This window comes from Pleurodeles waltl, chromosome 10 (genome assembly GCF_031143425.1).
Source record: "Pleurodeles waltl isolate 20211129_DDA chromosome 10, aPleWal1.hap1.20221129, whole genome shotgun sequence".
Taxonomy (NCBI): domain Eukaryota; kingdom Metazoa; phylum Chordata; class Amphibia; order Caudata; family Salamandridae; genus Pleurodeles; species Pleurodeles waltl.
In genome coordinates, this window is record NC_090449.1 from 854,372,577 (window position 1) to 854,444,665 (window position 72,089).

Sequence of the window (72,089 nt, forward strand, 5' to 3'; positions counted from 1 at the left end):
CCTGGTATGGACCCTTCCAACGTGGCTCTAGGCAAGTCTTCCGAACATGTTTTTTGATGACGACCCAATCTCCAGCTCTCAGATTTTGGCCTGGGTCGTGGATGGGTGGCAGGGTAGCAGCCTGCACCTGCTGAGAGAAAGATCGAACCACATCAGACAGACCTTTGCAGTGGTCCAACACCATATAATCTGTAATGTTTACAAGAGTAATATTTACAAGAGCATTTGCTGGAATTGCTGTCAGTCTCATTGCTCTGCCCATGAGAATCTCATGGGGTGACAGTCTTGTTTTTCTGTCAGGTATATTTCGCATTGACATCAACACCAGGGGTAATGCATCCGGCCATTTCAGATTTGTTGCAGCACACATTTTAGCAATTCTTGATTTCAGTGTACCATTCATTTACTCTACAAGTCCTGGTGCTTCCGGACGGTAGCTGCAATGCAGTTTCTGATCAATGTTTAGTGCTGCACATAAGAGTTTGATCACTTCATTATTGCAGTGCGTTCCCCTATCTGATTCTAGAGAGATCGGAAATCCGAACCGTGGTATCAATTCTCTGAGCAACAGCTTTGCAACCGTGAGACTATAATTTGCACGTGTAGGGTATGCTTCAATCCAAGGACTAAACACACACACAATCACCAACACGTACTTTAGTCCACCGCATGCAGGCATTTCAATGAAATCCAATTGCATCCTGCTCAATGGTCCTCCTGCTCTTTGAATGTGGCTCAAATTCACCACGGTCCCTTTTCCCACATTTAGTTGCTGACATGTTACACATCTATGACATACTGCCTCTGCTGCTTGTCGGAATTTTGGGTTTAACCAATCCGCTTTGAACAATCTAATCTTGGCATCCCTTCCAATATGTGCTTGGCCATGGTAGTACCTGGCCATCTGATTCAACACACTTTTTGGCAGCACCATCTGGCTCTCCTCAGAAACCCAAATCTCATCTGGTCTTTGAACACACTTGAACTTCAACCACAACCTTTTGTCTTCTTTATCCGCATTTTCCTGAAACATTTTCAGTTCCTTTAATGTGTCGATTATTTTCAAGGCACAATTTGCACAATTTGTTTCTTCTTCAGGCATTAGTTCCCACTTATCTTTAAATGATATGCAGTTCAATGCGCAAAACCTTGCGACTTGATCCGCATATCCATTTCCCAAAGAAATGTAATCTTGTGTCTTTTGGTGTGCACTGCATTTTACCACAGCAATTTCTTCAGGTAACTGAATTGCATACAACGCTTTTATCCGGTCGCCATTTCTCACTGGAGTTCCAGTTGAGGTCATAAAACCTCGCTGCAACCACAATTGGCCAAAATCAATCAATCAATCAAAAAATGTGTAGACCGCGCTACTCACCTGTGAGAGTCTCAAGGCGCTGGAGGGGGAGTTTTGGAGGAGGGGGAGTGGGGGGTTACTGTTCGAACAACCATGTCTTGAGGTTCTTTCTGAAGAGCAGGAGGTCTTTGGTTTTGCGAAGGTTGGTGGGGAGGGAGTTCCAGGTTTTGGGAGCGAGGTAGGAGAAGGACCTGCCTCCTGTGGTGGTCCATTTGATGCGGGGGACTGTGGCTAGTGCGAGGTCAGCGGCTCGGAGGTTGCGGGTGGGAGTGTGGAAGTTCACTCTTTCGTTGAGGTAGCTTGTACCAGTGTTGTGGCGGATTTGTGTGCGCGGATGAGGATCTTGAAAGTGATGCTCTTGTGAATGGGGAGCCAGTAAAGGGATTTGAGGTGTGGTGAGATGTGTTCGTGGCACGGGAGGTCCAGGATGAGGCGTGCGGCTGTGTTCTGGATTCTCTGGAGTTTGCATTTGAGTTTGAGTGTGGTGCCAGCGTAGAGGGCGTTACCGTAGTCTAGCCTGCTGCTGATGAGTGCGTGGGTGACGGTCTTCCTGGTCTCTGTGGGAATCCATCTGAAGGTTTTTTTCAGTGTGCGGAGTGTGTGGAAACAGGAGGAGGTGACTGCATTGATTTGCTGGGTCATGGAGAGGGAGGGGTCCAGGATGATGCAGAGGTTGCGTGCGTGGTTTGCGGGGTGGGTGCGGGGCCTCGGGCGTTGGGCCACCAGGAGTCGTCCCATATGGTTTTGTTGTTGCCGAAGATGATGATTTCGGTTTTGTTGGAGTTGAGCTTGAGGTGATTTTCTTGTCATCCAGGTGGCGGTGTCAAGGAGTGCAGCATGGAGGTTGGTTTTGGAGGTGGTGGGGTTGCGGGTGAGGGAGATGATGAGTTGGGTGTCATCTGCGTAGGAGAGGATGGTGATTTCATGTGGTCGGAGGATGTTGGCGAGAGAGTTCATGTAAATGTTGAAAAGGGTGGGGCAGAGGGAGGACCCTTGGGGAACTCCGCAGATGATTTTGGTGGCAGTGGAGTGGAAGGGTGGGAGGTGGACATTTTGGGTTCTATTGGTGAGGAAGGAGATGAGCCAGTCTAGGACTTTGTGTCGGATTCCTGTGTTGTGGAGTCGTGTGCGGAGTGTGTGGTAGCAGACAGTGTCAAAGGCCGCAAAGAGGTCTAGGAGGATGAGTGCAACGGTTTCGCCCTTGTTGACTGGTTCAGATGTCGTCAGCACATGCGATGAGGGCGGTTTCCGTGTTGTGGTTCTTGGGGATCCCGGATTGGGAGGGGTCAAGTGAGTTGTTTTCCTCAAGAAAGTGGGATAGACGGGTGTTAGCCAGTTTCTCTGCGACCTTGGTGGGGAAAGGGAGGAGTGAGATGGGGCGGTAGTTGGAGAGGTCCTCCGGGTCGGCTTTGGGCTTTTTTGGAGTGCAGTGATTTCTGCGTGTTTCCAGGGGTCTGGGATGATGGCGGTGTCGATTGAGGAGTTGATTATGTCACGGAGTATGGGGGCGATGGTTGGGCTGGCTTTGTTGTAGATGCAATGGGGGCAGGGGTCGGAGGGGGATCCAGAGTGGATGGAATTCATGTTTTTTTCGGTTACTTCCTCTGTGGTTGGGATCCAAGTGGTAAGTAGGTTGGGGGGCGTGAGTGGGGTCTGTGTTGGGCGGGTGAGGGGTGTGTGTGGTGGGTGTGAAGCTGTTGTGTATGTCCAGGATTTTGTGTTGGAAGTGGTTGGAGAGGGCGTCGCAGAGGGGCTGTGTGCGTGTGGGGTCTATGTTGCTGGCTTTGGGTTTGGATAGTTCTTTAATGATGGTGAAGAGTTCTTTGCTGTTTTGGGAGTTGTTGTTGTCAATGCGTTCCTTGTAGTGTGCTCTTTTGGTGGTACGTATGAGTTGGTGGTGGGTACGAATGGAGGTTTTGAGGGTGGAGAAGTTGGTTGCTGAGGGTTCTTGTCACCAGGCTTTCTCCGCTTGGCAGCATTTGCGCTTGGAGTTTTGGAGTTCAGTGGTGAACTATGGGGCGTTCTTGATGTTGCGGGTGGTGATGTTTTTTCTGAGGGGCGCTAGTGTGTCTGCGCAGGTAGTAATCCATTTTGAGAAGTTGTGGGCTGTGGTGTTGGGGTCGTTGGTGTTGGGGGGGTTCTGTGCCAGTTGGGAGTTCAGGCGTTCTGTGGGGATCTTGTCCCACATGCGGTAGGGCGTGGTGTGATGGTGGTGGTGTGTGGGGGGTTTGGCGAAGGAGAAGTAGACGCAGTGGTGGTCAGTCCAGTGGAGTTCGGTGGTGTGGGTGTAGGTTATGTGTTGGCTTGAGGGGAAGATCGCGTCAAGCATGTGTCCTGCTGAGTGGGTGGGTGCTGTGATCAGTTGTTTGAGTCCGAGGTTGGAGAGGGTGTCTATGAGGGAGGAGGAGTTGTGGTCTTGAAGGTTTTCCAAGTGAAAGATGAAATCACTGAGGATGATGTCGTTTGTGGAGGTGAGGGCGTGCGTGCTGATAGTGTCGGCGATGGTGTCGCAGAAGGTGGGGAATGGTCCTGGGGGTCTGTAAATTAGTGTACCTCTGAGGGTGGAGTTGTTGTTTATGTGGATTAGGAAGTGCATGTGTTCTGCACTGTCGAGGGTGTCTTGGAAGTTTGTGGTGACTTTAATGGTGTCTTTGTGCAGGATGGCGATGCCACTTCCTGGCGTGATAAGGCAGTCTTTGCGTTGGAGTTTGTATCCCATGGAGGTGGCTGTGGCTATGTCGGGCTCTGAGGAGTGGTTCGTCCAGGTTTCTCTGAGGAAGACGATGTCAGGTGAGTGTGACTTGGTGAGATCCCAGAGTTCTATGGCATGTTTGTGTAGGGAGCGGGTGTTGAGGAGCAGGCAGTTGAGATGGTTGTGGTGGGTGTTGTTGTTGTGTTGTATGATGGTGTTGTTGTGAGGTGTTCTGTGGTGGGGCCGGTTGGTGGGCATGGAGGCAATGTGGGTGTATATTGTGTTGAGGTTTTTGTGTTTGGCGGGGGAGCTGTGGTTGGTGTGGGGTGTGTGGGATGTGGAGCAGGAGAAATGACAGGTGTAGCAGGTGAAGGGGCCCTGTGTGTGTGCGGGGCTGGATAGGGTGCACGTGGGGCAAGGGCCTGGGTTGAGGGAGTGGAGGGTGAGAGGGGAGTAGAGTTGTCTTGGAGGGGCCAGAGGGACTGGTGTTTTGGCTGGGAGGACCAGAGGGACTTGCGCTGGGTGCGGTCCAGGCGCGGATGGTCGCAGACGGGCTTGCCTCTGGCACGCCTCCGGCGCACCAGCGGCCGCCATTAAGAGAAAGGGGTGGAGCAGCTGGGAGGAGGGAGGGGGCCAATGGATGTGCGCAGGGGGCGGGGCTGCAGGGGAGGCAGCGGCAGGGAGCCGGAGGGCTGGAAGAAACAGGCAGGGGTGAGGGAGAGCGAGGCGAGAGATGAATGCGGGGGGCAGGGTGTCAGAGAGCACAGAGAGAGGAGCGCTCACAGCAGAGGGACAGAGAAAGGAAAAAACAGGCTAACAACAACAAGCTAACAGCAGCGCATATTACAAAGTATACAATGGCATAGACATGTAAGTAGCAAGGACGGTAAACTATAGAGCATGAAAAGGCATAAAAACGGAAAGCAGAAAATACCAGAAATAGACACAGGAACACTTACACAGTCATCGGAGATCGGAGAAGCCTGCCACTGGGCACCAGGGATGAGGTGCAGGCGGGAGCCTGCGGGTGGAGGAGGGCCTCAAACTGCTGTCCAGGCGGCAGTTGCGGAGTCAGGAGCACGGGGCAGGCTGGTGGAGCCGAGTGGACTCATGCCCAGAACCAGGTCAGGGAGTCACCCTCCCATGAACAATTCCAAATCCATATTGACTATCAGTGTAGATTGTGACTCTTAACCTTGCAGAGACATAGCAAGCTCTAGTAAGAGCTACTAATTCTGCCACTTGTGCAGAATACACACCTGGAAGCCATGAGGCTTCTAATGTGCCTGTAATTGTGCACACAGCGTATCCTGCTCTTAGTGTGCCTGTTCCATCTCTGAGACACGAACCATCAACAAAGACAATTTGGTCATTTTCTTCTAAACTCGTGTCTCTAATGTCAGGCCTTGGTTTTGTACACAGCTTAGTTACTTCAAGAGAATCATGTTCAATATCTTCTTCCTTTTCAATTTCAACAGTATCACTTGGAAGCAATGTTGCTGGATTCAGCACTGTACATCTTTTCAATGTCACATTTGGAACACCCAATATACTTGTCTCATACCTTGTCAGTCTTGCTCCTGTCAAATATTTTGTTTTTGTCCTTGTCAGTAAAATCTCAACAGAATGTGGTACCATTACAGTCAAAGGGTATCCCATGACTACCCCCTCACATTGGGAAAGGCTTGGAATTTGATACTAAAAAGAAACTGACTATCTTCATGAAGAGGCACAGAAAATCTTGTGACAGATCTAGCACTGTGAACCACTCTGCATGACAAGAAATCTGAAACAGTATCACTGCTGGATTGGGCACAATCGGACAGCATTTAACCACCAAATCTTTCACTTTTATCAAGTCCTGTACAACTCGTGCTTTCCCACTTGGCTTCTTCAAACCCATTATCTATGAATTACATGGGCTGCTCAGCACTTCTTTCAAAACTCCTTGTTTTAAAAAGTCTCTGATTATTTGTGCCACTTTCATCAAAACATCCTATGCCATGTTATACTGTGGAAGCTGCGGAAAAACTACATTCGGCTTCAAAGTAATTTTAATAGGCCCAACTCCCTTAATCAAACCTACCTTCTTTCCTGTCAAATCCCAGACTTCCTCCTTTACAGTTCCCTGTAAATCTGCATGCAACTCTTTTAACGTAAACATTGGGAACAATTAAATCAATGGGTATTCTTCATAGGCATTGTTAACCATCATTGCAGATGCCTGTTCTTCTTCATCATCACTATTTGTCTGAACCTCTATCCCTGTGTCTGAACAGTTCATAGAACATTTAGGCCCTCATTACAACATTGGCGGTAAAAGCCGCTTACCGCCGTGCAGAAGACTGCCAACACACCACGCCGCGGCTGCGGAATTTCGCCACAGCTATTATGACCCACTGCTCAGAATCCGCCAAAATTGAGACACCCACAGAAGTCCGCCACACCAAAGGTCAGTGATAAACTGGCGAAAACAAAACCTCCACCGTCACGCCAACAGAAATACGCCCACACTATCCCGATCCACTAATCCACGCAGCGGTCTTTCAACCGCGGTATTCTATTGGCGGTACACACCGCCGCGCTCAAAATACACACACATTTACAAAACACTGCCACATTGGACAAATCGAAATACACACACCAGATACACATACACACACCACTCCCACACACCCAATACAATATAAAACTCACACCCACATCACCCACAACCCCCTACAACAACAATTGAGAACGAAGCACACAGAGAGACACTACAAACTACTACCAAGCACCCACAGGCACACAATACCATCACCCACATAACTTCCACGCACTTCACACGACACACCACTAAATATTACCCCACTTGTCACTACACACACCACCCCACACATCACCCACACCATCCCATGGCACGGCAAAGACATCCCAGGTTCTCTGAGGAGGAGCTCAGGGTCATGGTGGAGGAAATCATCCGGGTAGAGCCACAGCTATTCGAATCACAGGTGAAGCACACCTCCATAGCTAGGAAGATGGAGCTATGGTGAAGAATAGTGGACAGGGTCAACGCAGTGGGACAACACCCAAGAAATAGGGATGACATCAGGAAGAGGTGGAACGACCTACGGAGGAAGGTATGTTCCGTGGTCTCAAGACACCACCTTGCGGTTCAGAGAACTGGCGGCGGACCCCCACCTCCTCCCCCCCAACTAACAACATGGGAGGAGCAAGTCTTGGCGATTCTGCATCCTGAGGGCCTCGCAGGAGTAGATGGAGGAATGGACTCTGGTAAGTCAAATCTTAACTATTCAATCCCCCACCCTACCTGCATGCTATCACATACCCCCACCCTCGCCCTCACCCCCATCACTCCAACTCCTCACAAATGTCTCATTATCACAAACCACACATCCCAAGCCCAAGCCCTGCATGCAACACCAAAGCATGGACACCCATCACCAATGCATGGCCACTGCACATATCCATACACCCCCCTAAACCACCATCACACAAGGTCCCACACAGGAATCAAAGCACTGGGGTACACGGTCACCCACCCATTGCACACCATGGCACACACAGATGCAATAAACATCCTTTCATACCCCTGCAGGACCCCTACCCAATGTCATCGGACAGGAGTGTCCACACATGTCCACACCACCAACAGAAGAGGCCCACAGTGATGACAGCAGCTCTGTCCAACTGGATCTAGATGACCAGCCTGGCCCATCTGGGACCTTGGGACAGTCGGTTCCCCACACATTGGCACAGGCCACCACAGAGCTTCCCCCTCTGGAAACACCAGCACAGCACCCACCCAGCGGGCCCATACCTCTGTCCCCAGGACACTTCAATCAGCAGTGTGTCCACCACTACAGGGAACCCAGGCTAACCCACCACCCCAACAACAACAGTGACCTGGGGGCAGTGGCAGTGGGCACACGGTCCAGGGGACAGAGGACCCAGGAACACAGGGGAACTGGGAGGGCTGCTGTGTGACAGGGGGAGGACAGGCCCAGGGAACCCACTCTCCACGAGGCCCTCTCCAACATCATGGGAGTGTACCATCATTCCGAGGAGATGATGGCAACGGTACTGGCCAAGTTTCAGGAGACCCAGCAGCTGCAGGAGAAACAGTATTTTGGCTTCAGGGAGGAACTCAGATCCATCAACTCCACCCTGGGCACCTTCGTAGGGGTGCTGAAGGAAGTCCTCAACACCAGGAGGGACACTGTGGCACAACAAGGGGCCCCTGACACTAGCCTGGACGATGAGCTGCCCACCACCTCCGCCGGCACTAGTGGACAGGAGGCACCGCCACAGGACCACCACACCAGCACCCCACCCCCTGCAGACGGAGACCCACTCCGCAAACGGTCCCTGAGATCCAGGACAAAGACAGAGAACGATGCCAAGACCCCGCCAAGAAATGAGACCGCGCTGATTGTCATCCTTTTGTCCCACCTTGTCACCCTGTCCATCCTCAAACTGCCCCAGCTCCACTTCCTATTCCCCTTTGGACAATGCTCATGTGAGACTAATATACTGGACTCTGCCATGGACATTCCTCCACCATCACCCCTCACCATTTTACAACCCCCTCTACTATTGAGCACTTAAATAAATACCCTTGAAGCACAAAACAATCTGGAGTCAGTCTGTGATTTTCGAAATAGTGTATTAGCAATTACAGTGTCAAAATGCTCTTTCAATTGTAATGTCAAGATACCTATGTCACACAGCTCTAGTCCATGAGAAAACAAAGCAGATGTCACACAGTGGGACCCACATCTGTGAAATCGTAAGGGAAAGTGACAACTCAGTGACCATACACTGGGTGAACACGACAGACAGTAGAGAGGTAGTAGTGTTAATATACATGTAGTAGGCAGGTTTGTATTCTTACCTGTGTCTCACTGGAAGTATTGCAGGATCACAGAGTTCCTGTTGTCGATGTACTCTTCTTCTGCTTCCTCGTCTTCACTGTCCATAGGCTCCACAGCTGTCACAACACCTCCATCTGGACCATCCTCCAGCAGAAAAGGCACCTGTCGTAGCAAAGCTAAGTTGTGAAGCATACAGAAGGCCACGATGATCTGGCACACCTTCTTTGGTGAGTAAAATAGGGATCCACCTGTCATATGGAGGCACCGGAACCTGGCCTTCAGGAGGCCGAAGGTCCGCTCTATAATCCTCCGAGTTCGCCCATGGGCCTCATTGTAACGTTCCTCTGCCCTTGTCCTGGGATTCCTCACTGGGGTCAGTAGCCATGACAGGTTGGGGTAGCCAGAGTCACCTGCAAATGTCCAGGGACAACTGTTAGACACACACTAACCATTAGAGACAACCCCAGACTCAGACAACTATTCACACTGTATAGGGTCCTTGTCCTCACCTAATAGCCACACACGGTGCCTCTGGAGTTGCCCCATCACATAAGGGATGCTGCTATTCCTCAGGATGTAAGCATCATTCACTGAGCCAGGGAATTTGGCATTAACATGGGAGATGTACTGGTCGGCCAAACGCACCATCTGCACATTCATCGAATGATAACTCTTCCGGTTTCTGTACACCTGTTCAATCCTGCGGGGGGTGCCAAAGCCACATGTGTCCCAAATTGGCACCTATGATGTTGGGGATATGTCCCAGGGCATAGAAATCACCTTTCACTGTAGGCAAATCCTCCACCTGAGGGAAAACGATGTAGCTCCGCATGTGTTTCAGCAGGCCAGACAACACTCTGGACAACACGTTGGAAAACATAGGCTGGGACATCCCTGATGCTATGGCCGCTGTTGTTTGAAATGACCCACTTGCAAGGAAATGGAGTACTGACAGCACCTGCACTAGAGGGGGGATTCCTGTGGGATGGCGGATAGCTGACATCAGGTCTGGCTCCATCTGGGCACACAGTTCCAGGATTGTGGCACGATCAAGCCTGTAGGTGATGATCACATGTCTTTCGTCCATTGTCGACAGGTCCACCAGCGGTCTGTACACCGGAGGATGCTGCCATCTCCTCACATGTCCCAGCGGACGGTGCCTATGAAGGACAACAGCGAACACAGAGTCAACCAACTCGGAGGTACGTACACACAGTTTACACAGAACATGATTAATAATCCGAAATTTGCATGTATGAGTGTTGAGGCAAGGCCTTGGTTTGTGTGACGCAGTTAAAAATTAAGCCATGTGGGCCCCTGAAATGGCAGATGCCTGACCTGTAAAGTGGGACAATGGGATGTGAGGTAACTGCGCTGGCGTTGTACACCGTCGCGGTAGGCGGCTGAAGACCGCGGTGCAGTTCTGCATTGGACCCTATGTGTCCCAGGAGCCAATGACGATGTACGCCGGCGGTACGGTACGCACCACAGCGGACGTGACCGCCATTTTCTATCTGTTCAATCACTCGATACCTGATCTACGACAGGAGAGGACCTACACTGCAAGTGCTGCAGTGACCTCAGTCTGGAAGAGACAATGGCTCGGGCATCGGAGGAGTTGGAGAAACTCGTGGATGGGGTTCTCCCCCAGTACACGCTACTCTACGGTCCTCCAGACAAACAGGTTAGTACACTGGGATAATTCTGTATGGGCTATGCCTGTGTGGAGTGGGGTATGAAAGATGGAGGGGGGAGATTGAGGCGTGCATGAAACGACGGTGAGTGCATGTGCCACATGGCAAGGGTAGGGATGGGGGCCAATGACTGTGACGGTGCAGTTGGTAATAACTTTTCTTTTTCCCCTGTAAAATTCCTGTAGGTCAGCGCCCACCAGAAGAAGGATGTTTGGCGTGCCATCGCCAAGGACGTCCAGACCCTGGGGGTCTATCACAGACAAAGCACCCACTGCCGTAAGAGATGGGAGGACATTCGCCGCTGGAGCAAGAAGACGGCGGAGGCCCATCTGGAGATGGCCTCCCAACGTGGGAGGGGTGCCCGTCACACTATGACCCCCATGATGTTCAGGATCCTGGCGGTGGCGTACCCGGAGTTGGATGGGCGCTTGAGGGCATCACAGCAGCCACAAGGGGGTGAGTACACTCCCATTCAGCTGATTCAGCGCGCAGTGGAGGTGTCTGGGTGGGGGAGGTGGGCTGTGGGTTTCCCTACGCCAGGGCGAGTGTGCTAGTTAGGTCCCCTTCTTCTGGCAGACCCTGTGGCACCCCACCCCACCTGTGTACAGTGGCAACTACACCTAGTCAGGCTCCTGTGACATCCATGTGTGCAGATGTCGGCCATAGCCTTGTAAGCCATGTCCCAGGGATTGAACAGTGGATCCCAGGTGCGCAGCGTAGTGCAGGGGGCTTCTGTGACTGTTGTGTCTGCCATGGTAGCGGTAATGCATGCACTCAACATGTCTTTCTTCTGTCGTCCCCCCCTTTTTGTAGTCTCCCTGTTCTTGTGTGCATTAGCATCATCAGGCGGAGAACCAGTGGCACCGGAGCAGGAGGGATCTGCATCCCACATGGCCCTGGAGGGCGAGACTACGGACTCGGAATTCACCAGTGGGAAGGAGGGCGAGGGGTGCTCCACGGCGGGGACCGGAGCTGAGACCAGTGATAAGGACTCGTCCTCTTATGGGGGCTCCCTTGTGGTGGCGGCCACATCTGTGCCCCCCGCATCTACAGGTACAGCCGCCACCCCCCCTACCAGCACTGCCCTCCCAGCAGCCCCTCAGCCTTTGCCCCATGCCCGCTCACCCAGGAGGGTGGGCATCACCTTCGCCCCAGGCACCTTAGGCCCTGCCCCAGTCACCCCTGCTGCCCTCAGTGAGGAGGCCATTGACATCCTCAGGTCCCTCACTTTTGGGCAGTCTACCATCTTGAATGCCATCCAGGGTGTAGAGAGGCAGTTGCAACAAACAAATGCATTCCTGGAGGGCATTGATTCTGGTCAAGCAGCCCTTCAGCGAGCTTTTCAGACTCTGACCTCAGCACTGATGGTAGCCATTGTCCCTGTGTCTTGCCTCCCCCCTCCAACTTCCTCCACCCAGACCCAATCCCCTGTACCTCAGCCTACCCCAAGCACACCATCAGACCAGCATGCATACACGTCAACACACAAGGGAAGCTCTGGCAAACATAAGCACCACACATCCCACAGGCACTCATGCAAGCATCACACACATGCAGACACACCAACATCCACTGCCTCCACTGTGTCCCCATCCTCCTTGTCTCCCTCCTCCCTCCCAGTCTCGTCTCCACTCACACCTGCATGCACTACATCTACAGCCACTACTTCCATCACCAGCACACACACCACAACACCCCGCTCACGTGCAGTCACCACCCCCACTACCATTCACACATGCCCTGTGTCCTCTCCCAGTGTGTCTGTGACGCCCCCTCCCAAGATACACAAACGCAGGCACACACCCACCCAACAGCCATCCACCTCACGACAGCCCCCATTGCATGCACCTTCACCCGAAGTCACCAAACAAACACCTCCTACAACCACAACCTCTTCTTCCACTCCCAAACCCCCTCCAGCTACACGTCCCAGTGTTCCCAAGAAACTTTTCCTGTCCACCCTTGAACTCTTTCCCTCACCTCCCCCACCCCGTCAGTCTCCTAGGGCCCGACTCTCCAGGTCCCAACCTAGCACCTCAGCCACAACATCTCCGGACCAGTTGTGCCAGTAGTCATTGGATTCTGGAGTGCACCAGGCACCAGGGCAGCCAGTGTGGCAAGGAGCCACAGCACGGACTGTCCCCCACCTGTCAAGCATCAAAAGTTGGCCAATGCCCGGCGGGAGAGGGGGAAGACTTCAGCCACCAAAGCTGCTCCCAGGGGTACAGGTGACAGTGTGGATTCAGCTGCGACACCTTCCAAGGTGGGGACGGGGCACAAGAAACTCAGCAAGTCTGGGAAGAGCAGTGCGGCGGAGAAGACCGCCATCATCCCCACTGCCCAGGAGGCCATCGCCATCATCCCCGCTGGGCCAGACAAGACCGCCAGCACCAGCCCGGCAGGGCCAGAAAGGACCACCAGCACCAGCCCCGCAGGGCCAGAAAGGACCGCCATCATCCCTGCTGGGCCAGACAGGACCGCCAGCACCAGCCCCGCAGGGCCAGATAGGACCACCAGCACCATCCCCGCAGGGCCAGAAAAGACTGCCAGCACCAGCCCGGCAGGGCCAGAAAGGACCACCAGCACCAGCCCCGCAGGGCTAGACAGGACCGCCAGCACCAGCCCCGCAGGGCCAGACAGAACCACCAGCACCAGCCCCGCAGGGCCAGACAGGACCGCCAGCAGCTGAGTCGCTGGGCCAGACAGGACTGCCAGCAGCTGAGTCGCTGGGCCAGGCAGGACCGTCAGCAGCTGAGTCTCTGCCAAGGACCCCGCCGCAACAAGCACCACTGAATAGGACACCGCCGCCACAAGCACCGCTGCCAAGAACACCGCCGCCACAAGCACCGCTGAACAGGACACCGCCGCCACAAGCACCGCTGCCAAGGACACTGCCGCCACAAGCACCGCTGAACAGGATACCGCCGCCATAAGCACCGCTGGCCCATGAGCGCCAAGGGCACTGACGCTACTGTGTCCGCCACGAGCAGGATGAAGCACTCTTGGCACTAAGCTCCCTCCAGAACCTGTGGAGATTCACATCCACTACCTCTGTCCTTGACAGGATGAAGCACTCTGGGCACAAAGCCCCCTCCAGAATCAGTGGAGAAAGGCATCCACTACCTCTGTCCTTGGCAGGATGTAGCACTCTGGGCACAAAGCCCCCTCCAGAACCAGTGGAGATTCACATCCACTACCTCTGTCCTTGGCAGGATGGAGCACTCTGGGCACAAAGCCCCCTCCAGAATCAGTGGAGAAAGGCATCCACTGCCTCTGTCCTTGGCAGGATGAAGCACTCTGTGCACAAAGTCCCCTCCAGAACCAGTGGAGAAAGGCATCCACTACCTCTGTCCTTGGCAGGATGAAGCACTCTGGGTACAAAGCACCCTCCAGAACCAGTGGAGATTCACATCCATACCTCTGTCCTTGGCAGGATGAAGCACTCTGGGCACAAAGCCCCCTCCAGAACCAGTGGAGAAAGTCATCCACTACCTCTGTCCTTGGCAGGATGAAGCACTCTGGGCACAAAGCCCCCTCCAGAACCAGTGGAGAATCACATCCCCTACCTCTGTCCTTGGCAGGATGAAACACTCTGGGCACAAATCCCCCTCCAGAACCAGTGGATAAATGCATCCACTACCTCTGTCTTTGGCAGGGTAAGGCACTCTGGGCACAAAGCCCCCTCCAGAACCAGTGGAGACTGTTATCCACTTGAGAGACTGTGGCTTTGCACTCCCCAGGATTGAACAGTGGGCAAACCACCCACTGTAGAGACTTGAGAGACTGTGGCTTTGCACTTCCCAGGATTGAACAGTGGGCAACCCACCCACTGTAGAGATTTGAGAGACTGTGGCTTTGCACTCCCCAGGATTGAACAGTGGGCAACCCACCCACTGTAGAGACTTGAGAGACTGTGGCTTTGCACTCCCCAGGATTGCACAGTGGGCATGTGGCCCTCTCGTGGATTTGGCGTTGTGCACTCAACCGGCTGAGGTGCCCCCCCTTTCCCTTCTCCCTGAGGTGCCTGTTTTATTTCTATCTGATGCCCCTGCAGTGTTCTCTCCGTCATGTTCGGGTATTGGGTGTGGGCCTCGCCCATGCCGTGTGGGCCCAGTGTTCCACGGACTTCAATGGAGCAATACCTGGACTACTATTCTTGGTGTATATATTTGTTAATAGTGTATATATATTTTTGCGGACCGGATTTTAATATATTACATTGGTTACACTCATTTCCGTTTGTCTTTGCATTCTTCCAGGGGGTTTGGGGGTGTACCTGTAATGCATCATGCTGTATTAATGTGTGTGTTGTAGTGGGTGAGGGTGGGGGTGTGGTGTTGCGTGTTGCGTGTGAATGTCCCTGTTTTTCCCTCCCCCATCCCCTGTGCTCACCGTGGTCTTTGCCTCCGGCGTTCATGCTCCAGGTAGAGAAGCAAGAAGATTAGGGCAGGGCAAATGTGCAGCTCTGGTTCCATGGCGTCCTGGTTCCTCGTGGGGTGTGTAGAGGTGAGCGTTTTCCCTTCGAAGTCCTGTTTCTGCCGTGTTTTTGTTCGCGGTGAATCTGCCCCGGAAAAGGTGGCGGATTGGTAGGTTGTGATACTGTGGGCGGTACATTGTCCTCCGCCTGTCTGTTGGCAGTGACCACAATGCTGTTTTTTTGTACCGCCGTGGCGGTCGGAGTGTTAAAGTTTCTGTCTTTGTTGGCGGTTTCCGACACGTTTGTAATTCACTTTTTTTTCCCGCCGGCCTGTTGGCGGTCTTACCACCACTTTAACACCGTCCACCAGGGTTGTAATGACCACCTTAGTCTTGCACAATAAGGCCCTCATTACGAGCCTGGCGGTCTGTGACCGCCAGGCTCGCGGTTGGCGGGAGCACCGCCGACAGCCTGGCGGTGCCCCTTAGGGCATTCTGACCGCGGCGCTTTGGCCGCGGTCAGTGCAGGAAAACCGGCGGTCTCCAGGAACAGGATGGCGGTAGGGGGTGTCGCGGGGCCCCTGGGGGCCCCTGCAGTGCCCATGCCAATGGCATGGGCACTGCAGGGGCCCCCGTAAGAGGGCCCCGCTTGTATTTCACTGTCTGCATAGCAGACAGTGAAATACGCGACGGGTGCAGTAGCACCCGTCGCACCTTCCCACTCCGCCGGCTCGATTACGAGCCGGCTTCATGGTGGGAAGGTCGTTTTCCCCTGGGCTGGCGGGCGGCCTTTTGAAGGCCGCCCGCCAGCCCAGGGGAAAACTCAAAATACCCGCCGCGGTCTTGCGACCGCGGTACGGTATTTTGGCGGCTCCCGCCAGGCGCGCGGTCACCGCGTCCGGCGGGAGTCGTAATGACCCCCTAAGTCTCTACCCAATAAGGATACGGGACTCGAATCACATACCACAAATCTATACACTCCAAAATAGTTTCCAATTTCGACCTGCACCGGTTCTGTGATTGGATTTGTCATCTGTCTATTTTCCACTCCCACAACTTGAACTGTTGTGCCTGAAAGAGGTAAATTTGGGACTTCTATGCTTCTTACTGCAGAGCGCGTGGCTCCTGTATTTACCAAGAATGAGACATGGTAACCCATCACTTTTCCCTTCACAAAAGGCCTCCTCTGATAAACTTCTAGGGATGCATCAAGCATACAAGTTCCCTCATCTGAACTGTCACTCATCCATTCTTCGTTTATTTCATCCTCACTGTGAAATGGAAACTGGTGTACTGTGTTATTTCTATTGTCTTGTCTTTGACCTGTTACCTGCTGAGTAAGCATTACCTGTTGCTGTTCCATCAGGGCTTGAGGTAGTTGCATTTGCTGTCTAGGTACCATAGGGGCCTGCTGCTGTACTGGTGGTAATGGAGCAAATTGTGCACGCAGCACCTGCATTTGCTGCACCGGTAGGAAATGTTGTCCTCGATTCTGAGTATTGGAAGCAAATCCCTTCATTCTCTGGACTTTCACAGGTTGGAATGTGCTGATGTCACCTTGCTGAACCACACCATCCTCCACCATCAATAGACACTCCCACTTCCAGTGTCCCACGTTTCCGCACAAATGAAATGGTAACATATTTTTCATACCTTACACATCATTATGAACAACCACAGTTCCTAATTCTGGACCACGCATTATGTCCATTCCATGCCCTCTACCCCTCACTTGAGGTTGGAACATAACAGCTCTCTGTTGCGGCGGTATTGGCGGTACTAAAGCTCCCTGCACTCCTGTTTGAGCTGCCTTGATTAGCATCAGCATCGCCTTTTTTTTAAATTTCTTTTATTTCAATTCAATCTAATCACTACAATAGTTTGCATATTTCAACACCTCCTCATTCGGCTTTGCTTGCCAGCAAATCAAGTGATTGTTAATCGTCTGTCCTACCTCTGGTCTCAAACCTTCGACAACCCTGAACACAAAATGAAATATGTCTTTCGGCTCAATTGCTTCCTTGCCACTGTACTCTTTGAATGCTTTCAACAATCTTTCATAGTATGTATGTATTGATTCTTTAGACTCTTGGACCGTTCTATCAATCCGCTGCCAATCAATGTTTTTGGGAGAAATCCTTGTTATCAAGAACTCAAACACCTTATAATAATTCTTCATTACCTCAGGTGAAGGTGCACCTGTTACCTTATCCCTTTCTGGTTCACTTGTTGGCCAATCTACTGCTCTCTTACGCTCAACCCACAAGTCTGCTGGTATGACTATTTCCAACAACGTGTTCAAGTCTTCCCACAAACATTTGGAAAGTTTCACAAATCTTTCTGTCTGTTGATACCACTCAACCGGCTTCTCTCTCAATTTTGGGTAATCATTTGTAAAAGACAATGGCCCTCATTACAACCTTGGCGGTCAGTGTTAAAGCGGCGGTAATATCGCAAACAGGCCAGTGGACCAAAAAAATTGAATCATGACCATGGCGGAAACCGCCAACATCGACAGCCACTTTAACACTGCAGCGGTAACCGCCAACAGACATGCGGAAGACAATGTACCGCCCACTGTATCACAAGAGGCCTATCCGCCACCTTTTCCAAGGCGGAACCAACGCAAACTAAAACACGGCGGAAACAGTACTCAGAAGAAAAAACACTCACCTCTCCACACCCCATGAGGAAGCAGGTAGCCATGGAGCCCGAATTGCAGATACTGCCGATGCTGGTCTTCCTCTTCTTCTATCAGGAGCACCAAAGACGGCGGCGACGACCACGGTGAGTACTGCACCTACAACACAAGGGAGGGAGGAGGGAAAAGAGAGTGACACACACATGCAACATGCAACACTCCTACCCCCACCCTCACCAACAACACCATACACACAAATACATGCAGCAACCGTACACATACACCACCCACCACCCCCTAGAAGAACGCAAGGACAAAAGGAAATGATTTGAACGAATGTAATCATGTGAAATCTCATTATCAAAGTTCAAAATTCAGTAAATACAATTATGTACACCAACTAAACAAGTCCGGATAGTGCACCAATCATTGTCCGTGGACCACTGGGCCCAAAATGCATTAGGCGAAGCCCACACTAGATACCTGACTGGAAATGGAGAGAACACTGGAGGGGAATCAGATAGAAATGAAACAGGCACCTCAGGGTGAAGGGAGGTGGGGCACCTCAGCCAGATGATCATGCGACGCCACTGCTGCACGAGGGGGCTCCATGCCCACTGCTTTATCCTGGGGAGGGCAAAGCCACAGTCTCTCAAGTCTCTCTAGTGGGTGGTTTTCCCATTGCTTTATCCTGGGGAGTGCAAAGCCACAGTCTCTCAAGTGGATGTGATTCTCCACTGGTTCTGGAGATGGCCTGGTGCCCAGAGGGCTTCATCCTGCTAAGGACTGAGGTAGTGGATGTGATTCTCCACTGGTTCTGGAGGGGGCATGGTGCCCAGAGTGCTTCATCCTGCCAAGGACTGAGGTAGTGGATGTGATTATCAACTGGTTCTCGAGGGAGCCTGGTGCCCAGAGTGCTTCATCCTGCCAAGGACTGAGGTAGTGGATGTGATTCTTCACTGGTTCTGGAGGGGGCATGGTGCCCAGAGTGCTTAATCCTGCCAAGGACTGAGGTAGTGAATGTATCTCTCCACTGGTTCTGGAGGGGGCCTGGTGCCCAGAGTGCTTCATCCTGCCATGGACAGAGGTAGTGGATGTGATTCTCCACTGGTTCTGGAGGGGGCCTGGTGCCCAGAGTGCTTCATCCTGCCAAGGACTGAGGTAGTGGATGTGATTCTCCACTGGTTCTGGAGGGGGCCTGGTGCCCAGAGTGCTTCATCCTGCCAAGGACTGAGGTTGTGGATGTGATTCTGCACTGGTTCTGGAGGGGGCATGGTGCCCAGAGTGCTCCACATGCAGTGTGGCCGGTACAATTCACTCACCTGTGTGTGCGTGGCATGACATTGGCGAGGTACAGGTAGCATGATACGCCATGGAGGCAGTGACATACCCCACACTGCTGCGGCTTCGCATTCCACCTGCAGGTGCAAACAGTGATGACAGTAATGCTTGATGGAAGCTGCCCAGGGTCCTGGAACTCACCACCAGCCTCGGACAACTGACCACTGGGGATGGTAGGCATGTCAGCGGTGGTGCCACTGTCCGAGGACGTCGCGTGGCCACTGGCGGTGCTTGCGGCGGTGTCTGTGGTGGCGGCGGTGTCTTTGGTGGCGGTGCTGGCGGCGGTGCTGGTGGTGGGGTCTGTGGTGGCGGTGCTGGCGGCGGAGTCTGTGGCGGCGGGGCTGGCGGCGGGGCATGTGTCAGCACCGGCTGAGAGAGAAAGCAGGATGTCTCCTGCAGCCTCGGACGGCAGCCCACCGGGGAAGAGGCTGGGGACTGTCACAGCGGCTGTAGAGGTGCTGGAGGCAGTGCAGGTGGCGGTGCAGGTGGCGGTGTTCGCCGCCATACAAGTTGGCGTGGACGTGGACAGAATGTGTGACACTGGTCCCTCAGTCTGTGCTACCATGCCCTCTCCTGACCTGCCCTTCTGTTTTTGGCCCTTCCCCACCTTTGATGGTGGCGCAGTTGTCTTGCCACTATCCCCTTTCGTTTTCGCTGACCTCTTGGTGGCTGGTGGTTTCGGCTTCTCCCTCTGGGATGTGGGCACCTTTTTCACCTTGGCAGGTGGTGGAATGCCCTTGCCCTCACTACATGGCACACTGGCAGCCCTGATGGTTGGCGCACTCCATGACCACGCAGTTGCTGGCACCACTGTGTCTGGGGATGTGGTGGCTGAAGTGCTGGGCTGGGACCTGGAAAGCCTGGCTCTAGGGCGAGGACGGGGGGAGGTGTAGGGAAGAGGTCAAAGTTAGCCAGGAAAAGTTTTTTAGACACACTGGGACGGGTAGATGGAGGCGGTTTGGGAGTGGAGTAAGAGGTAGTGGTTGTAGGAGGTGTACATCTGCTGAATTTGTGTGAAGGAGCATGGGCTGGAGGCTGTTGTGAGGTGGATGACTGTTGGGTAGGTGTGTGCCTGCGTTTGTGTACTTTGGGAGGAGGGCTCACAGACACACTGGGAGAGGACACTGGGGATGTGTGAATGGTAGTGGGGTAGTGATTGCACAGAGCGGTGTGTGGTGATGGGCGTGCTGGTGATGGAGGTAGTGGCTGAAGATGTAGTGCATGCAGGTGTGAGTGGAGACAAGACTGGGCGGGAGGAGGGAGACGTGGAGGAGGGGGACACAGTGGAGGAAGTGGATGTTGGTATGTGTGCATGAGTATGTTGCTTATGTGAGTGCCTGTGGGATGTGTGCTTATGTTTGCCTGAGCCACTCTTGTGTGTTGATGTGTGTGCATGCTGGTCTGATGGTGTGCTTGGGATAGGCAGAGGTAGAGGTGATTGGGTCTGGGTGGAGGAGGTTGGAGGGGGGAGGCTGGACACAGGGACAATGGCTGCCATCAGTGCTGAGGCCAGAGCCTGAAATGCTCTCTGTTGGGCTGCCTGCCCAGATTGAATGCCCTCCAGGAATGCATTTGTTTGTTGCAAATGCCTCTCAACACCCTGGATGGCATTCAGAATGGTAAACTGCCCAACAGTGAGGGATCTCAGGAGGTCAATAGCCTCCTCACTGAGGGCAGCAGGGCTGACTGGGGCAGGGCCAGAGGTGCCTGGGGCGAAGGAGATGCCCACCCTCCTGGGTGAGCGGGCACGGGACAGACGCTGAGGGGCTGCTGGGAAGCCGGTGCTGGTAGGGGGTGGCGGCTGTATCTGTTGATGCAGTGGGCACAAAGGGGCTCCCATCAGAGGAGAAGTCGCTGTCGCTGGTCTCTACTCCTGTCCCCGCCGTGGAGCTCCCCTCGCCCTCCGTCCCACTGGTGGCTTCAGACTCCGTAGCTTCACCCTCCAGGGCCAAGTGGGATGCAGCTCCCTCCTGCTCTGGTGCCAATGCTCCTCCGCCTGATGATGCTATTGCACACAAGAACAGGGAGACCACAAAAAGGGGGGGAAAGACAGAAGAAAGACATGTTCAGTGCATGCAACACCACCACCGTTGGCGGACACAACAGACAGTGAGCAGCCCTCTGCACTACGCCATGAACTTATAGTTCCTAGATTTTTCACATGCCAATGGGGTATGAGGCCTAAGCCAAATTGCTGCACACCTGGAAGTCACAGGAGCCTGACTAGGTGTAGATGGCTCTTACCACTAGTGGGGTTGGGGTGCCACATAGCCTGCCTCACAAGGGACCTTGCCTACCAAGATCGCCCTGGCCTTGGGGAACCCACTGCCCACCTCCCCCGCCCAGATACCTCGTAATGCACGCAGAGTCCACGGAATGAGAGTGTACTCACCACCTTGTGGCTGCTGTGATGCCCTCAAGTGCCCACCCAACTCCCCATAGGCCACTGCCAGGATCCGGAACATTGGGGGGGTCATGGTGCGACGGGCACCCATCCGACGTTGGGAGGCCATCCCCAGCTCGGCCTCCGCCGTCTTCTTGCTCCAGCGGCGCAGGTCCTCCCATCGTTTACGGCAGTGGGTGCTCCGTCTGTGATAGACCCCCAGGGTCCTGACGTTCTTGGCGATGACACGCCAAATAGCCTTCTTCTGGTGGGTGCTGACCTAGAGGAATGGTACAGGGGGAAAGGACATTACTCACCCGGCCAGACCGTCATACTCATTGCCCACCAGTTCCCACCCATGCCATGACGCACATACACTCACCATCCGCACATGTAGGCCTCAGCCCCCCCCCCAGGTATCTTCCAGCCACGCCACTCGAAGCAGGCATTTCCCATTCAGCATTCTTACAATGTACTCACCTGTTTGTCTGGAGGACCGTAAAGTTGTGTGTACTGGGGGAGGACCCCATCCACTAGTTTCTCCAACTCCTCTGTGGTGAAGGCAGGGGCCCTTTCCCCAGACACTGTAGCCATCGTCGCTTCCAGACACAGGTCACAGCAGCACTTGCAGTGTAGGTCCTCTCCTGTTAAAGGTCAGGTATCAAGTGAGTGAACAGACAGAAAATGACGGTCACGTCCGTGGCGGTGCGTACCGTCACCACCGGCGTACATCGTCATTGGCTCCTCGGACCCATAGGGCCCAATGTTAACCAATGCTGAATTGCGCTGCGGTCTTCGACTGCCCACCGCGACCGTGTACAACGCCAGCACAGTCACCTCATATACCCTTGTCCCACCTTACAGGTCAGGCAGCCGCCATTTCAGGGGGCCACATGGCATTAATAATAACTGCGTCACACCTATCTAGGCCTGGAATACACACAGTTACAGGCACATTACGGATTAATAGATTTCTGCAAATTACATTTTGTGATACCTCAGTGTTGGCTGACTCTCTGCTCGCTGTTCTCCACCATGAGGCACGTCTGCTGGGGCAGGTGATGAGATGGCGGCATCCTCCGGTGTACAGACCCCTGGTGGACCTGTCAACAATGGAAGAGAGACACATCATAGTCACATACAGACTTCATCGTGCAACAATCCAGGAACTGTGTGCCCAGTTGGAGCCAGACCTGATGTCAGCTATCTGCCATCCCACAGGGATCCCCCCTCTAGTGCAGGTCCTGTCAGTACTCCATTTCCTGGCAAGTGGTTCCTTTCAAACAACAGTGGCCATTGCATCAGGGATGTCCCAGCTAATGTTCTCTAACGTGTTGTCCAGAGTGGTGTCTGCCCTGCTGAAACACATGCGCAGCTACATCGTGTTCCCTCAGGTGGAGGATTTGCCCACAGTGAAAGGTGACTTCTATGCCCTGGGACATATCCCCAACATAATTGGTGCCATTGATGGGACACATGTGGCATTAGTACCCCCACGCAGGAGTGAACAGGTGTACAGAAACCGGAAGAGCTACCATTCGATGAATGTGCAGATGGTGTGTTTGGCAGACCAATACATCTCCCATGTGAATGCCAAGTTTCCTGGCTCAGTGCATGACGCTTACATTTTGAGGAATAGCAGCATTCCTTATGTGATGGGGCAACTCCAGAGGCACTGTGTGTGGCTAATAGGTGAGGCCAAGGACTCAATACAGTGTGAATAGGTGTCTAGGTATGGGGTTGTCCCTAAGGGTTAGTGGGTGTCTAACAGTTGTCCCTTGATATTTGCAGGTGACTCTGGTTACCCCATCCTGTCATGGATGCTGACCCCAGTGAGGAATCCCAAGACAAGTGCAGAGGAACGCTACAATGAGGCACATGGGCAAACTAGGACGGTGATCGAATGCATCTTCGGCCTCCTGAAGGCCAGATTCCGGTGCCTCCATATGACAGGTAGTTCCCTCTACTACTCACCAAAGAAGGTGTGCCAGATCACTGTCGCCTGCTGTATGCTGCACAACCTGACTTTGCGTCGGCAGGTGCCTTTTCTGCAGGAGGACGGGCCAGCTGGTGGTCTTCTGGCAGCTGTGGAGCCTGTGGAGAGTGAAGAAGAGGATATCGACAAACGGAACAACATAATCATGCAATACTTCCAGTGAAACACAGGTAAGAAGATGTCACTGCCTCCCACATCTCATAAAATTGGTGGAGCTAGCATAAGTCTGTCATTTTCACTCACTGTATGGACCCTGACTTGTCACTTTGCCTTTCCATTTCACAGATGTGGGTCCCACTTTGTGCCCTCTGCTATATTTCCTCCTGGCCTACAGCTTTGTTACATCGGTATATGCACAAGTAAATTGACATTGCTATATTCCATGGTTATTGCAATTACACATTTGTGAAAGCACAGACTGACTCCAGATTGTTTTGTGATTGAAGTGTTTTTATTTCTGTGCTAATAAGTGGAGTGGGTTGTAAAATGGACTGGGGGGATGGTGGACGAATGTCCCTGGCAGAGTCCAGTCTATTTGTTTCACAGGTGCATTGTCCAAAGGGGCATAGGAAGTGGAGCAATGGCAGTTGAAGGATGGACAGGGTGACAAAGTGGGACAGAAGGGTGACATTCAGGTGGGGTCTTATTTGCTGGCGGGGGTCTAGGCAATGTTCTCTGTCTTGTTCCTGGATCTCAGGGACCGTTTGCGGGGTGGTTCTCCATTTGCAGAGGGTGGGGTGCTGGTGTTGTGTTCCTGTGGCGGTGCCTCCTGTCCACTAGCGCCGGCGGAGGTGGAGAGCTGTTCATCATTTAGGCTAGTGTCAGGGGCCCCTTGTTGTGCCACTGTGTCCATCCTGGTGTTGACAAGGTCTTGCAGCACCCCTGCAATGGTGACCAGGGTGTTGTTAGTGGACTTCAAGTCCTCCTTGATCCCAAGGTAGTGTTCCTCCTGCAGCCGCTGGGTCTCCTGAAACTTGGCCAGTACCGTTACCATCGTCTCCTGGGAATGATAGTGAGCTCCCATGATGTTGGAGAGGGCCTCGTGGAGAATGGGTTCTCTGGGCCTGTCCTCCCCCTGTCGCACAGCAGTCCTCCCAGCTTCCCTGTTGTCCTGCGCCTCTGTCTCCTGAACCATGTGCCCACTGCCCCCAGGTCCCTGATCGTCCTGTGTTAGTGGGGTTGCCTGGGTTCCCTGTAGTGGTGGACACACTGCTGATTGACGTGTCCTGGGGACAGAGGTATGAGCCCGCTGGGTGGGTGCTGTGCTGGTGTTTCCTGAGGTGGGAGGCTCTGTGGTGGCTTGTGACTGTGTCAGGGGAACCGACTCTCCCGAGGTCCCGGATGGGCCCGGCTGGTCATCTTGATCCAGTTGTGCAGAACTGCTGTCATCACTGTGGGTCTCTTCTGTGGGGGACTGGATATGCCTGGCACCTCCTGTCCGGTGACATTGGGTAGGTGTCCTGTAGGGGTATAAAAGCATGATTATTGCATCTGTGTGTGCCATTGTGTGCAATGGGTGAATGACCCTCTACTCCAGTGCTTGCATTCTTGGCTTGGTCCTTGTGTGATAGTTGGTTTGGGGTCTGTGTGGGTATCTGTACTGGACATGCTTTGGTGATGGGTGTCCATGCATTGGTGTTACATGCAGGGCTTGTTTTTGGGATGTGTGGGTTGTTTGGTGGTGTTGTTGGGGTGATGGGTGTGAGGGTAATGGTGGGGTATGTGATGGCATGCAGGTAGGGTGAGGGATAAAGTAGTAAAGATTTGCCTTACCAGAGTCCAGTCCTCCTGCTATTCCTGCGAGGCCCTCAGGATGCAGTATTGCCAAGCCTTGCTCCTCCCAAGTTGTTAGTTGTGGGGAAGGAGGTGGGGGTCCACTGCCAGTCCTCTGTATTGCAATCTGGTGTCTGCAGACCACGGATGCACCTTCCCCCGTAGGTCGTTCTACCTCTTCATGATGTCATCCCTAGTTCTTGGATGCTGTCCCACTGTGTTGACCCTCTCGACATTTCTCCGCCATAGCTCCATCTTCCTTGCAATGGATGTGTGCTGCACATGTGATCCAAATAGCTGTGGCTCTACCAAGACAATTTCCTCCACCGTGACCCCGAGCTCCTCCTCAGAGAACCTGGGGTGTCTTTGAGGTGCCATGATCTGGTGTGAGTGATGTGTGAGATGGTATGTGTTGTGTTGTGTGAGGGGATGTGTTGTTGTGTGTTGTTTGAGGTGCGTGGATGTTGTGTAAGTGATGGTGTTGTGTGTCTGTGGATGCTGTTGTTTGTTTAAGGTAGTGTCTCTCTCTGGCCTGCTTTCAAATTTCTGGTAGTAAAGGTTTGTGGGTAATGTGGGTGGGTGTTTTATATTGGATTGGGTGTGTGGGTGTGGTGTATGTATGTGTATCAGGTGTGTGTATTTCGAATTATCCAATGTGGTGGTGTTTTGTATATGTGTGTGTACCGCCAAAGGTCTACCGCGGTTAAAAGTCCGCTGCGTTGATTCGTGGGTCGTGATAGTGTGGGCGTATTCTTGTTGGCGTGACAGTGTCGGTTTTGGTATCACCAGTTTATCACTGACCTTTGGTGTGGCGGACTTGTGTGGGTGTCTGTATTGTGGCAGATTCCGAGCTGTGGGTCGTAATACCTGTAGCGGAATTCCGTTGCCGCAGCGGTATGTTGGCGGTCTTCTGCACGGCAGTAAGCGGGATTTACCGCCAGGGTTGTAATGAGGGCCAATATGTCACTCCTGTGCCACAGGACATGAACAAACTGCCCTCCTGGAATTTCTCTCATTGGAAGCATCTTAACGGATTCCCCTTTATCAACACCTTCCGCCCCTTCTTGGGAATCCCGTTTTCGTTTATCTTTTTTCTTTGTCCACCTACCTTCCCATTTCTCTAATGCTCCCCAAATATGTGCACTCTGCAGCAGTTCTCTTAGGTGTGCTTTCATTTCTGCTGATCTCATGTGTTCAAAATCCTTCGCTTCGAAATCTAATCTGTAGCTGCGTTTCAAATGCTTTGTCTTCTCAATGTCATGTTTCTCTGCTAAATCTGCTAGCTTCTGGTGTATGTGCCCGCTGGGTGGGTGCTGTGCTGATGTTTCCTGAGGTGGGAGGCTCTGTGGTGGCTTGTGACAGTGTCAGGGGAACCGACTCTCCCGAGGTCCCGGATGGGCCGGGCTGGTCATCTTGATCCAGTTGTGCAGAGCTGCTGTCATCACTGTGGGTCTCTTCTGTGGGGGGACTGGATATGTCTGGCACCTCCTGTCCGGTGACATTGGGTAGGTGTCCTGTAGGGGTATAAAAGCATGATTATTGCATCTGTGTTTGCCATTGTGTGCAATGGGTGAATAACCCTCTACCCCAGTGCTTGCATTCTTGGCTTGGTCCTTGTGTGATAGTTGGTTTGGGGTCTGTGTGGGTATCTGTACTGGACATGCTTTGGTGATGGGTGTCCATGCATTGGTGTTACATGCAGGGCTTGGTTTTGGGATGTGTGGGTTGTGTTGGTGGTGTTGTTGGGGTGATGGGTGTGAGGGTAAGGGTGGGGTATGTGATGGCATGCAGGTAGGGTGAGGGATAAAGTAGTAAAGATTTGCCTTACCAGAGTCCAGTCCTCCTGCTATTCCTGCGAGGCCCTCAGGATGCAGTATTGCCAAGCCTTGCTCCTCCCATGTTGTTAGTTGTGGGGAAGGAGGTGGGGGTCCACTGCCAGTCCTCTGTATTGCAATCTGGTGTCTGGAGACCACGGAACGCACCTTCCCCCGTAGGTCATTCCACCTCTTCATGATGTCATCCCTAGTTCTTGGATGCTGTCCCACAGCGTTGACCCTGTCGATATTTCTCCGCCATAGCTCCATCTTCCTTGCAATGGATGTGTGCTGCACCTGTGATCCAAATAGCTGTGGCTCTACCCAGACAATTTCCTCCACCGTGACCCCGAGCTCCTCCTCAGAGAACCTGGGGTGTCTTTGAGGTGCCATGATGTAGTTTGAGTGATGTGTGAGATGGTGTGTGTTGTGATGTGTGAGGGGATGTGTTGTTGTGTGTTGTTTGAGGTGCGTGGATGTTGTGTAAGTGATGGTGTTGTGTGTCTGTGGATGCTGTTGTTGTTTAAGGTAGTGTCTCTCTCTGGCCTGCTTTCAAATTTCTGGTAGTAAGGGTTTGTGGGTAATATGGGTGTGTGTTTTATATTGGATTGGGTGTGTGGGTGTGGTGTATGTATGTGTATCAGGTGTGTGTATTTCGAATTATCCAATGTGGTGGTGTTTTGTATATGTGTGTGTAACGCCAATGGTCTACCGCGGTTAAAAGTCCGCTGCGTTGATTCGTGGGTCGTGATAGTGTGGGCGTATTCTTGTTGGCGTGACGGTGTCAGTTTTGGCAACACCAGTTTATCACTGACCTTTGGTGTGGCAGACTTGTGTGGGTGTCTGTATTGTGGCGGATTCCGAGCTGTGGGTCGTAATACCTGTAGCGGAATTCCGCTGCCGCAGCGGTATGTTGGCGGTCTTCTGCACGGCAGTAAGCGGGATATACCGCCAGGGTTGTAATGAGGGCCAATATGTCACTCCTGTGCCGAGGGGCCATGAACAAACTGCCCTCCTGGAATTTCTCTCATTGGAAGCATCTTAACAGATTCCCCTTTATCAACACCTTCCGCCCCTTCTTGGGAATCCCGTTTTTGTTTATTTTTTTTCTTTGTTCACCTTCCTTCCCATTTCTCTAATGCTCCCCAAATATGTGCACTCTGCAGCAGTTCTCTTAGGTGTGCTTTCATTTCTGCTGATCTCATGTGTTCAAAATCCTTCACTTTGAGATCTAATCTGTAGCTGCGTTTCAAATGCTTTGTCTTCTCAATGTCATGTTTCTCTGCTAAATCTGCTAGCTTCTGGTGTATTTTACTCACTTTTTGTAATCTTTGGGCATAGGTATCTCAGCTCTTCTTCTGTGTAGGACTCTAATCTGTTCACACCTAGGGGGTCATTACAACATTGGCGGTAAGAGCTGCTTACCGCCGTGCAGAAGACCGCCAATACACCGCCGAGAGTTGCGTAGAGAGTCACAGAGTGGGGTAAAGTGTCGTACAGTGTCACAGAGTGGAGTACAGTTTAATGGAGTAGAGTGCCAGAGCGGAGTATCATGGAGTGCAATGTTGTAGAATGAAGTGTCATAGAGTGAAGTAAAGTGGTCTAGCGTGAAGTGGCATAGAGTACAGTGGTGGAAAGTAGTTAGCATAGAGTGGAGAGCCACAGAGTGCATTAGTTTTGAGTAAAGTGGTGTAGAGTGCAGTAGTGTAGCATGTTGAAGAGTAGAGTAGAGGGGTGTAGGGTGGAGTGGCATTGCATATATTGCAGTGCCACAGACTGCAATGGTGCAGTGTGCTGTGCCATAGAGTATTGTGGTGCATGATAGAGTGGAGTGGTGCAAGGTAGAATAGAGTGGCGTAGAGTGCAGTGATGCAGAGTAGAGTGGTTTAGAGTGAAGTAACAGAGTGTACTGGTATAGAGTGCAGTAGCATGACAGAGTTGAGCAGTGCCGAGTATAGTGCAGTGGTGCAGCGTAGAGTGGCATAGAATTCAGTGGCAAAGAGTGCAGTGTTGCAGAGTACAATGTGATAAAGGGCAGTGGTGCACAGTAGAGTGGCATAGAACACATTGGTGTAGAGTGCAGCTTCGTAGAGTGGTACAGAGCAAAATAGAGTGGCATAGTGTGCAGAGTTGCAAAGTAAAAGGTCGTAGATTGCGGTGGTGTAGAGTGATGTAGAGAGCAGTAGAGCAGAGTACTGCAGAGTAGAGTATAGTGGTAAAGAGTAGAGTGGTGAAGGGTAGAGTATTGTGATGTAGAGTGCAGTGGCATAGAGTGGTGCAGAGTAGATTGGAGTGGCATAGGGTAATTGGAGTGACGTAGCATAGAGTAGATTTGCATAGAGTGCAGTGACGTACAGTAGATGGTTTCAGAGTTGAGTGAAGTGCCCTAAAATGAAATGGTGTAGAGTAGATTACAGTGTCATAGAGTGCAGTGGTGCCGAGTGGAGTGACGTAGAGTTCTGTGGCGGAGAGTGCAGTGTTGCAGAATAAAGAATCTTAGAGTACAGTGGTGTATAGTAGAGTGGCAAAGAGTGCCACCTGCAGAGTAGATTGGCATAGAGTGCAGTGGCATACAGTGCATTGGTTTTGAGTAAAGTGGTTAAGAGTGCATTGGCGTAGAGTGCAGTGGTGTAATGTTCATTGGCTGAAATATACATAGTGTAGAGTTGAGCAGAGTAGAGTTGTGTAGAGTGGAGTGGTACAGAATAGATTGCATTGGTGTAGAGTGTAGTGACGTAGAATAGCACAGAGTGGAGTACAGGGACATATAGTGCAGTGGCGCAAAGTACACTGTATTGCTGATGCCTTGGTTGGCTATCACCAGGGCCACTGGAATTATGCATTTGTGCGCTGCAGTTTTTCACATAATTATGGATCTGCCGCATTTGCTACAAAATCCATCATCTGTTGAATAATCTGCAGATTTAAACAAAGAAAATTCTAATTCAAAATATTCAAAAGTTAGTAAAAACACAGGGACTTGAGTTGCTGCTGTTGTATGATGGAGCCACACATACCTGAACCACGCATGCCTTAAAAACAGTCACAACAACCACATCTTTACCATGCATGCCTTTACCACACATGCCTTTACAATGAATTTCATTGTAAAATCATGTTTGGTAAAGTAATATGTATGGTAAATTGTTCCCCACCCTGCCCCCTTACACCTGATACCATACTCTGTAATCCACCCTGCCCCAGCCTGTAAAACTGTCCCTTCCACTCCCTGCCTTGAGCACTACAATGCCCACCCTGAGCCCTAAAAGTAACCCTGCCCTGTCCTTAAAACTACCCGTCCCATCAGCCCCCGACCTGAACCCTTAAACCTACCCTGCCCTGTCCTACAATCTATTCTGCTGCCACCCTGAGCCCTAAAACCTACAGCACCCTGTCCTAAAAACTACCCCAAACCCGCTTCACGCACCCTAACCCTAAAACCTACCCTGCCCTGTCCTAAAAACTCCCCGGACCCTTCCCCCGCCCTGAAACCTAAAACCGACCCCACCTTGTCCTGAAAACCACTCCAAACCCCCACCCAGAACCCTAAAACTTACCCCACCCTTTCCTACAACCTACCTCACCCTGTCCCAAAAACTACCCGACACTCTGCCTGAACACTAAAACTTACCCCGCCCTGACCTAAAACCTACCCTGCCACCAACGCTAAGACATACCCCACCCTGTCCTAAAAACTACTCCGACACACCCAACCCCGCCATGAACCCAAAAAACTACCCCGTCCTGTCATAAAAACTACCCCACACCCCCGCTCTGAACCCTAAAACCTACCATGCCCTGTCCTAAACCCCTCACCCGCCGGAGTCAGTGCCCAGGAGGGCAGCACTATCTTCACTGGTCAGGAGACCACCGCCAGAGTCAGTGCCCAGGAGGGCAGCACTATCGTTACTGGTCAGGTGACCACCGCCGGAGTCAGTGCCCAGGATGGCCCTGGCAGCCACAGCCACAACCCCACTGGGCAATGAGGGACCGCCATGGCACACACCGCTGCACAGGTCAAAGACAGCAAAGTCAAGCACCGCTGAACAGGGCAAGCACCGCTGAACAGGGCAAATACCGCCATGGACAGCACCGATGAACAGGGCAAGCACCGCTGAACAGGGCAAAGACCGCCATGGCAAGCACCTCTGAACAGGTCAGAGACAGCAAAGTCAAACACCGCTGAACAGGGCAAAGACCGCCATGGCAAGCACCGCTGAACAGGGCAAGCACCGCTGAACAGGGCAAAGACCGCCATGGCGAGCACCCCTGAACAGGTCAGAGACAGCAAAGTCAAGCACCGCTGAACAGGGCAAAGACCGCCATGGCAAGCACCGCTGAACAGGGCAAAGACCGCCATGGCAAGCACCGCTGAACAGGGCAAAGACCGCCATGGCAAGCACCGCTGAACAGGTCAGAGACAGCAAAGTCAAGCACCGCTGAACAGGGCAAGCACCGCCAACTCAAGCACCGCTATCCCATGAGCGGCAGGGGCAGTGACGCAACAGGGACTCACGGGGTGAGTGATGCACCCTGGGCACCAGCCCCCCTCCAGAACAAGTGGAGACATGCATCCACTCCATCTATCCTGCACAGGAGGAAGCACTCTGGGCACCAGTCCCCCTCCAGAACCAGTGGAGACTGTTATCCACTTGAGAGACTGTGGCTTTGCACTCCCCCGGATGGTACAGTGGGCAAACCACCCACTGGAGAGATTTGAGAGACTGTGGCTTTGCACTCCCCAGGATGGTACAGTGGGCAACCCACCCACTGTAGAGACTTGAGAGACTGTGGCTTTGCACTCCCCAGGATGGTACAGTGGGTAAACCACCCACTGTAGAGACTTGTGAGACTGTGGCTTTGCACTCCCCAGGATACATCAATGGGCATGGAGCCCCGTCGTGGATCTGGCGTGGTGCAGTCATCCGGCTGAGGTGCCTCCCCTTCCCTTCCCCCTGAGGTGCCTGTTGTATTTCTATTTGATGCCCCTGCAGTGTTCTCTCCTTTCCAGGACAGGTATCGTGTGTGGGCCTCGCCCATGCATTTTGGGCCCAGGGGTCCACGGACATTGAAATGTGCATACCTGTACTACTAATTGTGATGTATATATTTGGAATGTGTATATATTGATGTATATATGAGCTTACAGTTTTTTGATACATTACAATGGTTGAACTCATTTCCTTTTGTCTTAGCATTCTTCCGGGGGGGTTGGGGGTTGTTACTGTGATGTTCGGAAATGCATTGGTGTGTGTGTTGTAGAGGGTGAGGGTCGGATTGGGGGTGGGGGTGTTGCATGTGTGTGTCCGTGACTTTTGCCTCCCCCCCCCCCTATGTCGTAGGTGCAATACTCACCGTTGTCTTCGCCGCCGCCGTTGCTGATGTTCGTAGAGGAGCAGGAAGACAAGCGCAGGGGAGTATTTGGAGTTCCGGCTCCATGGTGCCCTCCTTCCTCGTGGAGTTTGTTCAGGTGAGTGTTTTCCCATTGAAATGTCTGTTTCTGCCGTGTTTTTATCCACGGTGAATCCGCCCCGGAAAAGGTGGCAAATTGGCCTTTTGTAATACTGTGGGCGGTACTTTGTCTTCCGCCTGTCTGTTGGCGGTGACCGCCGCGCTGCTTGTCTGTACGGCCATGGCGGTCGGAGTGTTAAAGTGGCTGTCTATGTTGGTGGTTTCCGCCACGGTCATAATTCCCTTTTTTTTTTCACAGGCCTGTTTGCGGTATTACCGCCGCTTTAACACCGTCCACCAGAGTTGTAATGACCCCCCTAGTATTCCCTCGACTAATTTGGTGGCTTCTATGTTCAACCTCTCTCGATTTATCTGATCCTCATCCCTAGATGCATTTTGAGAGGTATTAAGACTGTCTAACCATTCACTTCATTGCTGAGCTGTTAATCCCTGACTCAGACTCTGACTCTCATTCAGGCCATTCACTGCTTCTGGAAGCACCACAAAAGGACTATGATCCATTAGTGGTCTAGACCCATTAAGTTTGTTCTGGAGACAACATTAACTGTGCAGGATCACTCACGCCTCTCCTCACAAAACTCTGTGACATCTCATTCTTTTCTCCTCTGTCTGTTTATTTTGTGCAAACAAAGGTACTGCTGGACCAACAGTAATTGGTAGCGATATTGCATCTGGAGCTGCTCTAGTATCTGTACCTTGTGTGAGTGTTACCCCATTGCCTGGTTCACAACTGGTGTGAGATCTGACTGCGTTCCTGTCAGCGGGGTAAACTTCGGTACACCCTGTGCTTGAGCTGACGGCAACAACATTGGTGTCAGGTCTGTCTGAATAATCATTGGCTTCGGAAGTACCTGCTCCCTTGGCACCATGATGTTCGAGACTGTCGCAAGAACAAGTACATCTGGACACATTCTCTGAACTGAAGGTGGATGTATCTGTGCCTGAACTACAGCACTAGTTCCCGCATTAGGTGTACTCTGTACTACCCCTGGTAATTGGGTTTTCTGCTTGTGCAGTCCCCTCAGCTCCCTAGGCTTGTGCTGGAGCAGCTGTAGGGGCAGAAGCATTAATGTCTGGACCCACCACATAAGTCGTTGAAGGTGGAGGTCTATCTCTCAACAACTGTGTTTAATGAGATCCTCAACATCGGAATCATCATCATCCACATCGGACTTTCTCTGTTTCTTTCTTCCTCCACTCTCATCCTCCTTAGCATTATCTTCCTTCCCTGCCTCATCTTCCTCCACTTTAGCAGGGAACAATTTAATTTCCTGTAACGTCGCCATTCTCCATCTCTTTTGTTTCCAATCCCATCTAGCCTCAGCTGAAGACTTTTCCACTTTCTTAATCCTTCTCTTGAACTTCATCTCCTGTTGCTGTCTGGCCACTAACTCTCAAATAGCTAATGCTTCAAACTGTACTGGTCTCGGTAATGGCTTCATGTCATACAATGACATTCCCAATTGATCCAAAATCCTCAAATAAAATGTCCCATGCTCCAGAAATGCTAAAGACCCTTGATTTTTTGTTAACTTGCTCTATTGCTTCAACCATAGACACGGTGCTACACCTCGCTCCGTCATCACAAAATAAGCCGGAGAATCCTCTGATGGGGCCGGCTCCCCCACTGATCCTTTAATGTAAGTATCGCCCTTCATCGTACTTCTGAATGCCCTGAAAAACATCATTTTTGTCTATTCTGTTACTTTTGATTCACCAATGAAATGACTTTTACTCCCAAGATTCCCTTCGCCTGCTTACTCAACCAATTGCCTCTTACGGACGGCTGCCAATCTGGTCGCGGCTCTCCTCACTATCCAACCTATCCCAGCGCGGCACACTCTGATGTCGCACTGACACACAGCGGCTGACAAAGTCTTGTGGCTTGTCCTCCTTGTCTCGATTCACTCAACTAATGCAATTTATTGCGAACCCTTATCAAGAACCCAATAACTAAAACAAACTGCTGGTTTACTACAGGAAGGAACGCAATCGCTTCAGAGACCTTACGGATTTTCGCCAATGGTTCTTTTGGCTCATATAGCTATTCTTCTTTCTCAGTCCCCCACATTTGCAAGCAAAATTCGACCCGCAAATTTAACTCTCAACGGATCAATGGGGCTGTCTGTTCTGGTGCAAATAGAACTCACCAAATCTCAGTCGAAATTTTCTTCCACCCTATTACCACACTCACCGACTTGTTGACCACGCCCGATCAACCTACTAAACCAGACAAATTAGTACATATAACCAAGTGTCTCCTACACTTGTTGATATACTCCGGAGTCTTAGACCACGCAGGGTTGTACATCACCAACAACCACGTGGATAATTTTTTAGCACAAAGCACCACACACATGTGAAGTTCGACGACTTCCCTACTCCCATACGGTGGAGTACGCACACTCCTACTAAACATCAGCTGGAGCACGCAGACTCCCTACTTTGCCTCACATACATCACAATTCACCTGCGATTTGCTTAAGTCTGTGCAAGCGCAACCTACCACTTTTACACTATCTCAAAAGACGCCGATGAACATACCCAACTTTAATAGCAGGGTCCAGGATCTGGAAAAGTCATTTCTGAGCTTAAGGGGACATCATCTTTGCTACCATTGACATTTCAGAAAAAATTAATTAAAACCTCATAAAATACAACAACTAATCCTAACTTAAACTAGTACCATAACCCAAAATCACCACATAACTAGTTCTTGTCAACACCAGGACAGTGCGCGCTCTACGGGCATCTAGAATGCAAAAACCAAACACTCTCAAGATATTGTAATCTATGCATTGTAATGATGTGTTATTCTTTAACCTTTTGCATTGCAGAATTCAATCCAAAAGATTCATTTTTAAGGTGCTTATAAATACTGTACATTTGCAATGTATTGCTGCAGGTTTTCAGAGTGAGTAAGGGTGTGGTCCCTTTCCAGGGCCTTCTAGAAGCTTTCCCTGCAGCATGCTTGGGTGTGGCAGTGGGCTGGGCCAAAACTCTATAAAAGGGAGTCAGGCCAGCTCCACGTGCTCACTATTCAGAGGTCCCGGTGCAGAGCAGCAACAACTTCCTGAGCTCCTGTTCCGGTGGCCTACCTTTACCTTCCAGGCCTCTGTGCTTCATTCTTCAGTGGCGATTCCTAGTCAGGGCAGTAAGGCGGAGGTTGGGCGCTACCATTCCTTTCAGTTTCATGGTAGCATTCGAATCGGCAACGCGCGCGATTCCCTCATGGTATGTAATTCTTGATATTCACTGTATGCTACCATTTTCTTGGCAGTTCCATGGTGACATCCAAATCGGCAGAATGCGCGATTCAACTCTTGTGTGAAATTCTTGGTATTCATTGTGCGCTACCTTTTCTGAGGCATTAAATGGTGGCATTCGAATCGGCAAGAAGCGCGATTCTTTTCTTGTGTGCCTTTCCTGTTATTCATTGTGCGCTACCATTTCATGGCAATTTCATGGTGGCATTCGAATCGGCAACATGCGCGATTCCTTCCTTGAGTGTGAATTTTGATATTCATTGTACGCTATCATTTCCGAGGCATTTCAATGGTGGCATTCGAATCGGCAAGACGCGCAATTCTTTCCTTGTATATCAAAGATGTCAATTACTCTGTGCTACCATTCTAAGACATTTCCTTGCTAGCACTTTGAGTTGACAAGTTGTGTGATTTATTTCCTTGAATATACATTGGGTAATTTCATGGTGCACAATCCTTTATGGTGTTTAGTACACATATAAAAACCCTCAATGTGCGCAATTTATTTTTTCCATGCTAAAGAAAGTACTTGAATCTGAAAGTTCTATTTAACCTTTTCTTTGCCTTTTCTTGTCTCCTTCCCAGGCATTGGGTCATCAAAAATCCTAGTTAGTTCTAGAATTATTCTAGGGTTGTTTCATGTTTTCAGAAATGACAAAGCTTAGAGTTATAGCATGGTACTAATTTCATGAGATGTAATTTTGATGTTGTGTTTTAACCTCTTGCTTCCTACAGGTCTCCTTCCCAGCTGTTCCCTTGCTAATCCCCTTTTCCCCGCTTGGACTCTCTTAGACTCTGTGATAAATCTAATCAGAGTATTGGAGCTGTCTAGTGGTGGAAGTGTTGGGAACGTGCACAGACCCCGAGGATCTGGTGACTCTGACAGAATGGTGACCCCATGAATTATTATCCTCCTGGTTTGTGTATGTTCTCAGCATGGCCACACTGGGCGAGCTAGTCAAGGCTATCACCCAGCTCCAGTCAGAAGTGGTATCATCAAAAGATTTGACAAATAGCCTAGCTGAGAGAGTGAGTCAGTTACAGGATAAGGTAGAGAAGAAAGAACAAAGTCCCACAGGTGAGTCTTGGCCAGGTACTTCTTCTCAGACTTCTGGAGGTAATCCTACTAACATCTCCCTCAATGTTCCTTCAGCTATTCCTTTAGCTCCCCCAGAACATTTCTCAGGTGATCCCTTGAAAGCGCAATCTTTCCTAGTTCAAGTGGAATTAGACTTCACCTACAGACCAAATACTTTTTCCGATGCCCAATCCAAAGTGGCTTTCTTGTTGTCATATCTGTCTGGAGATGCAGCTACTTGGGCTATTCCTCTTGTGCGCAAAGATAGTCCCCTGCTGTACAACTGGAGAAATTTTGTTCGTGAATTTGAGCGAGTTTTTGATCGTAGAACTGTAACACTGTCAGCAGATCATGAACTATTAGACTTATGTCAGGGGAATCAGGACTTAGGGGGTCATTCCAACCCTGGAGGTCGGTGTTAAAGCGGCAGTCAAACCGCCAACAGGCTGGCGGTAAAAAAAATGCAATTTCGACCCTGGCGGAAACCGCCAACAGAGACCGCCACTTTAACACACCACCCGCCACGACGGGACAAACAAACAGCGCGGCGGTCACCGCCAACAGACAGGCGGGAGACAATGTACCGCCCACCCTATCACAACCCACCAATCCGCCACCTTTTCCTGGGCGGAAGCCCCGCCGATAAAAACACGGCGGAAACAGACATTTCAAACGGAAAACGCTCACCTCCATACACCCCACGAGGAATCTGGACAGCATGGAACCCGAACTACACATCCTACCAGCCATTGTCTTCCTGCTCCTCTACCAGAAGCACGAACGCCGGCGCAGAAGACAACGGTGAGTACTGCACCTACGACACAGTGGAGGGGGAGGCAAAAAATTATGGGGACACACATATGCGACACACCCACCCTCACCCTCAACCACTACAACACACACATCAATGCATAGCAACACATCACAGTTACACCCCCAAACCCCCCGGAAGAATGCAAAGGCAAAAGGAAATGATTATAAATATAGAATTATATTGTAAGACTGAGTATAAAATATATCACACATCTATAACTTCATATACATGAATTGTCCAGTCCGATATGTCCATCAGCCATTGTTCGTGGGCCACTGGGCCACAACACATGGGCAAAGCCCACACAAGATACCTGCATCCAACGGAGAGAACACAGAAGGGGCATCAGATAGGAAAACTACAGGCACCTCAGGGGGAAGGGAAGGGGGGGCACCTCAGCCTGATGAGTCCACGACGCCAGATCCACGAGGGGCCTCCATGGCCACTGTGCCATCCTGGGGAGTGCAAATCCACAGTCTCTCAAGTCTCTACAGTGGGTGGCTTGCCCACTGCCATATCCTGGGGAGTGCAAAGCCACAGTCTCTCAAGTCTCTACAGTGGGTGGCTTGCCCACTGCCATATCCTGGGGAGTGCAAAGCCACAGTCTCTCAAGTCTCTACAGTGGGTGGGTTGCCCACTGTGCCATCCTGGGGAGTGCAAAGCCACAGTCTCTCAAGTCTCTACAGTGGGTGGGTTGCCCACTGTGCCATCCTGGGGAGTGCAAAGCCACAGTCTCTCAAGTCTCTACAGTGGGTGGTTTGCCCACTGTTCAATCCTGGGGAGTGCAAAGCCACAGTCTCTCAAGTGGATAACAGTCTCCACTGGTACTGGAGGGTGACTAGTGCCCAGAGTGCTTTGTGCAGCCCTGTCCGACACAGATGCGGACCTGTCCCTTCTGCCAATGGGCCAGCGGAGCGGAGCTTGAGATGAAGGGCCCAGCGGAGCAGTGCTTGAGATGAAGGGCCCAGCGGAGCGGTGCTTTAGATGAAGGGCCCAGTGCAGCGGTTCTTGAGATGGCGGTGCCCAGCGGAGCGGTGCTTGAGATGAAGGACCCAGTTCAGCGGTGCTTGAGATGGCGGTGCCCAGCGGAGCGGTGCTTGAGATGAAGGGCCCAGTTCAGCGGTGCTTGAGATGAAGGGCCCAGTTCAGCGGTGCTTGAGATGAAGGGCCCAGTGCAGCGGTTTTTGAGACGGCGGTGCCCAGCGGAGCGGTGCTTGAGATGAAGGGCCCAGTTCAGCGGTGCTTGAGACGGCGGTGCCCAGCGGAGCGGTGCTTGAGATGAAGGGCCCAGCGGAGCGGTGCGTGAGATGAAGGGCCCAGTTCAGCGGTGCTTGAGATGAAGGGCCCAGTTCAGCGGTTCTTGAGACGGCGGTGCCCAGCGGAGCGGTGCTTGAGATGAAGGGCCCAGTTCAGCGGTGCTTGAGACGGTGGTGCCCAGCGGAGCGGTGCTTGAGATGAAGGGCCCAGCGGAGCGGTGCTTGAGATGAAGGGCCCAGTTCAGCGGTGCTTGAGATGAAGGGCCCAGTTCAGCGGTGCTTGAGACGGCGGTGCCCAGCGGAGCGGTGCTTGAGATGAAGGGCCCAGCGGAGCGGTGCTTGAGGTGAAGGGCCCAGTTCAGCGGTGCTTGACATGAAGGGCCCAGTTCAGCGGTGCTTGAGATGAAGGGCCCAGCGGAGCGGTGCTTGAGATGAAGGGCCCAGTTCAGCGGTCCTTGCCCTGTTCAGCGGTCCTTGCCCTGTTCAGCGGTGCTTGCCTTGGCGGTCCTTGCCCTGTTCAGCGGTGCTTGCCTTGGCGGTCCTTGCCCTGTTCAGCGGTCCTTGCCCTGTTCAGCGGTGCTTGCCTTGGCGGTCCTTGCCCTGTTCAGCGGTGCTTGCCTTGGCGGTCCTTGCCCTGTTCAGCGGTGCATGCCCTGTTCAGCGGTGCTTGCCTTGGCAGTCCTTGCCATGTTCAGCGGTGCTTGAGTTAGCAGTTCTTCATTGCCCAGCTGGGCTGTGGCTGGCGGTCCTTCATTGCCCAGCTGGGCTGTGGCTGGCGGGGCCCTCCTGGGCAGCTGGGCTGTGGCTGGCGGGGCCCTCCTGGGCAGCTGGGCTGTGGCTGGCGGGGCCCTCCTTGGCAGCTGGGCTGTGGCTGGTGGGGCCCTCCTGGGCTGCAGTACTGGGCCTGTGTGTGTCCTCCTGCACACCTGGGATGGGGCTGGTGGGGCCCTCCTGGCCAGCTGGCCTTCTGCCGGACTTGTCGGGCGTGCTGCCCTTCCCACCCTTCCCTGCACGCTTGTGGCCCTTTCCCACCTTTGGCGGTGTGTCAGGTGGCACCTCACTTCCTGACGGTGCCAATGTAGGGATTTTGGTCCCTGGGGTCTTTGGTCGCTCGCGCCGGGCACTGGCAATCTTAGGATGCTTTTCCGGTGGTGGGCTGGCCGTGCCTTGGCTCCTAGCTGAACTGGATGCCCTTGAGGGTGGGGGACTCCACAGTCCATGGACAACAGTTTTCACTGGTCCCGGTTTTGTGGTGTTTGAGGTGCTGATTGGAGTCTTATGAGACGGACGGGGTGGGGGAGTTGTAGGAAAGAGGTAAAGTTTGGAAAGGAAAATCAATTTGGAAAGAGAGGGACGGGTAGGTGTAGTGGGTATGGGAGTGGAGGAAGAGGATGTGGTTGTAAGAGTGTGAAGTCTGGTGTCTTTGGGTGCAGGTGCTTGGGCTGGAGGCTGTCGTGAGGTGGATGGCTGTTGGGTGGGTGGCTGCCTGTGTTTGTGTAGTTTGGAGGAGGGGGTGACAGACACACTTGGAGAGGACACAGGGGACGTGTAAATGGTAGTAGTGGTGGTGACTGCACGTGTGCGAAGTGTTCTGGTGGGTGTGCTGGTGATGGACGTAGTGGCTGAAGATGTTGTGCATGCAAGTGTGAGTGGAGACGTCACAGGGAGGGAGGAGGGAGATGAGGAGGAGGGGGACACAGTGGAGGCAGTGGGTGTTGGTATGTCTGCATGTGGATGTTGCTTGTGTGAATGCCTGTGTGATGTGTGGTGCTTATGTCTGGATGAGCTTCCCTTGGGTGTTGAGGTGTGTGCAGGCTGGTCTGATGGTGTGTCTGGGATAGGCAGAGGTACAGGGGATTGGGTCTGGGTGGAGGAAGTTGGGGGGGGGAGGATAGAGACAGGGACAATTGCTGCCGTCAGTGCTGAGACCAGAGCGTTGAACGATCGCTGATGGGCAGCCTGACCCGAATGAATGCCCTCCAGGTATGCATTACTCTGCTGCACCTCTCTTTGTACACCCTGGATGGCATTCAAAAGGGTAGACTGCCCAACAATGATGGTCCTTAGGAGGTCAATGACCTCCTCACTGAGGGCAGCAGGGGTGACAGGGGCAGGGCCTGAGGTGCCTGGGGCGAAGGAGATGCCCACCTTCCTGGGTGAGCTGGCAGGGGGCAAACGCTGAGGGGCTGTTGGGAGGGCGGTGCTGGTGCGCTGGGTGGCGGCTGTACCTGTTGTTGCGGGGGGCACGGATGTTGCCGCCACCACAAGGGAGCTCCCTTCAGAGGACGAGTCGCTGTCACTGACATCAGCACGAGTCCCCACTGTGGAGCTCCCCTCGCCCTCCGTCTCACTGGTGAAATCCGAGTCAGTTGCATGGCCCGCCATGGCCATGTGAGATGCAGCTCCCTCGTGCTCCGATGCCACTTCTTCTCCGCCTGATGATGCTAATGCACACATGAACAGGAAGACCACAAAAAAGGGGGGAAGGAGAAATAAAGACATGTTGAGTGCATGGATTACTGCTACCGTTGGCGGACAAGACAGACACAGAAGCCCCCTGCACTACGCCGCGCACTTGGGGTCCACTATGCAATCCGTGGGACATGACCTACAAGCCTATGGACGACAACTGCACACATAGATGACAGAGGGCCATGGATACCTGTACTTGGCACCCTACAGAGGTGGGGGGCGGGGGGAAGCCATGCCTTACGGAGGGGCCTAGCCTACAGAAATCGCCCTGGCCTAGGGATACCCACAGCCTTCCTCCCCCACCCAGACACCTCCACTGCGCGCAAAGTCAGCAGAATGTATTTGTACTCACCCCCTTGTGTCTGCTGTGATGTCCTCACGTGCCCATCCAAATCGGGGTAGGCCACCACCAGGATCCGGGACATCAGGGGGGTCAATTGACGACTGGCACTCCTCCTACGTTGGGAGGCCATCCCCAGCAGAGCCTCCGCCGTCTTCCTGCTCCCGCGTCGGATGTCCTCCCACCTCTTCCGGCAGTGGGTGCCCCGTCTGTTGTGGACCCCCAGGGTCCGGACGTCCTTGGCGATGGCATGCCAAATCGCGACTTTCTGGTGGGCGCTGACCTATGTGACATGTACAGGGAGAGATAAATTGTCATCACCTTCTGCATGCTCGATGTGAGTGGCCCCCCATCCCCACCCTTGCCATGTGGCACATGCTCTCATCTGTCGTTTGATGCATGCCTCATCGCTCCCCTCCCCACCATCTTTCATCCACCCGACTCAACCCAGGCATTGCCCACTAAGCATGGTCCCAGTGTACTTACCTGTTGGTCTGGAGGACCGTAGAGTTGCGCATACTGGGGGAGGACCCCATCCACAAGTTTCTCCAACTCCTCCGCAGTGAAGGCAGGGGCGCTTTCCCCAGTCGCATGAGCCATTGTCTCTTCCAGACCGAGGTCACAGCAGCATTTGCAGTGTAGGTCCTCTTCTGTCGAAGATCAGGTATCGAGTGATTAAGCAGATAGAAAATTGCGGTCACGCCCGCGGCGGTGCGTTCCGCGACCGCCGGCGCACATCGTCATTGGCTCCTGAAACCCATAGGGTTCTATGTTAACCAATGTAGCTTAGCGCTGCGGTCTTTGACCGCCTACCGCCGCGGTGTGCCACGCCAGCGCATTGACCTCACATCCCACTGTCACACTTCACAGGTCAGGCAGCCACCATTTCAAGGGCCCACATGGCCTATTTACCAACTGCGTCACACATACCTAGGCCATGCACCAACACTCATACAAGCCATTCAATGCATTGGGAATCGTGCTATGTGCAAGCTGTGGTTACGTACCTGTGGGTTGCTTGACTCTGTGCTCGCTGTTGTCCTTCATAGGCACCGTCCGCTGGGACATGCGAGGAGATGGAGGAATCTTCCTGTGTACAGACTGCTGGTGGACCTGTCGACAATGGAGGAACGACATGTCATACTGACATACAGGCTTGACCGAGCCACTATACAGTAACTGTGTGCCCAGCTGGAGCCAGACCTGATGTCACCCATCTGCCAACCCACAGGGATCCCCCCTCTAGTGCAGGTGCTGTCAGTTCTCCATTTCTTAGCAAGTGGGTCATTTCAAACAACAGTGGCCATATCATCATGGATGTCCCAGCCTATGTTTTCCAAGGTGTTATCCAGAGTGTTGTCTGCCCTGCTGAAACACATGCGGAGCTACATCGTTTTCCCTGAGGTGGGGCATTTGCCTACAGTGAAGGGTGACTTCTATGCCCTTGGACATATCCCCAACATCATAGGTGCCATTGATGGGACACATGTTGCTTTGGTCCCCCCCAGCAGGAGTGAACAGGTGTACAGGAACCGGAAGAGTTATCATTCGATGAATGTACAGATGGTGTGTTTGGCTGACCAGTACATCTCCCATGTTAATGCCAAGTTCCCTGGGTCAGTGCATGACGCCTACATCCTGCGGAATAGCAGCATCCCGTATGTGATGGGTCAACTCCAGAGGCACCGGGTGTGGCTATTAGGGGACTCTGGTTACCCCAACCTGTCCTGGCTACTGACCCCAGTGAGGAATCCCAGGACAAGGGCAGAGGAACGGTACAATGAGGCCCATGGGCTGACTAGGAGGGTGATCGAGCGAACCTTTGGCCTCCTGAAGGCCAGGTTCAGGTGCCTCCATATGACAGGTGGATCCCTAATGTACTCATCAAAGAAGGTGTGCCAGATCATCGTGGCCTGCTGTATGCTTCACAACCTGGGTTTGCGCCGCCAGGTGCTTTTCTGCACGAGGATGGTCCAGATGGTGGTGTTGTAGCAGCTGTGGAGCCTGTGGAGAGTGAAGAGGAGGAAGCCAAAGAGGACGACAAAGAGAACAGGAACACAGTAATACAGCAGTATTTTCAGTGACACACAGGTAAGAGTAGACACCGGCATATTACATTTACTTAATGACTCCTACCTCTCTACTGTCTGACTTTTTCCCCCAGTGTATGGTAACTGTGTTGTGACTTTCCCTTCCGTTTTCAGAGCTGTGGGCCCCACTGCGTGACATCTGCTTTGTTTCCCCATGGACTACAGCTGTGTGACAGCGGTTTGTTACCATCACAATGTGAATGAACATTTTGGCACGGTCATGTCTAATACATTTGTTCTAAATCACAGCCAGACTCCAGATTGTTTTGTGCAATAAGTGTTTTTTTTCAAGTGCTCTACATTGGATGGGTGGTTGCAAATCGGTGAGGGGTGATGGTGGAGGATTGTCCATGGCAGAGTCCAGACTATCAGTTTCACAGGTGCATTGTCCAAATGCCTGTGGGAAGTGGAGCAAGGGCAGTTTAAGGTTGGACAGGGTGACAATGTGGGACAGTGGGATGACAATCAGGGCGGTATCCTTTGCTGGCGGGGGTCTTGACATCTTACTCTGTCTTCTTCCTGGATCTCAGGGCCCGCTTGCAGGGTGGTTCTCCTTCTGCAGGGGGTGGGGTTCTGGTGGCCTGTTGGTCTTGTGTCGGGGCCTCCTGTCCACTAGCGCCGGCGGAGGTGGTAGGCAGTTCTTGGTGCATGCTAGTGTCAGGGGCCCTTTGAGGTGCCACAGTGTTCCGCAATGTTGTGACTACCTCATTCAGGGCCACTACGATGGTACCCATGGCGGAACTGATGTTTCTTAGTTCCTCCCTGAACCCCATATACTGTTCCTCCTGCAGAAGCTGGATCTCCTGAAACCGAGCCAGGACCGTCGCCATCGTCTCCTGGGGGCGGTGGTATGCTCCCATGATGGAGGAGAGGGCCTCGTGGAGAGTGGGTTCCCTGGGCCTGTCCCCCCCCTGTCGCACAGCAGCCCTCCCAGTTCCCCTCTTTCCCTGGGCCTCTGTCCCCTAGACCGTGTGCCCACTACCACTGCCCCCAGGTCCCTGTTGTTGTTGGGGTGGTGGGTTAGCCTGGGTTCCCTGTAGTGGTGGACACACTGCTGATTGACGTGTCCTGGGGACAGAGGTATGGGTCCGCTGGGTGGGTGCTGTGCTGGTGTTCCCAGAGAGGGGAAGGTCTACTGTGGCCTGTGGCTGTGTGAGGGGAACCGACTGTCCCGAGGTCCCCGATGGGCCGGGCTGGTCATCTAGATCCAGGGAGACAGAGCTGCTGTCCTCACTGTGGGCCTCTTCTGGGGATGGAGGGGACATTTGTGGACCCTCCTGCGCGGTGACGTGGCGTTCGGGTCCTGCAGGGGTATAAAAGCATGGTTATTGCTTCTATGTGTGTCATAGCGTGCAATGGGTGGGTGCCCGTGTACCCCAGTGCTGGCATTCCTTTGTGGGGGCTGTTGTGACGGTGGTTGGGGGGGGGTTGTATGTGTATGTGCAGTGGGCATGCTTAGGTGATGGGTGTCCATGCTTTGTGGACGCATGCAGGGCTAGGTGTTGGGATGGGTGGGTTGTGATGGTGAGAAAGTTGCAAGAAGTAGGATGTGATGGGGGTGAGGGTGAGGGTGGGGGTATGAGTTGGCATGCAGGTGTGGTGGGGGGAGAAGTAGTTAAGATTTGCCTTACCAGAGTCCATTCCTCCGCCTACTCCTGCGAGGCCCTCTGGATGCAGGATGTTCAAGACTTGCTCCTCCCATGTTGTAAATTCTGGGGGAGGAGGTGGGGGTCCGCCGCCAGTCTTCTGCACCGCGATGTTGTGCCTGGATACCATGGAACGCACCTTCCCCCGTAGGTCGTTCCACCTCTTCCTGATGTCGTCCCGATTTCTTGGGTGCTGTCCCACAGCGTTGACCCTGTCCACTATTCTGCTCCATAGATCCATCTTCCTGGCAATGGTGGTGTGCTGCACCTGTGCCCCGAACAGCTGTGGCTCTACTCGTACAATTTCCTCCACCATGACCCTAAGTTCATCATCAGAGAACCTGGGGTGTCTTTGCGTGCCATGGGGTGGTGTGGGTGATGTGTGGGGTGGATTGTGTGCTGCTAAGTGTGGTGATGTGTATTGTTGTGTTGTGTGACGTGCGTGCAAATATTGCTGGGTGACAGTGAATTGGGCGTCTGGGTGCTCGGATGTCTTTTCTCGGTGCGTGTTCACGAATCTCTAGGAGTGGAGGTTTGTGGGTGATGTGGGTGTGTGTTTTATATTTAATTGGGTGTGTGGGAGTGGTGTGTGTACGTGTCTCAGGTGTGTGCATTTGAATTGTCCAATGTGGTTGTATTTTGTAAGTGTGTGTGTATTTTGACCGCAGCGGTGTGTACCGCCAATGGAATACCGCGGTTGAAAGACCGCCGCGTGGATTCGTGTGTTGTGATAGTGTGGGCGTATTTCTGTTGGCGTGACGGTGGAGGTTTGGTCATCGCCAGTTTCCCACTGGCCTTTGGTGTGGCGGACTTTTGTGGATGTCTGTATTTTGGCGGTTTGCCTGTTGTGGGTCAGAATGACCGTGGCGGTTTACGGCTGCCGCGGTGGTGTTATGGCGGTCTTCTGAACGGCGGTAAGCGCCTTTTACCGCCGAGGTTGGAATGACCACCTTAGTGTCATATTTAGCCAACTTTAATCGGTGGGTCACTGAGACATCCTGGCCAGAGGAAAAACAAGCGGCCTTGTTTTACAAGGGACTCAAAGAAGAGTTAAAAGATATCTTGGCGCAAATCAACCCGCAACCCACAGACTGTCAAGAATTAATAAACCTTGTCTTGAGGCTTGACCATTGTTTAACTGAGCGAAGAGTGTTCATGATAACAGAGACTCAAGAAATCTGAAAGAAAGAACGCCTGAACCGATGGAGATTGGAACCATCAGGAGACCTTTGATTAAAGACGAAAAGGACCTACGCAGAAAAAATGGACAATGTCTCTATTGTGGGCGAAAAGGTCATTTTGTCAAAGACTGTTTGATCAAACCAAAGAACAAACTAGGTCCAGTTCAGAAGGTTGCAGCCAATGCATCAGTCGAGTTGGAAAACTAAAACAACCAAGATGCAGAGAAGGGTTGCTCTTGGGTGTCACTGTGGACCCTTCACAATCCAGACATCTCAGATTGGGAATAAGAGTTCAGGTCAAGAAAAATACCTACTTCAAGAAGGCTCTAGTCGACTCTGGGGCTACCGGAAACTTTGTTGACGCCCAATTGGTTCGTGCATGGGGGATCCCATGTATTGAAAAGAAGACCCCAGAAATCATTCAGGCAGTTGATGGAAAACTCTTAACTGGAGGTCCAGTGACACTCAGACTGTCCCTTTGATAATAATTTGTGAAGGTAAAAATCAAAGAAAGAAACATAAAGAGAAACTTATCCTTGACGTGATCCATGCTCCCCAGTATGGGATCATTCTTGGCTTGCCATGGTTAACTCATCACAATCCAGAGATTAATTGGGCAGAACGAAAGATCATGTTCTCATCAGTGCTATGTAAAGAACAATGTCTCCAAAGGACCCAAGAATCGGAAGTTCGCAATTCTTACATAGCTACCGCCCCAGAAAAAGAAGTCCAGTTGTCCAAACAGTATTCATCTTATGAAGATGTATTTGATGAGAAGGAAGCAGAAAACTTACCTCCCCATAGATCTTATGACTGTCAAATTGATCTAGTCCCAGGTGCGATACTTCCCAACTGTCGTGTGTATGCCCTGTCAGAACATGAAAATCAACATTTACGAAAATATTTGGATCAATTCTTAGAGAATGGTTTCATCCGCCCCTCTAAGTCTCCCACAGCTTCTCATTTGTTTTTTGTTTCAAAAGCGAATGGAGAGCTTTGAACTTGTATCGACTATAGGGGTTTGAACAAAATCACCATCAAGAACAAATATCCTTTGCCTCTAATTCCGGTCTTACTGGAACAAGTAAAGAAAGCAAAAATCTACACGAAGCTTGATCTTCGAGGCGCATACCATTTGGTCCGAATGAGAGAGGGTGACGAATGGAAAACGGCATTCAAAACGAGATATGGCTTTTTAGAGTACACCGTCATGCCTTTTGGTCTGTGTAATGCGCCAGCAGCATTTCAATTTTTCTTAAATGACGTTCTTAGAGAGTACCTCAATATCTTTGCCAAAGTCTACATTGATGACATTTTGATCTACTCAGATAATGAAAACGAACATGTTCAACATGTCAAGAACATTTTGACAGCCCTTCGTAAACACCATTTATATTGAAAGCTAACCAAGTGTGAGTTTCATGTTACCACAGTTGAGTTTCTAGGGGTCATCCTTACCCCTCAAGGTATAGAGATGGCAGAAAAGAAAGTAAAAGCCGTAGCAGATTGGCCCATCCCAAAGACTGTTCATGATGTACAATGTTTCCTAGGCTTTGCAAATTTTTACTGGAGGTTCATCAACCATTTTTCCCAGACTGTAGCTCCAATTACTAAGCTATTAAGAAAGAAAGAGAAATTTGTATGGTCCCCAGAAGCCGATCAAGCCTTTTTAACTTTGAAAGAAGCTTTTTCCACTGCCCCAGTTTTGACTCATCCAGACGCGGATCGACCTTTCACAGTGGAAGCTGATGCTTCAGATGTGGCGATAGGAGCCATTTTGTCACAACGAAACAAAGACACTGGTCAGCTTCATCTTGTAGCTTATATGTCCCGGAAGTTGAACGAAGCTGAACGGAACTATGTCATTGCTGAAAAAGAGCTTCTGGCGATTTGTGACACCTTTAAAGAATGGAGACATCATTTGTTGGGAGCCAAATATACTGTCACAGTTTATACTGATCACCGTAATCTTCAATTCATGAGTTCCGCCGGACTTTTGACTCCTCAGCAATTACGCTGGATGCTGTTTTTTGCCGAGTTTGATTTTGTGGTAACTTTCCGGCCTGGTAAAGATAATCGCAAAGCTGATGCCTTGTCCCGCCAAGAGTCTACCACATTGCCTGCAGTTCAACGCTCCAGAGCTATCATTGCTCCTGACAAGGTCCTATGTATCATAAAAACAGAAGATTTCTTTGAAGACATCCGCAGTTCGTTCACTGTTGAAAAATGGCAGACATGGGCCCAAGCAGATCAAAAAAGGTTGATCAAACAAGGTTTACCCTTTCATGACACCCGTTTGTTCGTGCTACCTACCAAACTTCGCAAGATAGTGTTTCATTGGTTGCACGTTATACCTACAGCAGGTCACCCAGGTATTCCTAAAACTCTTGAATTAATCCAATGCTATTTTTGGTGGTCTACCTTAACAAAGGATGTAAAAATGATGGTAAACAACTGTGAAGTCTCCGCTCGCACAAAAACAAGTCATTCAAAAACGAAAGGGTTGTTACACCCACTCCCAACCCCAAGTCGTCCGTGGGAGCACATCACTTTAGACTTTATTACAGGTCTGCCAGTGGTTCAACAACATTCAGTCATTCTGGTGGTAGTAGATAGTCTCACAAAATATGGACATTTCATTGCCTGTAAGAAATTACCTACCTCTAGTGAACTGGCAACTATCTTACTGAATAGAGTAGTTCGTTATCATGGACTGCCAAAAGTGATCCTCTCCGATCGGGGGTCGCAATTTGCCTCCAACTTCTGGAAGACATGGTGTAAAACACTCCAAGTGACATCTATTCTATCTACGAGTCACCATCCTCAAACAGATGGTCAAACGGAGAGACAAAGGCCCTCATTACAACATTGGCGGTAAAAGCCGCTTACCGCTGTGCAGAAGACCACCAACACACCGCCGCGGAATTCCGCCACAGCTATTATGACCCACATTTCGAAATCCGACAAAATTCAGACACCCACACAAGTCCCCCACACCAAAGGTCAGTGATAAACTGGCGAAAACAAAACCTCCACCGTCACGCCAACAGAAATACGCCCACGTTATCACGACCCACGAATCCACGTGGCGGTCTTTCAACCGCGGTATTCCATTGGCGGTACACACCGCAGCGCTCAAAATACACACACACATACAAAACACCGCCACATTGGACAATTCCAAATACACACACCTGATACACATACACACACCCAATACAATATAAAACACACACCCACATCACCCACAAACCCCTACTACCAAAAATTCCTAAAGAAGGCCAGAGACAGACGCCACCATCCACAAACTAGCAACTACAGGCACTCAACACCATCACCCACACAACTTCCACGCACAAAACACCACACACCACTACATATCACCACACTTATCACCACACACACCACCCCACACATCACCCACACCACCCCATGGCACGGCAAAGACACCCCAGGTTCTCGGAGGAGGAGCTCAGGGTCATGGTGGAGGAAATCGTCCGGGTAGAGCCACAGCTATTCGGATCACAGGTGCAGCACTCCTCCATAGCTAGGAAGATGGAGCTATGGCGAAGAATAGTCGACAGGGTCAACGCAGTGGGACAGCACCCAAGAAATCGGGACAACATCAGGAAGAGGTGGAACGACCTACGGGGGAAGGTGCGTTCCGTGGACTCAAGACACCACCTAGCGGTACAGCGGACTGGCGGCGGACCCCCACCTCCTCCCCCACAACTAACAACATGGGAGGAGCAGGTCTTGGCAATTCTACATCCTGAGGGCCTCGCAGGAGTCGGTGGAGGAATGGACTCTGATAAGTCAAAACTTTAACTATCATATCCCCCACCCTACCTGCATGCTATCACAGACCCCCACCCTCGCCCCCTCCCCATCACTCCAACTCCTCACAAATGTACTAATAACACAAACCACACATCCCAACACCAAGCCCTGCATGACACAACAAAGCATGGACACCCATCACTAAAGCATGCCCACTGCACATACCCATAACACCCCCCTCAACCATCATCACACAAGCCCCCACAAAGGAATGCTAGCACTGGGGTACACGGTCACCCACCCATTGCACACCATGACACACACAGATGCAATAATCATGGTTTTACACCCCTGCAGGACCACTACCCAATGTCACCAGACAGGAGGGTCCAGACATCTCCACCCCACCCACAGAAGAGGCCCACAGTGATGACAGCAGCTCTGTCCAACTAGATCCAGATGACCAGCCCGGGCCATCGTGGGCCTCGGGACAGTCGGTTCCCCACACCCAGTCACAGGCCACCACAGACCTTCCACCCTCTGGTAACACCAGCACAGCCCCCACCCAGCGGGCCCATACCTCCGTGCCCAGGACACGTCAATCAGCTGTGTGTCCACCACTACAGGGAACCCAGGATAACCCACCACCCCAACAACAACAGGGACCTGGGGGCAGTGGTAGCGGGCACACAGTCCAGGGGACGGAGGCACAGGAACACAGGGGAACTGGGAGGGCTGCTGTGTGACAGGGGGCGGACAGGCCAAGGGAATCCACTCTCCACGAGGCCCTCTCCTCCATCATAGGAACCTACCACCACTCCCAGGAGACGATGGCAACGGTCCTGGCCAAGTTTCAGGAGACCCAGCGCATGCAGGAGGAACAGTATTTGGGCTTCAGAGAGGAACTCAGAACCATCAGCACCGCCCTGGGCACCATCGTAGGTGTGCTGAAGGAAATACTTAACACCAGGAGGGACACTGTGGCACTACAAGGGGCCCCTGACACTAGCATGGACGATAAACTGCCCACCACCTCCGCTGGCGCTAGTGGACAGAAGGCACCGCCACAGGACCACCACACCAGCACCCATCCCCTGCAGACGGAGAACCACCCCGTAAGCGGTCCCTGAGATCCAGGAACAAGACAGAGCACGATGCCAAGACGCCCGCCAAGAAATGAGACCACCCTGATTGTCAAACTACTGTCCCACTTTGTAACCCTGCCTATATTGGAACTGCCCCAGCTCCACTTCCTATCCCCATATGGGCAATGCACCTGTGAGACTAATAGACTGGACTCTGCCATGGACATTCCTCCACCATCCCCCCTCACCATTTTACAACCCCCTCCAATATTGAGCACTTCAATAAACACCCTTGAAGCACAAAACAATCTGAAGTCAGTCTGTGATTTCGAAATTGTGTATTAGCAATGACAGTGACAAAATGCTTTTTCAAATGTAATGTCAACATACCTATGTCACACATCTCAAGTCCATGAGGAATCTAAGCAGATGACACACGTTGGAAACCACACCTGAGAAACCGTAAGGAAAATGACAACTCAGTGACCATACACTGGTTGAAATCGACAGACAGGATAGAGGTGGAAGTGTTAAAGTACTTGTAGTAGGCAGGAATGTTTTCTCACCTCTGTGTCACTGGAAATATTGCTGGATGACTGAGTCCCTGTTGTCAATGTCTTCTTCCTCTGCTTCCTCCTCATCACTGTCCACAGGCTCCACAGCTGCCACAACAACGCCATCTGGACCATCCTCCTGCAGAAAAGGCACCTGTCGTCGCAAAGCCAAGTTGTGAAGCATACAGCAGGCCACGATGATCTGGCACACCTTCTTTGGTGAGTAGAATAGGGAACCACCTGTCATATGGAGGCACCTGAACCTGGCCTTCAGGAGGCCGAAGGTGCGTTCGATCACCCTCCTAGTCCGGCCATGGGCCTCATTGTAGCGTTCCTCTGCCCTGGTCCTGGGATTCCTCACTGGGGTCAGTAGCCATGACTGGTTGGGGTAACCAGAGTCCCCTAATAGCCACACACAGTGCCTCTGGAGTTGACCCATCACATAAGGGATGCTGCTATTCCACAGGATGTAGGCGTCATGCACAGAGCCAGGGAACATAGCATTTACCTGGGAGATGTACTGGTCTGCCAAACATACCATCTGTACATTCATGGAATGAGAACTCTTCCGGTTCCTGTACACCTGTTCACTCCTGTGGGGGGGACCAAAGCTACATGGGTCCCATCAATGGCACCTATGATGTTGGGGATATGTCCCATGGCATAGAAGTCACCTTTCACTGTAGGCAAGTCCTCCACCTGAGGGAAACCGATATAGCTCTGCATGTGTTTCAGAAGGGCAGACAACACTCTGGACAACACGTTGGAAAACATAGGCTGGGACATCCCTGATGCCATGGCAACTGTTGTTTGAAATGACCCACTAGCAAGGAAATGGAGCACTGATAGCACCTGCACTTGAGGGGGGATTCCTGTGGGATGGCGGATTGCTGACATCAGGTCAGGCTCCAACTGGGTACACAGTTCCAGGATTGTGGCACGGTCAAACCTGTAGGTAATGATCAAACTTCTTTCCTCCATTGTCGACAGGTCCACCAACGGTCGGTACACTGGAGGATGCCGCCATCTCCTCACATGTCCCAGCAGACAGTGCCTATGATGAACAACAGCAACCACAGAGTCAAACAACTCAGAGGTATGTACCCACAGTCTACACAGAACACCATTCATACACAAAATGTGGCCTGTATTTGTGTTGTGAGACAAGGCCTAGGTATGTGTGACGCAGTTGGTAATTAGGCCATGTGGGCCCCTGAAATGGTGGCTGCCTGACCTCTAAACTGGGACAATGGGATGTCAGGTAACTGCGCTGGCGTTGTACACCGTCGCGGTAGACGGTCGAAGACCGCGGCGCAATGCTGCATAGGTTAACATTGGACCCTATGGGTCCCAGGAACCAATGACAATGTACGCCGGCGGTGATGGTACGCACTGCCGCAGACGTGACCGGCGCGGACGTGACCACCATTTTCTATCTGTTGAATCACTCGATACCTGATCTTCGACAGGAGAGGTGCTGCTGTGACCTCGGTCTGGAAGAGACAATGGCTTGTGCGTCTGGGGAAAGTGCCCCTGCCTTCACTGCAGAGGAGTTGGAGAAGCTCGTTGATGGGGTCCTCCCCCAGTACACGCTACTCTACGGTCCTCCAGACCAACAGGTAAGTACACAGGGAGCATGTTGTATGGGCTATGCCTGTGTGGAGAGGGCTGGTTGTAAGAAGGAAGGGGGCAGAGTTCTGCGTGCATGAAGGACTGTGAATGCATGTGCCACATGGCAAGGGTAGGGATGTGGGCCACTCACTTTGACGGTGCAGTTGGTAATGACTTCTCTTCTTCCCCTGTACATGTCATGTAGGTCAGCGCCCACCAGAAGAAGGATATTTGGCGTGCCATCGCCAAGGACGTCCGGACCCTGGGGGTCCACCACAGACGGAGCACCCACTGCCGTAAAAGATGGGAGGACATTCGCCACTGGAGCAAGAAGACGGCGGAGGCTCAGCTGGGGATGGCCTCCCAACGTGGGAGGGGTGCCCGTTGAATCATGACCCCCCTGATGTTCAGGATCCTGGCGGTAGCCTACCCTGAGTTGGATGGACGCTTGAGGGCATCACAGCAGACACAAGGGGGTGAGTACACCATCATTCAGCGGACTTTGCCTGCAGTGAAGGTGTCTGGGTGGGGGAGGAGGACTGTGGGTTTCCCTAGGCCAGGGCGAGTTCCGTAGGCAAGGCCCCTCCATAAGGCAGGCCATGTGGCACCCCACCCAACCTCTGTAGAGGGCCAAGTACAGGTATTCATCCCCTGTGTCATCTATGTGTGCAGATGTTGTCCATAGCCTTGTAGGCCATTTCCCAGGAATTGCATCTGTAGAGCCCAACAGCGCGACGTAATACAGGGGGATGCTGTGTCTGTATTGTCCTCCAACGGTAGCGGTAAGCCATGCACTTAACCTGTCTTTCTTCTGTCATCCCCCCCCTCCTTTTTGTGGTCTCCCTGTTCTTGTGTGCATTAGCATCATCAGGTGGAGGTACAGTGGCACTGGAGCACGAGGGAGCTGCATCCCACAAGGCCATGAAGGGCCACACTACGGACTCAGAATACACCAGTGGGACGGAGGGCGAGGGGAGCACCACAGCGGTCACAGGATCTGCAACCAGCAACACGAACTCATCCTCCGATGGGAGCTCCCTTGTGGTGGTGGCAACATCTGTGCCCCCCCACTTCAACAGGTACAGCCGCCACCCCCCCTACTAGCACCGCCCTCCCAGCAGCCCCTCAGCCTTCGACTCGTGCCCGCTCACCCAGGAGGGTGGGCATCACCTTTGCCCCAGGCACCTCAGCCCCTGCCCCTGTCACCTCTGCTGCCCTCAGTGAGGAGGCCATTGACCTCCTCAGGTCCCTCACTGTTGGGCAGTCTACCATTTTGAATGCCATCCATGGTGTAGAAAGGGAGTTGCAACACACAAATGCATTCCTGGAGGGCATTCATTCTGGTCAGGCTGCCCTTCATCAAACCGTTCAGACTCTGGCCTCAGCACTGATGGCAGCCATTGTCCCTGTGTCTAGCCTCCCCCTTCCAACTTCCTCCACCCAGACCCAATCCCCTGTACCTCTGCGTATCCCAAGCACACCATCAGACCAACCTGCACACACGTCACCACACAAGGGAATCTCAGGCAAACATAAGCACCACACATCCCACAGGCACTCACGCAAGCATCACACACATACAGACACACCAAAATCCACTGCCTCCACTGTGTCCCCCTCCTCCTCGTCTCCCCCGTCCCTCCCAGTCTCGTCTACACTCACACCTGCATGCACTACCACTACAGCCACTATGTCCCGCACCAGCACTCCCACCACCACACCCACTCATGTGCACTCACCACCCCACTACCATTTCCACGTCCCCTGTGTCCTCTCCCAGTGTGTCTGTGACGCCCCCTCCCAAGATACACAAACGCAGGCACACACCCACCCAACAGCCATCCACCTCACGACAGCCTCCAGCCCATGCACCTGCACCCAAATCCACAAAAGTTACACCTCCTACAACCCCCACCTCTTCCTCCACTCCCAAACCCCCTCCAGCTACCCGTCCCAGTGTCTCAAAAAAACTTTTCCTGTCCACCCTTAACCTATTTCCCACCACCCCCGTCCAACTCATAGGTCCCGTACTAGCACCCCAAAATCTCCAGGACCAGTGGTGCCTGTTGTTACAGGTATGTGGAGTGCACCGGCCACCAGGCCAGCCAGTGTGGCACGGAGCCACAGCACAGCCAGTCCCCCCCCTGTGAAACACCAGAAGTTGGACAGTGCCCGGCGGGAGAAGGGGAAGACTCCAGCCAGCCAAGCCGCTCACAGGGGTCCTGGGGGAGTGTCGACTCAGCTGTGACTCCTCCCAAGGTGGGGAAGGGGCAGAAGAAATCTCCAAAGTCTGGGAGGAGCAGCACGGCGGAGAAGACCACCATCATCCCCACTGCCCAGGAGGCCACTGCCAGCCCCATCGACACGGCCCAGGAGGCCAGCCCCATCGTCACTGCCCAGGAGGCCACCACCAGAGTCCCTGCCCAGGAGGCCACTGCCAGCCCCATCGTCACTGCCCAGGAGGCCAGCCCCATCGTAACTGCCCAGGAGGCCACCGCCAGCCCCATCATCACTGCCCTGGAGGCCACAGCCAAAGTCACTGCCCAGGAGGCCACCGCCAAAGTCACTGCCCAGGAGGCCACCGCCAGCCCCATCGTCACTGCCCAGGAGGCCACCGCCAGAGTCACTGCCCAAGAGCCCACCGCCAGAGTCACTGCCCAGGAGGCCACCGCCAGCCCCATCGTCACTGCCCAGGAGGCCACACCACCGCCAGACCCATCGTCACTGCCCAGGAGGCCACCGCCAGAGTCACAGCCCAGGAGGCCACCGCCAGCCCCATGGTCACTGCCCAGGAGGCCACCACCAGCCACAGCCCAGCTGGCCAGGAGGGCCCGCAAGCCACAGCCCAGCTGACCCATGAAGGACCGCCAGCCACAGCCCTGCTGGGCAATGAAGGACCGCTTTGGCAACGACCGCTGAACAGGGCAAAGACCGCCATGGAAAGCACCGCTGAACAGGTCTGACACTGGCAACTCAAGCACCGCTGAACAGGCCAAGGACCTCTGAACAGGGCAAAGACCGCCATGGAAAGCACCGCTGAACAGGTCTGACACTGGCAACTCAAGCACCGCTGAACAGGCCAAGGACCGCTGAACAGGGCAAAGACCGCCATGGCAAGGACCGCTGAACCGGGCAAAGACCGCAATGGAAAGCACTGCTGAACAGGTCTGACACTGGCAACTCAAGCACCGCTGAACAGGCCAAGGAAAGCTGAACAGGGCAAAGACCGCCATGGAAAGCACCGCTGAACAGGTCTGACACTGGCAACTCAAGCACCTCTGAACAGGCCAAGGACCGCTGAACAGGGCAAAGACCGCCATGGAAAGCACCGCTAGCCCATTTGCGGCGGGGCAGTGATGCAACTGTGACCGTCACGGGGTGAGTGATGCACTCTGGGCACCAGTCTCCCTCCAGAACCAGTGGAGACATGCATCCACTCCGTCTGTCCTTGGCAGGATGAAGCACTCTGGGCACCAGTCCCCCTCCAGAACCAGTGGAGACATACATCCACTCCGTCTGTCCTTGGCAGGATGAAGCACTCTGGACACCAGTCCCCCTCAAGAGCCAGTGGAGACATGCATCCACTCTGTCTGTCCTGCACAGGATGAAGCACTCTGGGCACCAGTCCCCCTCCAGAACCAGTGGAGACATGCATCCACTCCATCTGTCCTTGGCAGGATGACGCACTCTGGGCACCAGTCCCCCTCCAGAACCAGTGGAGACATGCATCCACTCCGTCTGTCCTTGGCAGGATGAAGCACTCTGGGCACCAGTCCCCCTACAGAACCAGTGGAGACATGCATCCACTCCGTCTGTCCTGCACAGGATGAAGCACTCTGGGCATCAGTCCCCCTCCAGAACCAGTGGAGACCTGCATCCACTTGAGAGACTTGTGGCTTTGCACTCCCCAGGATGGTACAGTGGGCAACCCACCCACTGTAGAGACTTGAGAGACTGTGGCTTTGCACTCCCCAGGATTGAACAGTGGGCAACCCACCCACTGTATAGACTTGAGAGACTGTGGCTTTGCACTCCCCAGGATTGAAGAGTGGGCAAACCACCCACTGTAGAGACTTGAGGGACTGTGGCTTTGCACTCCCCAGGATTGAACAGTGGGCAACCCACCCACTGTATAGACTTGAGAGACTGTGGCTTTGCACTCCCCATGATGTAACAGTGGGCAACCCACCCACTGTATAGACTTGAGAGACTGTGGCTTTGCACTCCCCAGGATACATCAATGGGCATGGAGCCCCTTCGTGGATCTGGCGTGGTGCACTCAGCCAGCTGAGGTGCCCCCATTCCCTTCCCCCTGAGGTGCCTGTTGTATTTCTATCTGATGCCCCTGCAGTGTTCTCTCCGTTTGGATCGGGTATCTTGTGTAGGCCTCGCCCATGCATTTTGGGCCAGTGGTCCACAGACTATGAATGGTGCAATACCTGCACTACTAATCGTGGTGTATATTTTGTTTATTGTGTATATATATATATGTATATATTTGCTTACTGTATTTTGATATATTACAATGGTTCCACTCATTTCCTTTTGTCTTTGCATTCTTCCGGGGAGGTTGGGGGGTGTTACTGTAATGTATAGATAAGCAGTGGTGTGTGTGTTGTAGTCGGTGAGGGTCTGGTGGGTGTTGGGGTGTTGAGTGTGTGTGTCCCTGTGTTTTTGCCTCCCCCCTCCCCTATGTCGTAGGTGCAGTACTCACCGTGGTCTTCGCCGTCGGCGTTGATGATCCTCGTAGAGGAGCAGGAAGACTAGCGCTGGCAGAATATGAAGTTCCGGCTTCATGGTGCCCTCCTTCCTCGTGGAGTGTGTAGAGGTGAGCGTTTTCCCTTTGAAATGGGTGTTTCCACCGTGTTTTTATCCGCGGTGAATCCGCCCCGGAAAAGGTGGCGGATTGGTAGGTTGTGATACTGTGGGCGATACATTGTCTTCCGCCTGTCTGTTGGCGGTGACCGCCGCGCTGTTTGTTTATACCGCCGTGGTGGTCGGAGTGTTAAAGTGGCTGTCTTTGTTAGCGGTTTTCGCCACGGTCATAATTGCACATTTTTTACCGCTGGCCTGATGGCGGTCTTACCGCCGCTTTAACACCGTCCGCCAGTGTTGTAATGACCACCTAAATCAGACTTTGAAGCAATACCTACGTGCCTACGCTGAAAAAGCACTTCATTCTTGGACATCGATGCTCTGGTTAGCTGAGTTAGCCTACAACAACTCTTTCCACACTTCTACTGGCGTTACACCTTTCTTTGGGTTGTTTGGCTATCATCCTCACACTTTGCCCACCACAATTCCTCAAGAAAGCTCTCTCACTCCAGCTGTGTCTGAAACAATTCAACATTTGCCTCAAACTCAGAAATCGATTCAACAGCATTTAGAAAAAGCCAAACAAAAATACAAAAAGCATTATGACAAGAAACATTGTTAGGGACCGCAGTATCAACCAGGTGACAAAGTGTGGCTTTCCACAAAAAATATAGGTGGTCATTCTGACCTCGGCGGTAAAAGGCGCCTACCGCCGGTCAGAAATCCTCCATAATCCCGCCGCGGTCGCGGAAACCTGCCACGGTCATTCTGACCCGCAGAAGGCAAACCTCCGAAAATCCGACCGCCACAACAGACCGCCAGACCAGCGGTCGGCGGAAAGGTGGAGGTGACCAAACCTCCACCGCCACGCCAACAGAAATACGCCCATGCCATTACGACCCACGAATCCACGCGGCGGTCATTCAAACGCGGTATTCCATTGGCGGGACACACCGGCGCGGTCAGAATACACACAAACGAACAAAACTCACCCACATTGGACGATTTGAATCCCACACACCTGATACACATACACACACCACTCCCACACACACAATACAATATAAAACACCCACCCACATCACCCACAAACCCCTACGCTTAAAAATTCGTAAAGAAGACAAGAGCGAGACACCAGCATCCAAAACATAACAGCCACAGCCACTCAACACCATCACCCACACACTATCCACACACAAAACAACACACACCACCACACTCAACTCACTTAAATACACATACTCCACCCCACACATCATACACACCACCCCATGGCACCCCAAAGACAACCCCGCTTCACAGACGAAGAACTCAGGGTTATGGTGGAGGAAATCGTTCGGGTAGAGCCCCAGCTGTTCGGCACACAGATACAATACACCAGCATTGCCCGAGGGACGGAGCTATGGCAGAGGATTGTCGACAGGGTGAACGCAGTGGGACAGCACCCCAGAGATCGGGAAGACATCAGGAAGCGATGGAACGACCTACGGGGGAAGGTGCGTTCCATGGTATCCAGGCACAACATCGCCGTGCAGAAGACTGGCGGAGGACCCCCACCTCAACCCCCACAATTCACATCATGGGAGGAGGAAGTCTTGAACATCCTGCATCCTGACGGCCTCGCAGGAGTCGGCGGAGGAATGGATACTGGTAAGTTGAAGCTTCACTACTGCTTCCCCCCCACCTGCATGCCAAATCAGACCCCAACCCTCACCCCCATCCTCGAACCCCACCCTCACCCCCACCCCCATCCTCACCCCCACCCTCACCCCCACCACCATCCTCACCCCCACCACCATCCTCACCCCCACCACCATCCTCACCCCCACCCCCAGCACACCTATTCCCCGCCAATGTCTCACCATCACAACCCACACATCCCAAAACCTAGGCCTGCATGCGTCCACTAAGCATGGACACCCATCACCAAAGCATGCCCAATGCATATACACATCCCCCCCACAAGCCACCCTCACCAAAGCCCCCACACACGAATGCCAGCACTTGGGGACACGGGAACCCACAGATACACCCATATGCCACACATTGAAACTATAACCATACCTCTATACCCCTGCAGGACCCGACCGTCAACACACCGCGGCGGAGGGGCCAGAATTATCCACACCCCCCACCCAAGAGGCCGTCAGCGATGACAGCAGCTCTGTCGATCTGGACACCGATGACCAGCCCGGACCATCGGGGACCTCTGGACAGTCGGTTCCCCTCACAAAGGCACAGGCCACTATAGACCCTAACCCCTCTGGGAACACCAGCACAGCTCCCACCCAGCGGGCCCATTCCTCTGTCTCCAGGGCGCGTCAATCTGCGGTGTGTCTACCACTACAGGGCACCCAGGATAACCCACCACCCCAACAACAACAGGGACCTGGGGGCAGTGGTAGTGGGCACACCGGCCAGGGGGCAGAGGCCCAGGGAAACAGGGTAACTCGGCGGGCAGCTGTGCGACAGGGGGGGGAGGAGAGGCCCAGGGAACCCACTCTCCACGAGGTCCTCACCACCATCATGGGAGCATACAACCGCTCCCAGGAGACGATGGCGACGGTACTGGCCCGGTTCCAGGAGATCCAGGTGCTGCAGGAGGAACACTATCGGGGGTACAGGGAGGACATCAGAGCCATCAACACCACCCTGGTTACCATGGTAGGGCTGCTGCAGGACCTCGTAAACAGCAGGGCGGACACTGAACAACACCCAAGGGCCCCTGCCACTAGCCTGGACCAAGAACAGCCATCCACCTCCGCCGGCGCTAGTGGACAGGAGGCCCCCGCACAGCAGCAGCCCACCAGACCCCCACCTCCTGCAGGAGAAGAACCACCCCGCAAGAGGGCCCTGAGATCTCGCAAGACAGAGTAGGATGTCAAGACCACCGCCAGCAATGGATACCACCTGATGTCATCCCACTGTCCCACATTGTCACCCTGTCCATCCTCGAACTGCCCATGCTCCATCTCTCCACAGGCCTCTGGACAATGCACCTGTGTGACTGTTACTCTGGACTCTGCCATGGACATTCCTTCACCATAGCCCCCACCCACTTGAAACCACCCATCCCATTTTGAGCACTTCAATAAACACCTATTTTGCACCAAAATATCTGGAGTCTGGCTGTGATTTCAATAGATTGTAATTGACATGACAGTGCAAATATGTCCTTGTTCATGGTGAAGTCAACAAACAGCTGCCACAAAGCTGTAGTCCATGGGGAAACGAAGCACAGGACTCGTAGTGGGGACCCCAGATCTGAAATAGGGAGGGAAAAGCCAAAACTCAGTCATCATACACTGGGGCAAATAGACAGGCAGCAGAGATGCTGCAGAGTAGTTAACATTTACTAAATTATCTTTGAAATGTTACCTGTGTCCCATTGGAAGTACTGTTCAATGATTCTGTCCCTGTTGTCTGTTTCAGCCCCGTCGTCTTCCTCCTCGTCACTCTCCTCAGGTTCCACCGCTGCCACAACACCACCGTCTCGACCATCCTCCTGCAGGAAAGGCACCTGGCGGCGCAAAGCCAGGTTGTGAAGCATGCAGCAGGCCACGATGATGTGACACACCTTCTTAGGTGAGTACATTAGGGATCCACCGGTCATATGCAGGCACCTAAACCTGGCCTTTAGGAGGCCAAAGGTGCGTTCGATCACCCTCCTAGTACGCCCATGGGCCTCATTGTACCGTTCCTCTGCCCTGGTCCGGGGATTCCTTACTGGGGTCAGTAGCCACGACAGGTTGGGGTACCCAGAGTCCCCCACTAGCCATACACGGTGTCTCTGTAGCTGTTCCATCACGTAAGGGATGCTGCTATTCCTGAGGATGTAGGCGTCATGCACTGACCCTGGGAATTTGGCATTTACATGCGAGATGTACTGGTCAGCCAAACACACCACCTGGATGTTCATTGAATGGTAACTTTTTCTGTTCCTGTACACCTGCTCCCTGTCTCTTGGGGGAACCAAAGCCACATGGGTCCCATCAATGGCACCAATTACGTTGGGAATATGTCCAAGGGCGTAGAAATCACCCTTCACTGTAGCCAATTCGCCCACCTCAGGGAAAATGATGTAGTTCCTCACGGATTTCATCAGGGCAGACAACACTCTGGATAACACCTTCGAAAACATGGGCTGAGACATCCCGGAAGCAATTCCCACGGTTGTCTGAAATGACCCACTTGCCAAGAAATGTAGTACTGACATGACCTGCACCAGAGGGGGAATCCCTGTGGGTTGGCGGATGGGGGACATCAGGTCGGGCTCCAGCTGGGCACACAGTTCATGGATAGTGGCACGGTTAAGACGGTAGGTCAGGATAATGTGGCGTTCTTCCATTGTCGACAGGTCCACCAGCGGTCGGTACACGGGAGGATTCATCCGTCTCCTCGCCCAACCCAGCGGACGGTGCCTAGGAAGGACAACATGGAGCACACAGTCAGGCAACCCACAGGTACGTACTCACAGCTAGCACAGTATACGATTCTCTATGCAGTGAATGGCGTGTCTGAGTGGCTATGCAAGGCCTAGGCCTGTGTGACGCAGTTGAAATTGAGCCATGTGGGCCCTGGAAATGGCGGCTGCCTGACCTGTGAAGTGTGACAATGGGATGTGAGGTCAATGCGCTGGCGTGGCACACCGCGGCGGGCGGCGGGCGAAGACCGCGGCGCGAAGCCGCATTGGTTAACATTGAAGCCTATGGGTTTCAGGAGCCAATGGCGAAGGGCGCCGGCGGTGGCGGGACGCACCGCCGCGGTACGCACCGCCGCGGACGTGACCGCCATTTTCTATCTACTTATCCACTTGCGACTTGAACTTTCACAGGAGAGGACCTATACTGCAAGTGTTGCTGTGACCTCGGTCTGGAAGGGACAATGGCTGCTGCGACTGGGGAAAGGGCCCCTGCCTTCACTGGAGAGGAGTTGGAGAAACTTGTGGATGGGGTCCTCCCCCAGTATGCGCTACTCTACGGTCCTCCAGACCAACAAGTGAGTTTAATTCAATATGGATTTGGGGCCACTGGCTGGCTTGGGGGCCTGGCGGGGATGGGGGGCATGTTGGGGCTGGCGGGGGGCCTGGCGGGGGGCCTGGCGGGGATGGGGGGCATGTTGGGCCTGGCGGGGGGCCTGGCGGGGATGGGGGGCATGTTGGGCATGGCGGGGGGCCTGGCGGGGGGCCTGGCGGGGATGGGGGGCATGTTGGGGCTGGCGGGGGGCCTGGCGGGGATGGGGGGCATGTTGGGCATGGCGGGGGGCCTGGCGGGGGGCCTGGCGGGGATGGGGGGCATGTTGGGCATGGCGGGGGGCCTGGCGGGGATGGGGGGCATGTTGGGCATGGCGGGGGCATGGCGGGGGGCCTGGCGGGGATGGGGGGCATGTTGGGCATGGCGGGGGGCCTGGCGGGGGGCCTGGCGGGGATGGGGGGCGTTGGGCCACTGGAAAGGAAAATGCTGAGTAACTTGAACGTGGTATTTCTCCCTCCCTGTACGTGTCACATAGGTCCGCGCCCATGAGAAGATCGGGATTTGGCGTGCCATCGCCAAGGAAGTCCGGGCCCTGGGGGTCCACCATCGACGGGGCACCCACTGCCGCAAGAGGTGGGAGGACATCCGCCGCGGGACCAAGAAGACCGCCGAGTCTCTGCTGGGGATGGCCTCCCAACGTAGGCGGGGTGCCTGCCGTCAACTGAGCCCCCTGATGTTCCGGATCCTGGCGGTGGCCTACCCTGATTTGGATGGGCGTGTGAGGGCAGCACAGCAGACACAAGGGGGTGAGTACAAGCATTATCTACTCTGTTGTCGCGCAGTGGAGGTGTCTGGGTGGGGGAGGAGGGCTGGGGGTCCCCCTAGGCCAGGGCGATATCTGTAGGCTGGGCACCCCCGTAAGCCCCTGTGTCCCCAGCCACTACCCTCAGTAGTTTGTCAGTACAGCCATCCCTGGGCCGTGTCATCCATGGGTGCAGTTGTCAACTCTAGGCGTGTAGGGCATGTTCCACGGAATGCGTAGCGTACCCCAAGTGCGCAACTTAGTGCAGGGGGCATCTGTGTCTGTCATGTCCGCTAACTGTACCGGAGATCCATGTACTCAATATCCCTTTATTTCTCTCTCCCCCCCCCTTTTTGTTTGTCTTTCTGTGCTTGTGTGCATCAGCATCATCAGGCGGAGGAGAAGTGGCATCGGGGCAGGAGGGAGCTGCATCTCACATGGCCCAGGAGGGCCATGCCACAGAGTCAGACTGGACCAGTGAGACGGAGGGCGAGGGGAGCTCCACGACGGGGACGACTGGACCCTGCAGCGACACGGACACGTCCTCGGAAGGGGGCTCCCTTGCGGGGGTGGCACCATCCGTGCCCCCCGCCATTACAGGTACAGCCGCCACCCAGCGCACCATCTCCGCCCTCCCAGCAGCCCCTCAGCGTTCGCCCCGTGCCCGCTCTGCCAGGAAGCCGGGCATCTCCTTCGCCCCAGGCACCTCAGGCCCTGCCCCTGTTACCCCCGCTGCCCTCAGTGAGGAGGTCATTGACCTCCTCCGAACGCTCATTGTTGGGCAGACTACCCTTTTGAATGCCATCCAGGGGGTGGAGAGGGAGGTTCATCGCAGCAATGCGTACCTGGAGGGCATTCATTCGGGTCAGGCTGCCCATCAGCGATCGTTCCAGGCTCTGGCCTCAGCACTGACGGCAGCCATTGTCCCTGTCTCCTGCCTGCCTCTACTAACTCCCTCCTCCCAGTCTCCTGTTCCTCTGCCTGTCCCACCCACACCATCAGACCAGCCTGCACACACCTCAACACCCAAGAGAAGCTCATCCAAACATAAGCACCACAGATCACGCAGACATTCACACACGCAACATTCCGATGCAGACATGCCAACAGTCACTACCACCTCTGTGACCCCCACCTCCTCGTCTCCCTCCTCCCTCCCTGTGACGTCTACACTCACACCTCCATTCACCTCACCATCAGCCAGTGTTTCCATCACCAGCACACCCTCCACTCCAGTCCGCACACGTGCAGTCACCACCCCCACTGCCATTTACACGTCCCCTGTGTCCTCTCCCACTGTGTCTGTCACCCCCTCTTCCACACCACACAAACGCAGCCACCCACCCACCCAACAGCCATCCACCTCACAACAGCCTATCCCTCCTGCACCTGCACCCAAAGACAGCAAACGTGACTCACCTACAACCACATCCTCTCCCTCCACTCCCATTCCCACTGTACCTACCACTCTCCATTGTCCCAAGAAGCTCTTCCTCGCCACTACTAACTTCTTTCCTGACCCTGAGCCCCCCCCTCCTTCTCGTCGGGGTAAGAAGAGCACCTCAGCCACCACCAGCCCTGCAGCCCCCTTGACAAGGGTGCAGGGGTATTGGAGCCCGCCAGCCCGCATGTCTGGATCTTCGCCCAGCAGCAAGGGGACAGCCAGCCCACCCCCTGGGAAGAGGAGCAGAAGGCGGAAGGGGCGCCGCAGGAGCCCGCCTTCTACATCCCCCCCGGACACCACCCAGAGACAGTCACCAGCCACAGCTCCAAAGGGAGGAAAGGGCCACAGGCCGACGACTAAGGAGGGCAAGGGCAGCAAGTTGGAGAGGTCAGGCAGCAGGCCTGCTGCCCAGGAGGAGCCCACAACCCCCATAGCCGCTGCCCCAGGAGGAACCGGCACAGCTGCCCCGGGAGAGCCCACCAGCCCCATAGCCGCTGCCCAGGGAGGACCCAGCCCAGCTGGCCAGGAGGGCCCCACCACCCACAGCCCAGGTGGGCAGTGAAGGAGCACCATCCCCGCTGCCCAGGAGGGCACCACCAGGCATTTAGCAGTTGGCCATAGACCGTCCGCCGTCTCAAGAACCGCTGAACTGGGCCCTTCAAGGCAAGAACCGCTGAACTGGGCCCTTCAAGGCAAGAACCGCTGAACTGGGCCCCGCCGTCTCAAGAACCGCTGAACTGGGCCCTTCAAGGCAAGAACCGCTGAACTGGGCCCTTCAAGGCAAGAACCGCTGAACTGGGCCCCGCCGTCTCAAGAACCGCTGAACTGGGCCCTTCAAGGCAAGAACCGCTGAACTGGGCCCTTCAAGGCAAGAACCGCTGAACTGGGCCCCGCCGTCTCAAGAACCGCTGAACTGGGCCCCGCCGTCTCAAGAACCGCTGAACTGGGGCCCGCCGTCTCAAGAACCGCTGAACTGGGCCCTTCAAGGCAAGAACCGCTGAACTGGGCCCTTCAAGGCAAGAACCGCTGAACTGGGCCCTTCAAGGCAAGAACCGCTGAACTGGGCCCCGCCGTCTCAAGAACCGCTGAACTGGGCCCTTCAAGGCAAGAACCGCTGAACTGGGCCCTTCAAGGCAAGAACCGCTGAACTGGGCCCTTCAAGGCAAGAACCGCTGAACTGGGCCCCGCCGTCTCAAGAACCGCTGAACTGGGCCCTTCAAGGCAAGAACCGCTGAACTGGGCCCCGCCGTCTCAAGAACCGCTGAACTGGGCCCTTCAAGGCAAGAACCGCTGAACTGGGCCCCGCCGTCTCAAGAACCGCTGAACTGGGCCCCGCCGTCTCAAGAACCGCTGAACTGGGCCCCGCCGTCTCAAGAACAGCTGAACTGGGCCCCGCCGTCTCAAGAACCGCCGAACTGGGCCCTTCAAGGCAAGAACCGCTGAACTGGGCCCTTCAAGGCAAGAACCGCTGAACTGGGCCCTTCAAGGCAAGAACCGCTGAACTGGGCCCCGCCGTCTCAAGAACCGCTGAACTGGGCCCTTCAAGGCAAGAACCGCTGAACTGGGCCCTTCAAGGCAAGAACCGCTGAACTGGGCCCCGCCGTCTCAAGAACCGCTGAACTGGGCCCTTCAAGGCAAGCACCGCTGAACTGGGCCCCGCCGTCTCATGAACCGCTGAACTGGGCCCTTCAGGGCAAGAACCGCTGGCCCTTTGGCAGACGTGGCAGGGCAGGATCTATCTCGGGCAGGGCTGCAGGATGTCCTCTGGCCAACTTGCCTCCTCCAGTGGCAGTGGGGTCTGTTATGGACTGTATGGACTGTGGCTTTGCTCTCCCCAGGATGGCCCAGTGGGCAGGCCACCCACTGTATGGACTGTTTGGACTGTGGCTTTGCTCTCCCCAGGATGGCCCAGTGGGCAGGCCACCCACTGTATGGACTGTATGGACTGTGGCTTTGCTCTCCCCAGGATGGCCCAGTGGGCAGGCCACCCACTGTATGGACTGTATGGACTGTGGCTTTGCTCTCCCCAGGATGGCCCAGTGGGCAGGCCACCCACTGTATGGACTGTTTGGACTGTGGCTTTGCTCTCCCCAGGATGGCCCAGTGGGCAGGCCACCCACTGTATGGACTGTATGGACTGTGGCTTTGCTCACCCCAGGATGGCCCAGTGGGCAGGCCACCCACTGTATGGACTGTTTGGACTGTGGCTTTGCTCTCCCCAGGATGGCCCAGTGGGCAGGCCACCCACTGTATGGACTGTATGGACTGTGGCTTTGCTCTCCCCAGGATGGCCCAGTGGGCAGGCCACCCACTGTATGGACTGTATGGACTGTGGCTTTGCTCTCCCCAGGATGGCCCAGTGGGCAGGCCACCCACTGTATGGACTGTATGGACTGTGGCTTTGCTCTCCCCAGGATGGCCCAGTGGGCAGGCCACCCACTGTATGGACTGTATGGACTGTGGCTTTGCTCTCCCCAGGATGGCCCAGTGGGCAGGCCACCCACTGTATGGACTGTATGGACTGTGGCTTTGCTCTCCCCAGGATGGCCCAGTGGTCATGGAGTCCCCTCGTGGATCTGGCGTCGTGTACTCAAGTGGCTGAGGTGCCCCCCCTTCCCTTCCCCCTGAGGTGCCTGTCCTATTTTCTTTCTGATGCCCCTGCAGTGTTCTCTCCGTGGAGTTCTTGTCGTGGGACTGGGCCTTGCCCCTTTGCACAGGACCCCTGTGATCCACGGACAGTGGTTGGACTACATTTAGTAGCTGTATAAATTTTGTACATAGTTTATTTATTTATTGGGATTAATGGCGTACATATTTCAATATATCTGCCCGTTTATGATCTCTTCTTTTGGTCTTTGCATTATTTCGGAGGGGGGTGGTTTGTGGGTTGTGACAGTGATCTGTGGGAATGCATTGATGTGTGTGTTGTAGTGGGTGTGGGTGGGTGGGTGTGTGCCGGTAATCTTTTCCCTCCCCTGTGTCGTAGGTGCAGTACTCACCGATGTCTTCCGCGCCGCCGGGCGTGCTCCTGGTATATGAGGAGGAATAGGAGTGCGGGGATGACCTGTAACTCTGGCTCCATACTGCCGGAATCTCGCGTGGAGTGCGTAGAGGTGAGCGTTTTCCCGTTCGTAGTCTGTTTCCGCCGTGTTCTTATCGGCGGTGCTCCCGCCCCGGAAAAGGTGGCAGATTGGTGGGTCGTAATAGGGTGGGCGGTACTTTGTCTGCCGCCGGGCTGTTGGCGGGAACCGCCGCGCTGTTTGTTTGTACCGCTGTGGCGGTCGGAGTGTTAAGTTGGCGGGCTGTGTTGGCGGTTCCCGCCAGGGTCAGAATTGCATATTTTAGACCGCCGGCCTGTTGGCGGCTTGGCCGCCGCTTTATCACCGACCGCCAGGGTCAGAATGAGGGCCATAGACTTTAAAAGGAAACACATGTTCAACCCTAAATTTATAGGTCCTTACACTGTTCTTCAGCAAATCAATCCTGTGACCTATAAACTGCAATTGCCAAAATCATTATGGATTCATCCAGTGTTCCATACTTCCCTCTTAAAAAAAGGCTGTCCAACAAATCCGCCCTCATCCAGCTCCTCTTCTAGTACATGGGGAAGAAGAATACGAAGTCAAGAAAGTGTTGGACTCGAAACTGAGAGGGCGTAACCTATGGTATTTGATCTCATGGAAAGGTTATGGCCGTGAAAGTAATTCATGGGTTTCCGCATCTGATGTTCATGCTCCAGTACTTGTGAGACGCTTTCATAGTCTCAGTCCAGACAAGCCAGCCACTGCAGCGCACCTGGGAGAGGGGAGTACTGTCAACACCAGGACAGTGTGTGCTCTACGGGTGTCTAGAATGCAAAAAACAAACACTCTCAAGATAATGTAATCTATGCATTGTAATGATATGTTATTGTTTAACCTTTTGCACTGCAGAATTCAATCCAAAAGATTCATTTTTAAGGTGCTTATAAATACTGTACATTTGCAATGTATTGCTGCAGGTTTTCAGAGTGAGTCAGGGTGTGGTCCCTTTCCAGGGCCTTCTAGAAGCTTTCCCTGCAGCATGCTTAGGTGTGGCTGTGGGCTGGGCCAAAACTCTATAAAAGGGAGTCAGCCCAGCTCCACGTGCTCACTATTTAGAGGTCCCGGTGCAGAGCAGCAGCAACTCCCTGAGCTCCTGTTCTGGTGGCCTACCTTGACCTTCCAGGCCTCTGTGCTTCATTCTTCAGTGGCGATTCCTAGTCAGGGCGGTAAGGCCGAGGTTGGGCTGGGCCCCCGACTCCGTATTCGTTGACGCTCTAATTCTTGGGCCTAATTTTGGATGCTAATAACATTTTGCTCCTGCAAGTGTAACTGTGCATTTAAAACTTTTCATGGCATTTGTATGCATGCATGTGAATCGGCAAGACGCGTGATTCTTTTCTTGAGATTAATTTGTGTTATTCATTGTGCGCTACCATTCCTTGACAGTTTCATGGTAGCATTCGAATCTGCAACACGCGCGATTCCCTCATGGTGTGTAATTCTTGATATTCACTGTACGCTACCATTTTCTTGGCAGTTCCATGGTGACATCCGAATCTGCAACATGCGTGATTCAACTCTTGTGTAAAATTCTTGGTATTCATTATGCGCTACCTTTTTGGAGGCATTCAATGGTGGTATTCGAATCGGCAAGAAGCGCAATTCTTTTCTTGTGTGCCTTTCATGTTATTCATTGTGCGCTACAATTTCTTGGCAGTTTCATGGTGGCATTCGAATCAGCAACACCCGCGATTCCTTCCTTGAGTGTGAATTCTGATATTCATTGTACGCTATAATTTCCGAGGCATTTAAATGGTGGCATTCGAATTGGCAAGAAGCGCGATTCTTTTCTTGTGTGCCTTTCATGCTATTCATTGGGCGCTACCATTTCATGGCAATTTCATGGTGGCATTCGAATCGGCAACACCCGCGATTCCTTCTTTGAGTGTGAATTCTGATATTCATTGTACGCTATAATTTCCGAGGCATTTAAATGGTGGCATTCGAATCGGCAAGAAGCGCGATTCTTTTCTTGTGTGTCTTTCATGTTATTCATTATGCGCTACCATTTCTTGGCAGTTTCATGGTGGCATTCGAATCGGCAACACGCGCGATTCCTTCCTTGAGTGTGAGTTTTGATATTCATTGTACGCTATCATTTCCGAGGCATTTCAATGGTGGCATTCGAATCGGCAAGACGCGCGATTCTTTCCTTGTGTATCAAAGATGCCAATTACTGTGCGCTACCATTCTAAGACATTTCCTTGGTAGCATTTTGAGTTGACAAGTTGTGTGATTTATTTCCTTGAATATACATTGTGTAATTTCATGGTGCACAATCCTTTATGGTGTATAGTACACATATAAAAAACTGCAATGTGCGCAATTTATTTTTTCCATGCTAAAGAAAGTACTTGAATCTGAAAGTTCTATTTAACCTTTTCTTGTCTCCTTCCCAGGTATTGGGTCATCAAAAATCCTAGTCAGTTCTAGAATTATTCTAGGGTTGTTTCATGTTTTCAGAAATGAAAAGCTTAGAGCTGTAGCATGGTACTAATTTCATGAGATGTAATTTTGATGTTGTGTTTTAACCTCTTGCTTCCTACAGGTCTCCTTCCCAGCTGTTCCCTTCCTAATCCCCTTTTCCCCACTTGGACTCTCTTAGACTGTGATAAATCTAATCAGAGTATTGGAGCTGTCTAGTGGTGGAAGTGTTGGGAACGTGCACAGACCCCGAGGATCTGGTGACTCTGACAGTTCTCCAAGGCAACTAACCATCAAGCTGCTATCAAAAAATGTTAGCGCGCCTGGTCCTTAGTAAGTAAACTTACAAGGGGACGCGTATAGGTCGATGAACCTTTTGAATCGCATTGAGTATCCTAGTCATGTAGTGACTACTGGAATCAACAACCAACATCAATATTAACCCCCTGGGTGCCCTGGACCAGGTGATCTCGTCCCAGCACATGGTTCTGTGTGCCTGGGACGAGATCATCTCGTCCTGCACCCAGCCCATGGGGGGAGCGCTAGCGCTCCCCGTGGGCCCCCCACCCACAACCCCCGGTCGGGGATGGAAGGGGAATCCCTTCCACCCCCGACCCCCCTCTGCAATCTGAAGAAGTCAGTGCGCTCACAGAACACCGTCGTCATTAATTGTTGCCGAGGACGCGCTGGAAGCCATTTGCTTCCAGCGTGTTGAGGGAAAGGAGGTCAAACGGGTGAGTCCTTCCCTTTTTGAGGATTTTGGGGGGGAAAACAGACACAGGGGGGAAGGAAAGGGGTTTTCCTTCCTCCCTGTGCCTGTTTTCAGTGCCGCAATTGTGGACCAGGAATCCCCACTAGACACCAGGGATTTTTTGGCATATTTATTTTTGGGAGTGACCCCTTGGGCAAGGGTCTCTCCCAT